Genomic DNA, 72,089 nt, shown 5'->3' on the forward strand with positions numbered 1-72,089 from the left:
ACACACACACACACACACATATACCCACACACACACATGACACACACACACACACACACACAAACACACACACAAACACAGACACACAGATACACACTCGCATGCACAAATGAAAACTTTGCTCTTATGCAGCACATTTCCTGTTGCGTGAGGAATTAGTGGGAACAATGCTGTGTACAAGTCTCTTAGACTCAAGCAGGCTGTGCTGCCCTGGCCTGTACTCATTTCCACTTCAGGAAACCTTTCCATGCAGATACTTGCTGCTCCGACAAGTAAGTTACATGTTCTGCACAGATAGCCTAAACAACACAACATCAAATCCCCAAGAGAGAGATTTCTAGGAAAGGACTCCATCAAGCTCTATGCTGACTCATCATAGGCCCCTCATTAAAACTACCCTGTTTCCTTCATAGAAGACTTTGGAAGCATCAGAGAAGACAGTGACTCATGGTCAGTTACCAGGAACATTTGATCACATTTGATTTCCTGTGATATTAAAGCAACCTCAATGTCAGTCAGAAAAAGGCTAAATAAATAACATACAGTGAATTTTCTGAAATGCAGCACTGTGTACGATATTGAGAGGGAATCCATCCTGAAAGAATGCAGTGCCCATGATATAGTCAGCAAAGCAATGTCAGCAGAGGGTTGCACTCTAGGATTCCATGCAAGATCATGGTGAAGCCAATAAGACAATCCAGAAACTTCCCGGGCGATAACTCTGTTCAGGTAAAGTGAAGAAATCTAATCCTTATTTTTAAAATAGCTGAATGGTTTAAGAATGTGTTGAGACAAATAAGAGAGGGGGCTCATCTTGGAACTGGACGAATGATGCAAAGACTGCTGGCCAGCACAAAACAGGAAGCTTCATGTTTGTTGAGAGACCTAGGCTTAAAGGACTAAGTTAGATAATGACTGGACAAAACTGCATGTCATGAACTGGCCTCCCCGCGTGCTCCCTAAGATGCAGGTCAGCACAGCAATGCAACTTTCTTGGTGAGAATTGGGGGTACATATGGATAACTTTGTTCTTGAAGTCTGAAGTCTCTCATGCCAACCCTCAGCCTTTTAGAAACCTTTTCCACATCCTTGCTTTTCTAACCAGCTTCAGGTTGTAAGGCCCAGTTATGAACTCTCCAGGAGCACTCAAATAAGACAGGACTGACATGCTGATACACAGGCTCTGTAGTTACCCAAGATCTATGAAGCATGAAGTCACCATCTTCATATACAGGGACATGAGGGGAGGAAGAACAAAAGCCACCACAAATGACAATGAGAACCATTTCTTTGGCATTTCCACCAGGCTCTGCTCCTTGAAAACTACTTACTTCGTGAGTCTCACACGATCCCGGTAAAGAAAATGAGCTCCAGGCTTTTGCTTCATCCCTCAAAGCCCTGTTCTAGTCTAAAGAGGGGCTCCCACATAGCACCCTCCATACATAATGGCATGTAGTGCTGTGCTGTGTGATCAACCTATCTCCCTTAATGAAGTGCAGATTCTCGAAGAGCAGGAGCATTTGCTTTCCAAACATGCAGTTTTTTGAAAAGGGGCTATCTCCACAGAAAGCCTTGTAAACCATCACATGAATGAACACTTGGATGAGACCTAGGTCAGGACATGGATCTGTCAATAGACAGTTACATTGGTTGTCTATGTTTATGGTAAGACATGAGGACAACCTGACCCTGAGTCCTAACCCTACCTGCTGTTGCTTGGCTCTGGGGTCACAGATGTTCATTCCGGCCTCTTCACAGAACCTCTTTGTCTCCACAGAGGATGCTGGCAGTTCAGTCTGCTCCACCAGCAGTTCTCTCTTCTCATTCAGCAAAATCTGTATATTGTTCTTCAATTGAGCTTGTTCACGTAGGAGCTGGGATTGCCTGATGCTGAACCACAAACAAAAAATTGTAAATCCCAGGCAGCTTCTATTTGCCTGTCACTCCTGCAAGTCCAATCATCCCTTCAAGGGTCCTCATCCTCAGAAATCCCCAGAATAGAGCCACACTATACAAGTTAGCACCAATTAGAGGAGGTCAAATCCAGAATCCACATTCCACATGAATCAAAGTACTTCTGAAAATCCTGACACTAAGACAGTTTATATAAATCAAGGAAGAAGAGATGATCCACAAGGGAGCTCGTATGTCCATGGTATGGTGAAACCACCTTCACGTTGTGGGGAAAGCCCCTCTGAGGGGTAGTTGAAGACCCAATAGCTATAGAATCTTTCCATGTGTTTCTCATGGATCACAGATCTTTAAATCTCCTGTCAGAGTCCTAGAGATTCAGAGTTGATTGATATTCCCATCATGGTGCAAACCTTTTCTATCTAGAGTATCTTTAACAGGGAAAATAACAATTGGAGGGTCTTCTACACCCTTCACATGTACGACAACTGAGTCCAAGAGCTACAAATCTAAGACCCTTGCCAGGAGGCAGCCTTCTTGTTAAGAGTCAGACACCATGGAACCAGAGCTCTGACTTTGTTAAAGTCATACAGGACAGAAGCATTCCCTGCCTAGTGCTGGGTTCTCATCTCTGTCAGCGACTCACCGGTAGGAACTGTTCACTTGTATGAGCTCCTTGTACCTCTCCATGGCATCACTTATTGAGTTGGTCATCATTTGCATAGCCATAATTCTCATCTCATATTCGGATTGAAGTACTGGCAATTCGACATCCAGCCTGGGTTAGGTCATGGCCCAAGAAACAAATAACCATCTGAACTCATGATTTCAGAATTAGGTGAAATGTAAATAAAAAATATATAATAAAAAAGTTCAAATTCAAGGAATGGTGGTAGGGAAGAAAGTGGCAAACTCAAAAACCAGACCAAAACCCAACAGTGAGACTCAATCCACAGAAAATATTTCTATGTAAATAAACAAACATTTGTTTTGAAATAAGGACTCCTTGGAATCCTGAGAGATATGGTTCTGCAAAGACTCACTATATAGGAGGGGGCAGAGCCTGAGAGCTGCCTGTTTGGGAATAACAACGGTCAAGACAACAGTGACCATTTCTAGGTCACAATAAACAATCCCTGGATAGTTAAAAAAATAAAAAACTAAAGATTAAAGCAGGTGAAACAAATTAGGTAAAATCAGACTGTTCTATTACTTAAACTCAGTATGTACCACATACTTGCTCCTTCAAAGTATTTGTACTGGTTAAGTTTATTATCCTGGGCACAGGACAACAGAGCCACGGTACCAATTGGAGGGACCTGACCTTCACGAGCTGGCCAGGTGAGCATGATGGAATTGACTAGTTCAGGAAGAAGATTCCTCCAGTCTGTGCCACAGCTTTGGGCCCAAGAGAAAGCTGTGATGACATTTCTCTTGTTTTGAAAGCAGGTATAAACAATCCTTGGTTTCTATCATTACATGAATTCCCAGAGGGCATAACTAAGTTTGACAGGGAAGAGGATTTATAGCACCTCCTCCCCTCGGGAGAGTCCTGGGTGCCACCAACGTATACAGAAGGAGCAAAGTGCTCTTTTGATCAATGTGGACCTGCACGTACTCATCACTATCATGACCTGCAAAGTGTTGATCAAACAAATCCTCAGACCCCATCAAAGGTCCCAGACGTCCTGATCCTGAGTAAAACACCACATATACTTCCACATACATACATAGCAACCCATATCCAAACACATTTAGAATGCCAACTACATCCATGGAGGTGCCATAGAATCAGTGTATAATGAACAAATCCAGAGGAAAGAGTGATGACGTGCAGGCATTTCATTCACACACACAGTTGCAGCAAGTGTGACCAGGTCCTTCCAGCTGATGACAGAACCAATGCTAATCCAAGAGGCTCGGGGTCAAGTACAAAAGAGGTTGACCCTAAACACACAGCACCTAGCTTATCTCACAAGCAAATGCCTGCCAAAGCTCCTTAAAATCCAGGATGAGAGGTGAAACTTTCTCGTGCTATGAGTAAATCTTGAGGTAGCAGAGAGAGAGCGCAAGACAGTGAACAGGTTACTGGGCATAATGACTACCTGTGGTCCCACTCATCATAGATATAAAGATCCAGGATTTGATAAAGTTCATCCCTCTCGAATTGACACTTCTGGATTTCAAATTTGAGTTCCTCCAGTTCCTTTAGACACTCCTCTTGCTGACTGATGACATTTTGGGATGATGCCTTCCTACCAAAACCTGTGGACAGATAAACCCAAGTGAATTTGCATATTTGAACCAATGGGGAGAATAGATCATTCTGAATCGGAAAAGGAGGTTGAGGAAGGGGAAATGGTAGAGACTGGGTGAATCCCTGAAAGAGCAGAAAAGCTTTCTTAAAGGTTGATTCTTAAGCTATGTCCCTCTTCCCAACCTCTAATGCCATACACGTGCCACACTCACTATTACACAACCCCCGGCACTGAAAGTTATAATCTGACTGAGACATAAACATCTGCAACATTGTTATCTCATATCAGATGTGTAGCAGATAATCCTGGAGTTCATAATGACTTCATAATGCTTAGCACCATCAAGCTCTAACCAAGTGTGGTCCAGCCCAAAGTGTCTGAGAACTCAATTCATGACTAGGGGTGCATCCTTCCTTGTTCTCGCCATCAGACACTTCTGTAACCTACAGTAATCTAGAGGATGAAGTGCTTCAACTCCCAAATGTGGATGGTCACATTGTTAATCCCACAGTGCTTCCTCCTGCCAATCATTGACACTCACAGTTAAAAAGCTTCAAGAAAAGACACTGAAGTCTTACCACTTTATGGCTTTCTCTCAAATTAAAGATCAGGAACTCCTGACTCTTGGTTTGCCTTTGAAAAATCCCAAGGCTCCTGCTTGTAAGGCCTAGTCTTAGAAGGCACATCTCAAACCTACCTCCTTGAGGATGTTCCCCAACTCTGCCCACGACTCACCAAGCCTTCCCCAGAATGATTTCCTCCTTCCTGTGTCACTAGAGAGGGGGTCAGCTTCTCTCTGACCTGGTGCGGTCTCTCCTTGATCAACACTTTCCTTCCGAAATAGCCTGAGCAGCTGGCGAAACATGCCTGCTTGTGAACCCAAAGGGAACTGAAGGAATATCCCAAAGGCAGTTGGTGTCACCACAACACTGGTGACATCACAGAAGATTCTAGGGATCTCTTAGATACAATAGAGTGTCCAGTGAACGGCTTACTGGTGATGTCACTGGAAAATTCTATGGCCTACCTACTAACCAGCTCTCCCCACACTGATGAATTTCTGTGGAGACCCGTTCCTCCAGTCTCTCATGTGTCGCTGGGAATACCATTTGGCAACCTCTATTTCAAAGCTAGATATTTCTCTCTGCTTCATTAGAAGTCAACAATGCTTTTGCTGGGGAGGGTTGCTTACAACCCTGAATTGGAGAACAGATTTTTCTTAGCACCCAAATCTCTAGGGACCAAGGAGGAGGGAGATTTTTCTTAAAAGTAAATCAACTACTTGAGACAATGCATGTGACACACATTTCCATTCCTAAGCTTTTCCCTTTTTCTGGAGGCCAATATATTTCTTCTATACCTTTGAGTGTATAAAACCTGGAAATATTTGCCTACTGTGCAGTCCTTGAAATCCGACATTGTTTCCATTTACATATCCATGTATTTCACAAAATCAATGGTGTATAATCCTATTTTTTTGCAATAAAAACTCCTTTTACTTGGGAACATAGGGATCAACTACAGGGCATATATAAAATAATAAATTTCTGTCTGTTTTATATATTTTGTAGGACATCCTCCCTTTCTCAAATATAACAAGACAATTAAATTGGACATCAGTGAGCAAATGTCAACCTGGACCTTGTGTTACTACATTGTAACTATATAGCCATCACTTCTCCAATATCATTCTTCGTGAATAGACAAGTCTAGGCATGAGAATATTGGGGACTACACCATGATCTTTTACATGTAGCAAACATAAGAATCAGGAGGATGGAAAGGGAGTGGAATGGCCTGAGTTCAGGTTGAACCTCAATTTTAAAGGGTCCGTACGTTCAGGAGGGAGTCTATTTGGCATTGTGGTATATGGATTCTGTCTTCTTATCATAGGTGTTATAATAATTCAACATGAATGTGTGCTATAATGCCACCCCACCTCAGAGATGTAAGAGTAAAAATCATGACTCACCTTTCTGGGAAGAACTCTGCCTTTTACTACCATCTGGAGTTACACAACATCACTATACAAAGCTCAGAAGAGAGGGGTGCAGATGTGCGGGCCTTAGAAGTTGAGGATCTTTTCTTCTAATTAAGGCACTTGTTTTTCCTATGTAATTTTTCCCTTGCTCTTTTACTAATGGTGGTTGACTTCTTTCCTGGCCTGCGGTAAACTGGAGTCCAATCTTGTGGATTACCGAACCTTCTATTTTTGAGATGACAGGCCCACCAAGGGTCCTACTGCATACAGAAGGTATGAATAAGTCTCATGGGCTGAAGTAAGTTAAAAACGACTGTGACAACAAAGAACTGATTGAGAAAACAAGAGCCCAGCTGCTCATCAAGATCACAGTGGTATGATAGCAAGAAAATGTGAACAGGGCATGGGGTGAAAAGATAAATTAATTAGGAGGTCATAGGCCTAGAAGGGGTAGCCTTTGCTCTCAGTGGAGCTGCCATTCTTTCTGCCATTCCTCGCCCTCTGCCACAGGACCAGAGACTTCCTCATACAACTGGCTGGCCTTGCCAAAGACCTGGCAGGGCTTCTCCCTGTAGAATAGGACATGTAGAGTCCTTGAGGACTCACCAAGAGGTCTCCTCCACACAGGTTCCTTGTTGTCAAAGGGAAATGTTCCTGCAGAATCCTGCCATGGCAGCAGGAATTTCAACCTGGCTGCTCTTGGTCCAGCTCACTGGATGCAGGCCTGAGGCCCAGGGGTATCTGGGGAAAGAAGCAGCACACACTACCTCACAGCTCTCTCTTTGTTGGATGCAACTGCTAGGACTGTGATAGGATTTTTGTTTCTTTGTGTGTTTATTAGAAATACCTATAAAGCTGATTAAAGTTGCAACATGCCTTCATACCCAGAGTGCAGAATGTTTTAACATCGTTGTTGTTCCTGTTTTATGTTTGGATTTTGTTTTTTAATCCCCTCAGGAAATTCCCTTGTGCTTAGAATGTTAAGCACATGCTCCGGAGGGATCGATCATTCAAGTTCGGCAAAGCTTTTGTTCTCACCATAACTCCACAGATGATGCCATTTCTTACTTTGAAATAAGAAAACAGTTATAGAGAAGTAAATTAACCTGTAAGCTATCAAAGAAGAAACACATCATGATTGTGGAATCGTACCCAGTATTTTGTATTTCCTAAGTTATTTTTATTTTAAACTTTTTTATTGGATTTTTTTGGGTACATTTCATCTTTTTTAAATCCTTAAAGGTATCTTTTATTCCTCTCCTCCCATTTACAAGGTGTAATTTCACCTGTGATTGTTAGTCCAGATAGTTTGGTCAATGGCTTAGATATCACCCTGGCCTAGTTTCCTTGGCATAAGCTGTGTTAGAAGCAGTCTCAAAGGTTCAGGACTCAACAAATAATAAATTCCACTACATGTGGATACCTAGACTCACAGCCAGGAAAAGACTGGATTTCCATTCACTATTTTAAAAAAAAGATGCAGTTCATTAACATGTAAAAAATTTCTCAATTATATTAAAGTGTTTACCATGGTCATACAGTTTTTCAAATACCTGGCATTCATCTTTTTCCAAAACCTAAAATATCTTTCTTATTCACAATTTTTTGATTATTTTTTGGTATTAGTATCATTTTTTCAAATTTCAGTTTTTTAAATAGATATATATGTTTTATTCAAACGTTATTCCCTTTCCCAGCTTTTGGTCCATAAGCCCCCTGCCGTGCCCTCTCCCATATCTATGGTCCCCCAATCCATGCCCCTTAGAAACCCCTTCCCGGACATTTCCCTGCACTCAGGGTCCAACCTTGTTAAGAACAAGGGCTTCCCCTTCCACAGGTGCCCCAACAAAGATATTCTCTCCTACATATGCAGTTGGACCCCTGGGTCAGTCCACGTATAGTCTTTTGCTAGTGGTTTATTTGGTTGGCATTGCTGTTCTTATGGGGTTGCAAGCCCTTCAGCTCTTTGAATCCTTCTTCTAATTCCCATAAAGGGCGTCCTGTTCTCAGTTCAGTAGTTTAATGCCAGCACTGACCTCTTTATTTGACATGCCCTGGATGTGTCTCTCAGGGGAGATGCATATTCTGTCCCTTGCAGTAAGCACTTTTTAGCATAATCAATCTTACCTAGTTTTGGTGGCTGTATATATATGGGCCACATGTGGGGCAGAGTCTGAATGGCTGTTCCTTCAGTCTCTGCTTTAGATTTGGCCTCCATATCCCCTGCTATGGTAATTTTTGTTCCCCTTTTTAAGAAGGAGTGGGAGCATCTGCACTTTGGTCATCCTTCTTGAGTTTCCTGAGATCTGTAGATTGCATCTTGGGTAATTCGAGGTTTTGGTCAATATCCACTTATCAATGAGTGCATACTGTCAATGAGGGGTGCTGAGAATCTGGAAGAGAATGGGGGACAAGAGACGCGAAGAAGGACTCCAAGACAAGAGTCTGGTCAAGGCGACAATTTTATTTTTTCCCAAGGCTGAATTTGTCCCATAAAAAGGGTAACAGAGAGAGGAGAGAAGTAAGAAACATTTACCCACGCCAAGGACACAATATTCATGTAGTCAGGGAATCGGCTGATGTTGACAGGTTGTCAGAAAGGTCACAGGTTTGTCATATCTATTAGTAAGCAGGATGTTGGTTTTTCAGAAAGGTTACAGGTCATGACATTGGGTATCTTAACGTCACACGTTATCATATGATTATTCATCTTGACCACCACATTTGTATTAGTCTTCTGCAGCTGGCTGGGGATTTTCCATGAACCCAGTCATACTTAATGCTCACCATAATAATAACATCAATAATGGAGGGCTTCAAGGCCATCGCTCCCAAGTGCATACCAAGTGTGTTTTTCTGTGATTGGATTACCTCACTGTGGATATTTTCTAGTTCTTTCCATTTGCCTATGAATTGAACGTAGTCATTGTTTTTGATAACTGAGCGGTACTCCATTGTGTAGATGTACCACATTTTTCGAATAAATTCCTCTGTTGAAGGGCATCTGGGTTCATTCCAGCTTCTGGCTATTATGAATAAGGCTGCTATGAACATAGTGGATCATATGTGTTGTTGTATGTTGGAGCATCTTTTGAGTATATGCCCAGGACAGGTATAGCTGTGTGCTCAGGTAGTTCAATGTCCAATTTTCCAGGAACGTTCAGACTGATTTCCAGAGTTCTTGTACCAGTTTGCAATCCCAGCAACAATGGGTGAGTGTTCCTCTTTCTCCACATCCTCGCCAGCATCTGTTGTCACCTGATTTTTTGATCTTAGACATCCTGACTGGTGTGAGGTGGATTCTTAGGGTTGTTTTGATTTGCATTTCCCTGATGACTAAGGATATTGAGCATTTCTTTAGGTGCTTTTCAGCTATTCTATATTCCTCAGCTGAGAATGTTTTCTTTAGCTCCGAACCCCATTTATTAACAGGGATGTTTGCCTCTCTGTACTCTAACTTATTGTGTGTTGTGTATACTTTGGATATAAGCCCTCCATCAGATGCAGGATTGGTAAAGATATTTTCCCAATCTGTGGGTTGCCTTTTTGTCCTAATGACACTGTCCTTTGCCTTACAGAAGCTTTTCAGTTTTATGAGGTCCCATTTGTCGATTCTTGATCTTAAAGCATAAGCCATTGGTATTTTGTTCAGGAAATTTTCCTTAGTGCTCATGTCTTCAAGACTCTTCCCTACTTTTTATCCATTACTTTTAGTGTATCTGGATTGATGTGGAGGTCCTTGATCCACTTGGACTTAAGCTTTGTACAGGGTAATAAGAATGGGTCAACTTGCATTCTTCTACATGTTGACCTCCAGTTGAATAAGCACCATTTGTTAAAAATACTATCTTTCTTCCATTGGATGTTTTAACTCCTTTGTCAAAGATCAAATGACCATAGGTGTGTGGGTTCTTTTCTGTGTCTTCAATTATGTTCCCCTGATCTGCCTGTCTGTATGCCAATACCATACAAACTATTGCTCTGTAATACTGCTTGAGGTCAGAGATGGTGATTCCCCCAGAAGGTCTTTTATTGTTGAGTATAGTTTTGCTATCCTGGGTTTTATGTTATACCAAATGACGGCAAATTGCACTTTCTACCTTTATAAAGAATTGAGTAGGAATATTGTTGGTGATGGCATTGAATCTGTAGATTGCCTTTGACAAAATGATCATTTTTTACCATATTCATCCTGCCAATCTATGAGCATGGGATATCTTTCAATCTTCTGAGACCTTCTTCAATTTCTTCAGAGATTTGAAGTTCTTGTCATACAGATTTTTTACTTGCTTGGTTCAAGTAACAGCAAGTTATTTTATATTATTTGGGACTATTGTGAAGGGTGTCATTTCCTTAATTTCTTTCTCAGCCTGTTTACCCTTTGAGTAGAGGAAGACTACTGAATTGTTTGGGTTAATTTTATACTCGGATAGTTTGCTGAAGTTGTTGATCAGGTTAAGTAGTTCTCTGGTAGAATTTTGGTGTTGCTTAAGTAGACTATCATATCATCTTCAAATATTAGTGTTTTGACTTCATTCCTTCCAAAATTTTCCCTTTGACCTACTTTCATTGTTTGATTGCTATGGCTAGGACGTTAAGTACCATATTGTACTTAAGTAGGGAAAGAGTGGGCAGCCTTGTCTAGTCCCTGATTTTAGTGGGATTCCTTCAATATTCTAAGTTTAGTTTGATGTTAGGTACAGGTTTGATGTATTTTGCATTTTCCCATATTTAGATTCAGGCCTTCAATTCCTGATCTTTCCAGGACTTTATTAATGAAAGGGTAATGAATTTTGTCAAATGATTTCTCAACATCTAATGAAATGATCATGTGGTTTTGACTTTGTTTATATGATGAATTTCGTTGATGGACTTCCGTATATTAAACCATCCCTGCATCCTTGCCATGAGGCCTACTTGACCATGATGGATGATTGTTTGGATGTATTCTTGGATTCAGTTTGCAAGAATTTTATTGAGCATTTTTGATCAATATTCATAAATAAAATAGGTCTGAATTTCTCTATCTTTGTTGTATATTTGTGTGGTTTAGGTATAAGAGTAATTGTGGCTTCATAGAAGGAGTTTGGTAGTGCTCTGTCTGTTTCTATTTTGCGGAATAGTTTGGACAGTATTGGTATGAAGTCTTCTATGAAGGTCTGATAGAATTCTGCACTAAATCCATCTGGTCCTGGGCTCTTTTTGGATGGGAGATGTTTAATAGCAGTTTCTATGTCTTTATGAGTATGGGGTTGTTTCGATGGTTTATTTGTTCCTGATTTAACTGTGGTACCTGGTATATGTATAGAAAATTGTCCATTTCCTCCACATTTTCCAGTTTTCTTGAATATGTGTTTTTGTAGTAGGATCTGATGATCTTTTTAATTTCTTCAGATTTTGTTGTTATGTCTCCCTTTTATTTCTGATTTTATTAATTTGGATACACTCTCTGTGACCTCTGGTTAATATGGCTAAGCGTTTATGTATCTTGTTGATTTTCTCAAAGAACCAGCTCCTGGGTTTGCTGATTCTTTTGATGCTCGGTTTTGTTTCTTCTTGTTTGATTTCAGCCCTGAATTTGATTATTTCCTGCCTTCTACTCATCTAGGGTTTATTTAATTTTTTCTAGAGCTTTTAGGTGTGCTGTCAAGCTGCTGACATATGCTCTCTTTTGTTTCTTTTTGCAGGCATACAGAGCTAGGCGTTTTCCTCTTAGCGCTGCTTTTAGTGTGTCCCATAAGTTTGGGTATGTTGTATCTTCATTTTCATTAAATTCTAAGAAGTCTTTAATTTCTTTCTTATGTCTCCAATGACCAAGTTGTCATTGACTTCAACTTCCATGTATATGTGGGCTTTTTGTTGTTATTGATCAGCAGCCTTAGTCCGTGGTTTTTTGATACGAGGCATGGGATTATTTCTATCTTCCTGTACCTGTTGAGGCTTGTTTTGTGACCGATTATATGGTCAATTTTGGAGAAGGTACCATGAGATGCTGATAAGAAGGTATATCCTTTGGTTTTAGGGTGGTGTGTTCTATAAATATATGTTAAATCCATTTGTTTCATAACCTGTTAGTCTTTCTGTGTCTCTGTTTAATTTCTGTTTCCCTGATCTGTCCATTGATGAAAGTGGCGTGTTTAAATCTCCTACTATTATTGTTTGTGGTGCAATGTATGATTTTTTGAGCTTTAGAAAGGTTTCTTATTGTTTAGGGACACAACTGCTATATACTTGACAAATATAGAAATCAACCAGAATATCCGTAGAAAGCATGTGACTGTTGGCCACATGAGGATGAGTTTCTTTCAAAGATCATCATGATTTTTGGTAAGATCTTCCCTGTAATTGGTGGCATGGCTTCCCACAAACATGGTCCAGTTGTCTAGAATCTCCTCCTTGGTCAGCATCTCATCCTTGTTCTTATCTGACTCATACACCAGATGCTGGGCCTCAGCCTGTGCATGGTCATAGTCCTGAGGGAGGATCCAGTGGTGAATCTCATCCTAATCCTTTTTCCCATCCTTGTTCAGATCTGGGAAATCATTGAACTGCTCCCCAGACAAAACCCAGTCGGTCTCAGGGCAATTGTCCTCGTGAGAAAAAGATGTCCACAATGTACTCATCCTGGTCCACAAAACCATCCCTGTTCTTGTCGATATTCTCCAGCGTTTCCAGAACTACAATCTCCTTCATATGTTCTAAATCCTCTTAGTGCAGAAAAGCAATGAACCAGTCCTGAGTAGCTGTCAGGTCACCCTCAAGGCCTTAAACCTCCTCTCATCTCGTGGAGGCAACTTTTTAAACTTGTGATGATCAGAGCTATCTTGGAATTCAGCAAGGTTTCCCAGGTAGTAGCCATAGGTAGCCTGCTTGTATTCTTCCCAGGAGATTTTTCATCTATGTCCCTATCATAATCCTACCAGAGTTTAGCCACATTTTGGTTGATGTATCTTTTCTGTACCTGTTTGATCCAAACTTTCAGGTCCTCAGTAGTAACAAGGCCGCCTTCATCACTGTCGATTGGATCAACAATTTTCCCCAGCCTCTCCTGCTCTCGTTCAGGATTAGCTATCAAAGGTCTTGGAGTCCTCCTTGCCCAGGAAGACCTCATGATGGTACAGGAAGCTGTACTTATTCTCTGGTGGCCATTCGCTCTGCTCTGAATCAGGACAAACCATGTGCTCCTTGCTCATCATGCTCTTGGCCATGAACGCCAGGACCAGTGCCAGCAGCAGCCCATGGAGAGTCCCAGGCTGACACCATGCACCACAGTCATGATCAAAGGGAGGCAGCAGGGAAGTAGGGGCTCAGAGCAGCTTATCAGCTGTCCCTTCCCCAGAGAGGGCTTTTGTTACATTTCAAACGTTATCCATTTTCCTGGTTTCCACAAAACCCCTTATAAAACACCCTCCCCCTTCTACTGTGAGGGTGTTACCACACCCACCCAAACACCCAGGCCTATCTGCCTCCCTGTTCTGGTTTCCCCTACACTGGGGCATCAAGCCTTGACAAGACCAAGGGCTTCTCCTCCCATTTGTGCCCAAGAAGGCCATCCTCTTCTACATATGCAGCTATAGCCATGGGTCCGTCCATGTGTACTCTTTGGATGGTGGTTTCTGTCCTGGGAGCTCTGGGTGTTTCTTAGTGTTGTTCTTATGGGGCTGTAAACCCCTTCAGCTCCCTCAATTCTTTCTCTTTCTCCTCCATTGGGGACCCTGCTCTCAGCTGAATGGTTGGCTGCAAGTATCTGCCTCTGTATTTGTCATGCTCTTTACCCCAGTCTTTTGAGCAGATCACCACAGAGCAACGAAGATGTATTGTCTTGGCGTGATTATGTACAGACAAATAGATGATTTCTTAATTCTTATGATGGTTCTATAAGAATTCCTAAAATTAGATTAGTAATTTTAAGCTCCTTTATAATGGGACAGCTATTATGTTTTCTCTGGTAATCAAAATTGCATTGAGAACTCTTCCTTCTTAAAGTTTCATGAGTGAATTGCTTCTGCAATACGAAGCAGGCATCTACAAATTAGAACCCATGCTAAGAGGGTATAAACCAATTAACCAAAGTTCATAAAAAGAGAACTAATGATTTACTATAGGTGCAAGGACTGAACGTAAATAATTGACTAGATTTGCCTATAGGCAATTTCACTTATTCTTTTCTCATAAAAATTACAGCTTTTAACTCTCCATGAACATGCAGAGCCAGTGACAGATGGTGACGGTTTATCCTGATGATTACTCTTCATGGATATGCATGTAAACATTCTCTGTCGTAAACTGATTATCCAACTTATGATTTGAATTCCTGTGCAAACTTGTGGTGAACTTTTCACCATGTGATGCTGTGTTCAGAAAGATATACAAATGCTGAGGACAAAGAGAGAGAAAGCTTTTTAGACAGAACTGAACTGAAGAGAACAGAACTCAAGAAGAACTTAGAAGTAAAGGCATAGCGTTGAGAGTAAGGCATTGAGAGTAAGGAAATTATTGTGTCATAAGAGCAAGAGGAAAGGAGATAAGAAGAAGAGAGCAAGGAGAACCTTATAAGTCAAAGTTTATGGAGGCAAACTTTTGTCTTTTAGGAAAACTGAAGAACTTATAAATAAAGGTTAAAATCACTGCTCTTCAGCCTTCAGCCTCGCTCACTGGCTAGCCTGTGCTCTTCAGTCAGGCTCATTGGCTAGCCTGTGCTCTTCAGTCAGGCTCACTGGCTAGCCTCTGCTCTTCAGTCAGACTCACTGGCTAGCCTCTGCTCTTCAGTCAGGCTCACTGGCTAGCCTCTGCTCTTCAGCCTGGCTCACTGGCTAGCCTGTGCTCTTCAGTCAGGCTCACTGGCTAGCCTCTGCTGTTCAGCCTGGCTCACTGGCTAGCCTCTGCTCTTCAGCCTGGCTCACTGACTAGCCTCTGCTCTCTCAGGCTCACTAGCTAGCCTCTGTTCTTCAGTCAGCATCACTGGGCAGCCTCTGCTCTTCAGTCAGTCTCACTGGCTAGCCTCTGCTCTTCAGTCAGGCTCACTGTCTACCCTGTGCTCTTCAGCCTGGCTCACTGGCTAGCCTCTGCTCTTCAGTCAGACTCACTGGCTAGCCTCTGCTCTTCAGCCTGGCTCACTGGCTAGCCTGTGCTCTTCAGTCAGGCTCACTGGATAGCCTCTGCTGTTCAGCCTGGCTCACTGGCTAGCCTGTGCTCTTCAGCCTGGCTCACTGACTAGCCTCTGCTCTCTCAGGCTCACTGGCTAGCCTCTGTTCTTCAGTCAGCCTCACTGGGTAGCCTCTGCTCTTCAGTCAGTCTCACTGGCTATCCTCTGCTCTTCAGTCAGGCTCACTGTCTACTCTGTGCTCTTCAGTCAGGTTCCCTGGCTAGCCTCTGCTCTTCAGTCAGGCTCAATGGCTAGCCTCTGCTCTTCAGTTAGGCTCACAGACTAGCCTGTGCTCTTCAGTCAGGCTCACTGGCTAGCCTCTGCTCTTCAGCCTGGCTCACTGGCTATCCTCTGCTCTTCAGTCAGACTCACTGGCTAGCCTGTGCTCTTCAGCCTGGCTCACTGCCTAGACTCTGCTTTTCAGCTGGGCTCACTGGCTAGCCTCTGTTCTTCAGTCAGGCTCACTGGCTAGCCTCTGCTCTTCAGTCAGGCTCACTGGCTAGCCTCTGCTCTTCAGTCAGGTTCACTGTCTAGCCTCTGCTATTCAGTTAGGCTCACTGGCTAGACTCTGCATCTCAGTTGGGCTCACTGGCCTATGGGGCCCTAGCATATCGCTTAACCATCTGCTCATGACTGCCTGACCACACTGACCACCTGACCAGTCGCCCTGACTTCTTAAAGTCATTCTCTAGAAAGAGCACAAGAAACCAAAGAGAAACACCACAGCAAACTTTTCCCATGGGCTCCTCTTTAACCTTAAGTGCTTTCATTATTTCTTTAAAAGAGTGAAATATAATTTCGGCTATTCATATGGCCAAGAGAGCTGTGCAGTAGTCATTGCTTTAGGGAATTTGGTGCTAAATCAAAAGATTCCTATATTCTCTCACGATGTTATCTGTATGCTGTAAGATGTATGTTTAGAAAACACAACACCAAATTCCTAAAATCTAGATGTTTTAAGACATCAGCTCATGGAGAAACATAACTGCTTCCTATCTAGACTGGGCTTTGTTGCTATACTGCAAGTACAATCAATTTTCCACACTACTTCCATGATTTTCAAGAATGATTAAGAGAAAAATAAGTTGAACATAATGACCAGAAAGGGGGTTCTGTCAAGTTGTGTTATGTGGGACAAGATACCAAACTATGATGGTAAACCTAAAACCACCTGTTCCCAAAACTAACAGAACTTACAGAAAATACATACTTTCTTATCACACCTCCTCCCCAATGGTCAGTGATTTAATGAGCACCTACTACGATCCTAGCACTGTGCATCTAAGTGTGTTATGGTGAATAAAATACTTAATAAAAAGCCTCATTAAGGAATAAAGAAAAATGAAACATAACTTTGAAACTCAGAATTCAATATAAGCAAAACCACCATTTCTTCAACTGGTGATTTCTGAGAACTTCATAATTTTTTCCATGGGCTTCTATAGTAATGCTACTGAGTCTTGATTTGGTAAATCACAAAAAGCAAGTCACACTTCTTTCTTGGCTCCCACAACTGTCAAAGGGAACAACACTGTTGCTGTCCATTAGGCTTCCCTATCAATCCTGCTATGGATGGTAATGAATTCCAGTCTTTTCAATGTGAAAACAGGCCACCACTTGAGGGCAAAGGTTATTAAAATTACCCAAACCGGTATATTCTCTAAAATTTTCACATAGCATTTTACTGATATCACAATGTAAATTCACCACAAATATTTAACCAATGAAAATATTGAATAGCGCTGCAAATAGGAGCGATAATCATATATACTTGAAAACAACTATTATGGACACAAAGGACGTACTAGGAGAAAAGATACATCACTAAAAGCTACACAAGCAGCAAAAAAGACACTATATTTCTTGGTTTAAAAGTTAGGTGATACACTTGATCTTTAAAGACAGGCAATGTACTTGATCTTTAATCCCTTTAACTGTGCCCTGTCCACATAGAAACTGCAGTAGATGACAATCTTTTGTAAGATTTATTTATTTATATGTGAGACAATGCAGCTGTCTTCAGACACACCAGAAGAGGGCAACAGTACTCCTTACAGATGGTTGTGAGCCACCATGTGGTTGCTGGGATTTGACCTCTGGAAGAACACTTGGTGCTCTTACCCACTGAGCCATCTCTCCAGCCCTCACAATGGCCTCTTACACAGCATCACAGTGGTCTATTTCACTAGATGGATCCAGGGTGATAACAGAGAAAGTTTCACAGTTCCTGAGCACTTCTGAGTTCAAATACCACCAGTGCCAACTCTGTGCTGTTGGCACATTCTGACCTGTCTCCTAAGGGTTGTCAGCCACAAAAGGGACGGGTTAGCACCAGACAGCATTCACTGCCCTATCCTAAAAACCCCCTCGATTCTGAAAAAGCCACATTCCATGCTTGCTCCATATTTGAGGAAGCCAAATGGTTGATCTGGCTCAAGGCTCTACTTTTCTTAGCTCATCAACTTTCTTTTTCCTGTTCTTGTCACAAGAAGTAGTTTTTTATGCTGCAAATACACTGCAATGTTTGAAGGAAACCACAATAAACTCTGGTTGTCACCTCTTGAAATTTAAAATTCACAAAGCAATTCATGGCTTTTTAATCAGCACCATGGAAAATAAACAAAGACAAGCAAAACCATTCCAAAGGAACTTGCAGATCTGGAGGCCTGCTCATAGCAGGTAGGAAAGAATTAAATTATGCAGAACTGTAATCTCTCAGAGCTTTGGAGGCTAAAAAAGAGGAAATCTCTGTTTATGTTCCCTTTCTCCAAGTAATTGAAGGAGGGTATTTTACATCCTCCAAATACAATTTCTTGCAAGGGGCAACCAATTACAAAGTAGATCAGAAGAAATCTATTAAATAATACATTCATTGCCTGAGGTTTTAAGAAAATATTTTCCCATGATCCCTGCCCTTTAACATACATTAGAAACATTACAAGGAGTGTGCACCAGGCTAAGCTGCCTCTGAAAATTCTGTCCTGCCCTGGCAGGTACAGGCCATTTAATTCCAAGTCAATCTGGAGAGGTGTGACAGCCCCAAGTTGCTCTGGGGATGTCAGAGCACAGCTCTCATGTACACTCCAGATCACCTCTCCATTCTTTCCCAATGCTATAGGCTTTCCAATCCCTGCTTCAGCTCTCCATACATCCCTGAACCCTCCCTTCCCCTACCCAATGGGCTCACTTTGCATTCCCTCCTTCTGCCACTGCTTTCCCAGGGCAGAGGTGGGGTGGGCAGAACAATCTGTCCAAGGAGGGGCGTGGGTCTCCTACCTACCCTGATGCTGCTGCTCTGGCGGTGCAGCCCGCCCTGCTTGTTGCTTACTATCCCTGAGGACCAGACAGGCGGCCAGGTCCGCGCGAGCGCCAAGCCTGGATGTACCCTGGCAGGACTGGCCAGGGGTTCTTCCCTGGACACTGCGAGGCTGTAGTCTCCATTGGTAACCCCGTCGCTGTCATAGCGCGCCCTCCGGCGGCCGAGGTTACCCCCAACGCCGCTAAGGCCCCCCTTCCCTGGCCTCATCTTCTGCTCTTTTTTTCTTTTTTTCTTTCTCTTTTTGTTCAAGATGTGGCGCCTGCGAAGAGCTCGCCTCCAGGAAGGAGGACAGCGTGCAGGCAGAATCACCTCTGGGCCCTGCCGGGGTCGGAGAGGGAGAGAGAGGAGTCAGCTTGGGCGGAGGCGCCCTGGCTGCTGGCACCTGCGGAAGGAAAACTCGCCCAGGCACACGCGCTGCTGCCAGCGCCAAATATAACGCGCGCCCGGTCCCCTCAGGCCCCGAGCTCACCCACCAGCTCCGCGTGCCCTGAGGCCCGGCTCGGGCGTGGTGGAAGGGCTGGGTGGGAAGGACACCTGTGCCGACTCCGTGGCGCAGACAACACCAGGAGGCGCGAAACGGGGAGTTGCATGGTGCTGGCCCAGGCCCGTCAGTCCTCCCTCAGGGCTCTGCGAAGGCCCAGGGAGGCTTCTGCGGGCCCCCAGGCATACAGTGACTTACCCAAGGCCATCACCTCTGGAGCTTCGAGCTGCCCCAGGCTTGCAGCTTGGACATTGTCATTGTGGTTGCCACTATCCTAGGCTGGCTCAGCAGGGCGCAAGCCACCACCACCTTTCCTCACCTGAAGGCATCCTGATGGTGCTTCAGAGCACAGGTCCAACAGGCAAGCCTCAGGGCACGGGGCTGGGGTCTTGGGTCTGCACCTTGTTGCCAGCCCCTCACACATGTGGCAGCATCACACATATGGCTCCTTCTACCAACCGCCAATAATTACCATTTGGACATTCCTTCACAGTGTTCTCAAGAAGAAAGATTGCAAACAAACACAAAAAGAATGAAATTTAAAAACTTTTTTATCAGGCTGGAGAGATGGCTTGGTGGTTAAGAGTGCTGCTTCTCCAGTGCTCCCAAGTTCAATTTCCAGCAACCACATTGTGACCTACAACTATCTGTAGTGGGATCCAATGCCCTCTTCTGTCTGAAGCTCTCTTCTGACATGGCAGGCACACTCTCAAACAGAGTGCTCATGTACATTAATAAATAAATCTTTAAAAATAAAACCTTCTAATCAGTTAATGTATCTACATCTAGAAGCTAGAAAAGGGTCACAGCAATATTAAAAATAACTCAGAAATAGTAAAGGGATGTACGAGAGTCACAAAATTCACTGGGCAACATGGTGTATGCCTGGAATCCCAACACTCACAAGGCTGAGGTAGGTGGATTGCCTTGACTTCAAGGCTAGACTAAAGTGTGAGACCTTATATTAGAAAACAAAACAATTAGGGAGGAGATGGAGAGAGAGACAGAGAGACAGAGAGACAGAGAGAGACAGAGAGACAGAGAGATAGAGAGACAGAAGAGACAGAGAGGGAGACAGAGACAGAGACAGAGAGAGACAGAAACAGAGAGAGACAGAAACAGAGAGAGACCTCGATGTCATTTCTTGCACTGATGACAAGCTACTGAAGAATGTCAATGTCTCCTACCAAGCACTGAGATAATGCTAATGACAGAATGGGTTTCTTATTAAGATATCATAAACTGTAGATGGAAAAGTAAAGGAATGTGTAATAAATAAAAGAGAAATCAGACATCGAAAACCTAAATTTAGAAGACTGTATATTTTTAAGTCATAGGGGAGGGAATGGGACGATGTGGGGGAGAGAATAATCAGAATAAATTATATATGTATATGAAAATGTTAACTAAGAGCAACCAATGAAAAGAGAAAAGCAGGTTTATTTTACGATGAAATTGAGTTCCCATATGACACTATGTAACATTTTGTAAATTGATTATATGAATTATCAGCAATAAAAAATCAATTGTTATTAAAGATGTGGTTGTGTTCATATTAATTTCAAATATTTAAAATTCTTTCTATTTATTTGCTTATTTATTGATTGATTTTTAAGATAGGGTTTTCCTATGTTGACTTCAAAAAAGAGATCTACCTGCCTATGCCTCCAAAGAGTTAGGATCAAAAGTGTATACTCACACATGAAAGTTACATTCTTAAAGTGAGAAAAAATTACAGCTATCAACTTGGTACAATTATTGAACAGTGATCAAGTGAATAGAAATATCAGAAACACTTTTAAGGCATTAGGTTACTGTTTTCAAAAGGATCTTGAGCAGCATATATAATTAAAATTATCCAGGAGACACATGTTGAAAAAAGACAAGAACGTGGGTAAAGATGATTTAAATATTTTTAATCTATTAAACATTTTAAATTGCATTCGATATGAAAGCTGTAAGTGATGTAATTCACATTTTTGCTTATATACCATCTCCTATTTTATGTGCATTCTGCAAATATTGTGCATGTTTCTTCAGGCTCTTAATATTTCCCCATGACTGATAACATTCACAGAAATCATATTGAGCAAACTGTATATGTTGACATATAATAGAATTGTATTCTACACAGTATAGCATAGAAATATGTATGTCCCGCGCTTCGTCTCGCCAGCAGGAACGATGCGGCACACACAGGATCCTACTACAGAAAAGCTTTAATGCGTCTTGAGAGGGAGAGCATAAGCTTACAACGCGGAGACGGAGAGTGAGGAATAACCGTCCCTTATATAGGAAACTATCCTCGCCTAGGACGTGTCACTCTCTGACTGGTCGCTGCCAATTATGCCAGATGACGTACCAAAACGTATGTGTCCCTTTGAGTAGGGAAGTTACCAGGCGCCTGCGTATTGCCCTTTTTACTAGGTGCGTTCTGCCAGATGCCGGTGCCATCTTGTAATGGAGTTTGTGAGGACAGCTCCTCGGACAGCTCCTCACATCTGTGAGGACAGCTCCTCGGACAGCTCCTCACATCTCCCCCTTTTCTGTTTTTTTTTTAAGCAAACAGGACACCCAGATATAGGAGGGTGAAGACAGAGGTCATATCCTCGTACAAAGTTGGCGAACCTGTACAAGAGAGATACCCTTAGGCTGTTGTTGGGACCCAGGGCACTCCCGACCCGTCACACTGCCATTTTTCGAGGGAGGGAAAACTGGGGCAGAAACCCTCATGTAATATGACATGCCTTCCAGGGAGCATATTTGGTAGAACTTCCCTGTGCGATGCTAAGTCACCCCTCATGGGCTGCTCAAGCCGGACACTCTAATCCTGTGCAATGAACCGAGGTTCTAGGAGTGCAAGAGCTGTCCAGCCGGCGACCTGTTGCTTGAGCATGGTCAACCAGATATCGGCTGACGCTCCTTGTTCAAGGGCTACAAGCGCCTGGGCGATCACTACTTTGTCCTTTCTTGTTTGAGATCTCAATTTGCAAAGCAACCAGAGGAGTAACACTAATCCACAGCAGAGGATCACTCCAAAAAGTCCTACTCCCACCCATTCCTTGAAATAAGAGACTGCTGAGGTGATCCAGGACGACAATCCCTCCGTCAAAGACAGGTCCAGTCGGGTAGAATTTACTTGAATGATGGTCGCTCTCAGCTCCCGAAGTGTCTGTTCAAACTCCGAGGTCCAGTTCTGTAACAGATGCTGTGAAAGACTCTTAGACAGATTAGCAGCTCAGGTAAATTTGTCATATTATATGGAGGTGACACAAAGGCCTGGGAGTTTTTGCTCACAGCCAAGCTGGGCCAGTTGCCATAGAATGTCTAATTGCTCTCGGACCAGATCTATACGTTGGTTGACAAGCATAAGGCCTCCCTATATCTGAGTATTGGCTGAGGCCTGTCTGTCCCGAGCCACAGAGATGGTGGCCAATAAATCATTGATAGTTTGGGTTGTCTGTACTGAATTTGACAAGGCCAATGCCGAGGCAGTAACCGAGGCAGCGACTGCTGTCGTAGCAATAATGCCAGCAATAATAGCAGAAGTACCAAAATCTCTTTTTCCTCTAAATAAGGTCATGGTCCCCGGGGCATCAACAGGTATCGGGATAAAGCGAGGCATGCGGGTAACTACTGCGATATGAGTAGCTGTCCAGACAGAGGCAGCAGGTTTGATGTTCCCCGTCCAGGAAAATGACAACCGTCCCTTTTCGCCCTTTCCTCCAAGTAGCATCGCCATGGGCGTAAGATCAGTGCAGCTACCATTAACGCAATGTAAGGCCACCACCATAGAGAACTGTGGCGTTAGCCACAATGTCCTCCTCACCAGTTCCCCATGTGGCCTCCCTTAACCAAGCAGAAGATTGATTATATAACATAATGCAAGGGAGATCAAAAGATGTTTTGTTGAATATGCCAAAACAAAGGCTGCCCTTAAGGGAATAGTCCTATTTTCTTTTTTTTTTTTTTTTTTTTTGTCGTTCAACCTGTGGATCCTTAGGTAAATAGGCCAACCCTAAATCCCTGTTAGTGGTACATCACCGGCATCGGGAGTGGAAAGGTTGACATTATTCCCCATCGTAGCTCGCCCTGCACCGTTGCTGGCATCCATGGAAGAAGAGTGAGGAGGGGCAGGAGTCCCAGTCCCTTCTTGATCACTTGCTGTGATGCTCCGAGTAAGTCGTCCTGGGATCCATATGGGATTTTCATTGTCCTGTGGAAAAACACAGACAGCTCCTCTGGATCTTATTAAAACAGGATCCGGGCCTTTCCATTCATTTGTTAATACATCCTTCCATTTGACTAATTCTTTTGTCCTCTTGGGCTCTGAGCAATGTCGCTCAGCCGCTGTTTGTCCAGCTTCATCAAGATTTAAAAAATTTAAGGTAAAAAGGGCCAGAGCAGTGGCCACTCGGGGTGTTGGGGGGAGTTCTATCATAATTCCCCTTCTTTGTTTTATTAAATATGATTTGAGCGTCCGATGAGCACGCTCTATGATTCCCTGTCCTTGAGGGTTGTAGGGCAGGCCCGTCAGGTGGGTAACTTGCATCTGAGCACAAAACTGACGGAATTTTTGAGATGTATAGGCAGGGCCATTGTCAGTTTTTACACATCTTGGCTTTCCCCAAGCACTCCATGCTTCAAGGCAGTGCTGAATGACATGTGTTGTTTTTTCTCCTGTAAGTGGGGTGGCATGTAGAATGCCAGAACATGTGTCTATAGATACATGCACATACTGTAATTTTCCAAAAGTAGAATTATGAGTAACATCCATTTGCCAGATTTGCAATGGCTGTATTCCTCTCGGGTTGACCCCGATGTGAGGAACTGGGAGGAACTGGCAGCACTGCTGGCATTGGGTGACTATATCCCGTGCCTCTTTTCTAGTTATAGAGAAGCGGCGGTGTAAAGTTTCTGAGGTGACATGGAAATTGCCATGAAAGGCTTTAGCGGCCTCTAAAGGAGAGGCCAGGGCCACAGCTATCATTTTTGTGGCTTTGTCAGCCAAATCATTCTCTGAACTCATTGGGCCAGAGAGTCCAGAATGGGCCCGTATATGAATAATGTATACAGGGAATCTTCTATTTAATAGGATAATTTGGATTTTTCGGAAAATATCTGCCACCTTACTAGTGGTTTTAATTATACCGGCGGTTTCAAGAATACTAACAGCACTAGCTTGGCCTCCTCCTCTGAGTCTAAGGTTTTATTTTCAGAGCTTTCAGAACTGTCGAGGTTCAGCGCTTCTAGCTCTTTCACAGGGTATAGGCTGGCTCCCCCTCCTGGTTTATGTGTAGAGGAGGAAGTGCTGGAATCTGAAAATTTCAACGCTCCCTTGTCTGCGGACTTACCGGGAGGGCCCTTTTTCTTTCTTAGGACGTCTTTTTTCTTGCACGCGCCCAACCTCTCACTACGTTCGGTTTCTGACAGACTTTCCCAGACTACCTCGAGAGTGGCCTGTCCTTCTATTACTGCTGCCTTACACGTTTCATCCTTTAAACAATTCTTAACCAGCTTCCATATAGCTTTGGTCCCTAGGCGCAGATCCTCTTCCGCCAATTTTCTGTCAAGGTCTTTTCCAAGTTTGTTCCATGAGGCAATCGTAAACGAGCCTGAACAGGCAAACCAAGGCGCCACCCTCTCCACCTCCTTCACAAAGTTTTTAAGTGTTCCTCCTCCAATTTTGATGTTGCTCTGCTTTAACACTGTTTCCAAGGCCGTGACCACAGCCTGTGAGGATCCCATGATGGGCCAGGAACGCTGGCGGCTTATCTACGTCCGTCTGACAAGGCGTGAGGTGAAAGGGTAGAGACGGACACGCTGCTCTCTTATGTACGGGAGTCTTACATGCACCTCCCCGGACGGTGCCGCTTATCTACGTCGGCCTTATCGCGTCCTTGCTCCTCAACAGTCAAAATCGAAGGTAAAAGGGAGCTGCGCGAAGCTCACTTATATACGAGAGACTGAGACGCGCCTTCAGCTGCTGTGATCGTCCTTTTAACAGCGAAAACGGTGAAAACAGAACATAAAGAGTAGGGTGGCTCCCAGGACAAATACTATAGCCTCAACAAATCCTTCCCAAGGCGGTGACAACCCCAGACCAAAGTCCAAGAGAGGGCTGCCTCTCCGAACGTATCTACCTGCAGTTCTGAATCCTCCTTGTCGCCAAGGGATCTCCGAAGGTGCTGACGATGGCAAGGTCTTTCCCGGGTTTTTGGCACCAGATGTCCCGCGCTACGTCTCGCCAGCAGGAACGACGCGGCACACACAGGATCCTACTGCAGAAAAGCTTTAATACGTCTTGAGAGGGAGAGCATAAGCTTACAATGCGGAGACGCCAAGTGAGGAATAACCGTCCCTTATATAGGAAACTATCCTTGCCTAGGACGTGTCACTCTCTGACTGGTCGCTGCCAATTATGCCAGATGACCTACCAAAATGTACGTGTCCCTTTGAGTAGGGAAGTTACCAGGCGCCTGCGTATTGCCCTTTTTACTAGGTGCGTTCTGCCAGATGCCGGTGCCATCTTGTAATGGAGTTTGTGAGGACAGCTCCTCACATCTGTGAGGACAGCTCCGCGGACAGCTCCTCACATCTGTCCATGTGTACTCTTTGGATGGTGGTTTAGGCCCTGGGAGCTCTGGGTGTTTCTTACTGTTGGTCTTATGTGGCTGTAACCCCCTTCAGCTCCCTCAATCCTTTCTCTTACTTCCCCATTTGGGGCCCTGTTTTCAGCTAAATGATTGGCTGCAAGTATCTGCTTCTGTATTTGTCATGCTCTTTACCCCACTCTTTTGAGCAGATCACCACAGAGCAACGAACATGTATTGTCTTGGCATGATGATGTGTAGACAAATAGTTGATTTCTTAATTCCTAATGATGGTTCTATAAGAATTCCTAAAATTAGATTAGTAATTTTAAGCTTTTATAATAGGACTGCTATTATGTTTTCTCTGGTAATCAAAATTGCATTGAAATCTCTTCTTTTCTTAAAGTGTCATGAGTGAATTGCTTCTGCAATACCAAGGAGGCACCTACAAATTAGAGCCCATCCTAAGAAGGTATAAACCAATTAACCAAGGTTCATAAAAAGAGAGCTAATCATTACTATAGGTGCAAGGACTGAACATAAATAACTGACTGGATTTGCCTATAGGCAATTTCACTTATTCTTTTCTCATAAAAATTACAGCTTTTAACTCTCCATGAACATGCAGAGCCAGTGACAGATGGTGACAGTTTATCCTGATGATTACTCTTCATGGATATGCATGTAAACATTCTCTGTCGTAAACTGATTATCCAACTTATGATTTGAATTCCTGTGCAAACTTGAGGTGAACTTTTCACCATGTGATGCTGTGTTCAGAAAGATATACAAATGCTGAGGACAAAGAGAGAGAAAGCTTTTTAGACAGAACTGAACTGAAGAGAACAGAACTCAAGAAGAACTTAGAAGTAAAGGCATAGCGTTGAGAGTAAGGCATTGAGAGTAAGGAAATTATCCTGTGATAAGAGCAAGAGGAAAGGAGATAAGAAGAAGAGAGCAAGGAGAACCTTTAAAGTCAAACTTTATGGAGGCAAACTTTTGTAGAAACTTTTAGGAAAACTGAAGAACTTAGAAATAAAATTTAAACTCACTGCTCTTCAGCCTTCAGCCTGGCTCACTGGCTAGCCTGTGCTCTTCAGTCAGGCTCACTGGCTAGACTCTGCTCTTCAGTTAGGCTCACTGGCTAGTCTCTGCTCTTCAGTCAGGCTCACTGGCTAGCCTCTGCTCTTCAGTCAGGCTCACTGGCTAGCCTCTGTTCTTCAGTCAGGCTCAATGGCTAGCCTCTGCTCTTCAGCCTGGCTCACTGGCTAGCCTCTGCTCTTCAGCCTGGCTCACTGGCTAGCCTCTGCTCTTCAGTCAGGCTCACTGGCTAGCCTCTGCTCTTCAGCCTGGCTCACTGGCTAGCCTCTGCTCTTCAGCCTGGCTCACTGGCTAGCCTTTGCTCTTCAGTCAGGCTCACTGGCTAGCGTCTGCTCTTCAGACAGGCTCACTGGCTAGCCTCTGCTCTTCAGTCAGGCTCACTGGCTAGCCTCTGCTCTTCAGCCTGGCACACTGGCTAGCCTCTGCTCTTCAGTCAGGCTCACTGCCTAGCCTCTGCTCTTCAGTCAGGCTCAATGCCTAGCCTCTGCTCTTCAGTCAGGCTCACTGCCTAGCCTCTGCTCTTCAGACAGTCTCACTGGCTAGCCTCTGCTCTTCAGTCAGGCTCACTGCCTAGCCGCTGATCTTCAGTCAGGCTCACTGGCTAGCCTCTGCTCTTCGGTTGGGCTCACTGGCCTATGGGGCCCTAGCACATCGCTTAACCATCTGCTCATGACTGCCTGACCACCATGACCACCTGACTGCACTGACTTCTTAAAGTCGTCCTCTAGAAAGAGCACAAGAAACCAAAGAGAAACACCACAGCAAACTGTTCCCATGGGCTTTGCTTAAGATTAAGTACTTTCATTATTTCTTTAAAAAAGTGAATTATAATTTCTGCTATTCATATGGCCAAGAGAGCTGTGCAGTAGTCATTACTTTATGGAATTTGGTGCTAAATCAAAAGATTCCTTTATTCTATTACGATGTTATCTGTATGCTGTACGATGTATCTTTAGAAAACACAACACTAAATTCCTAAAGTCTAGATGTTTTAAGAAATCACCTCATGGAGAAACTTAACTGCTTACCTATCTAGACTGGCCTCTTTTGCTATACTGCAGGTACAATCAATTTTCCACACTACTTCCATGATTTTCAAGAATGATTAAGAGAAAAATAAGTTGAACATAATGGCCAGAAAGGGGGTTCTGTCAAGTTGTCTTATGTGGGACAAGATACCAAGCTATGACTGATAAACCTAAAACCACCTGTTCCCAAGACTAACAGAACTTACAGAAAATACATATTTCTTATCATTCCTCCTCCCCAATGGTCAGTGATTTATTGAGCACCTACTACAATCCTAGCACTGTGCATCTAAGGGTTTAATTGTGAATAAAACTTAATAAAAAGCCTCATTAAGGAATAAAGAAAAATGAAACATAACTTTGAAACTCAGAATTCAATATAAACAAAACCACCATTTCTTTAACTGGTGATTTCTGAAAACTTCATCATTTTTTCCATGGGCTTCTACAGTAATGATACTCAGTCTTGATTTTGTAAGTCACAAAAAGCAAGTCACACTTCTTTCTTGGATCCCACAACTGTCAAAGAGAACAACACTGTCGCTGTCCATTTTGCTTCCCTATCAATCCTGCTATGGATGGTAATGAATTCCAGTCTTTTCAATGTGAAAACAGGCCACCACTTGAGGGGAAAGGTTATTAAAATTACCCAAAACGGAGTATTCTCTAAAATTTTCACATAGCATTTTACTGATATCACAATGTAAATTCACCACAAATATTTAACCAATGAAAATATTGAATAGCTCTGCAAATAGGAGCGAAAATCATATATACTTGAAAACAACTATTATGGAAACAAAGGACGTACTAGGAGAAAAGATACATCACTAAAAGCTACACAAGCAGCAAAAAAGACACTACATTTCTTGGTTTAAAAGTTAGGTGATACACTTGATCTTTAAAGACAGGCAATGTACTTGATCTTTAAACCCTTCAACTGTGCCCTGTCCACATAGAAACTGCAGTAGATGACAATCTTTTGTAAGATTTATTTATTTATATGTGAGACAATGCATCTGTTTTCAGACACACCAGAAGAGGGCATCAGTGCTCATTACAGATGGTTGTGAGCCACCATGTGGTCGCTGGCATTTGAACTCAGGACCTCTGGAAGAACACTTGGTGCTCTTACCCACTGAGCCATCTCTCCAGCCCTCACAATGGCCTCTTAAACAGCATCACAGTGGTCTATTTCACTAGATGGCTCCAGGGTGATAACAGAGAAACTTTCACAGTTCCTGAGCACTTCTGAGTTCAAATACCACCAGTGCCAACTCTGTGCTATTGGCACATTCTGATCTTCTCCTAAGGGTTGTCAGCCACAAAAGGGACGGGTTAGCACCACACAGCACTCACTGCCCAATCCTAAAAACCCCCTCGATTCTGAAAAAGCCACATAACATGCTTGCTCCATATTTGAGGAAGCCAAATGGTTGATCTGGCTCAAGGCTCCTCTTTTCTTAGCTCATCAACTTTCTTTTTCCACTTCTTGTCACAAGAAGTATGTTTTTATGCTGCAACTATACTGCAGTGTTTGAAGGAAATGACCATCAACTCTGGGTGTCACCTCTTGAAATTTAAAATTCACAGAACAATTCATGGCTTTCTAATCAGCACCATGGAAAATAAACAAAAACAAGCAAAACCGTTCCAAAGGAACTTGCTGATCTGAAGGTCTGCTCATAGCAGGCAGGAAAGAATTAAATTATGCAGAACTGTAATCTGCATAAATTGCCTGAGGTTTTAAGAAAATATATTCCCAAGATCCCCATCCTTTAACATACAATAGAAACATTACAGGGAGTGTGCCACCAGGCTAAGCTGCCTCTGAAAAGCCTGTCCTGCCCTGGCAGGTACAGGTCATTTAATTCTAAGTCAATCTGGAGAGAGGTGACAGCCCCAAGTTGCTCTGGGGATGTCAGAGCACAGCTCTCATGCACACTCCAGAGCACCTCTACACTCTTTCCCAATGCCATAGGCTTTCCAATCCCTGCTTCAGTTCTCCATACATCCCTGAACCCTCCCACCCCCTACCCAATGGGCTCACTTTGCATTGCCTCCTTTTGCCACTGCTTTCCCAGGACAGGGGGACCAGGTGGGGGGGGGGGGCAGAAGCAGTCCAGGGAGGGACGCGGGTCTCCTACCTACCTTGATTCTGCTGCTCTGGGGCTGCAGCCCGCCCTGCTTGCTGCTTGCTGCTTGCTGTTCCTGGGGACCAGACCGGAGGTCGGGCTAGGGGTCCCCGCGAGCTCCATGCCTCAAGGTCCCCTGGCAGGGCTGGCATGGGCTTCTTCCTTGGACACTGCGAGGCTGTAGTCTCTGTTGGAAACCCGCCGCTGTCATAGGGCGCCCTCCCGTGGCCGAGATGATGCCCAACGCCGCTAAGGCCCCCTTCCCTGGCCGCTTCTTCTGCTTTTTCTTTTCTTTTTTTCTTTCTCTTTTTGCTCCCGATGTGGCGCCTGGTAAGAGCTCGCCTCCAGGAAGGAGGACATCGTGCAGGCAGAATCACCTCTGGGGCCTGCGGGGGTCGGAGAGGGAGAGAGAGGAGTCAGCTTGGGCGGAGGCGCCCCGGCTGCCGGCACCGGCGGAAGGAAAACTCGCCCAGGCACACGCGCTGCTGCCGGCGCCAAATATAACGCGGGCGCCCGGTCCCCTCAGGCCCCGCGCTCACCCACGAGCTCCGCGTGCCCTGAAGCCCGGCTCGGGCGTGGGCGAACGGCGGGGTGGGAAGGACACGTGTGCCCACTCCGCTGTGCAGGCAACACCCGGAGGCGCGACACCGGGAAGCGCATGGTCCGGAACTCAGGGCTCCAACCAGGCGCGTCAGTCCACTCTCAAGGCTCTGTGGATGTGAGGGCGGCTTCTTCAGGCCTCCAGGTCCACCACGAAAAACCCGCGGGCATCACAGCTGGAGCTTCCAGGTGCCCCAGGCTGGAGAATTGGTCAGGGCGATTGTGGTTGCCACTCTCCTAGGCTGGCTCAGCAGGGCACAAGCCACCACCTGCTGTCCTCACCTGAAGGCATCCTGATGGGGCTGAGAGCCCACATCCTGCAGGCAGCCTCAGGGCACAGGGCCATGGTCTTGGGTCTGCACCTTGTTGCCAGCCCCTCACACATATGGCAGCATCACACATATGGCTCCTTCTACCAACCGCCACTAATTACCATTTGGACATTCCATTACAGTGTTCTCAAGAAGAAAGATGCAAACAAACACGAAAAGAATGAAATTTAAAATCTTTTTTTTTTTTTTGGTTCTTTTTTTTCCGGAGCTGGGGACCGAACCCAGGGCCTTGCACTTCCTAGGTAAGCGCTCTACCACTGAGCTAAATCCCCAGCCCCTTAAAATCTTTTTTATCAGGCTGGAGAGATGGCTTGGTGGTTAAGAGCGCTGCTTCTCCATTGCTCCCAAGTACAATTCCCAGCAACCACATTGTGACCCACAACTATCTGAAGTGGGATCCAATGCCCTCTTCTGTCTGAAGCTCTCTTCTGACATTCAGGCACACTGGCAAACAGAGTGCTCATGTACATAAATAAATATTTAAAAATAAAACCTTCTAATCAGTTAATGTATCTATATCTAGAAGCTAGAAAAGGGTCACAGCAATATTAAAAATAATTCAGAAATGGTAAAGGGATGTACGAGAGTCACAAAATTCACTGGGCAAGATGGTGTATGCCTGGAATCCCAACACCCACAAGGCTGAGGTAGGTGGATTGCCTTGAGTTCAAGGCTAGACTAAAGTGTGAGACCTTTTATTAGAAAACAAAACAATTGGGGAGGGGATGGAGAGAGAGACAGAGAGATAGAGAGACAGAAGAGACAGAAGAGACAGAGAGCCAGAAAGACAGAGAAAGATGGAGAGGGTGACAGAGACAGAGAGCCAGCGCCAGAGAGAGACAGAGAGACAGAAGAGACGGAGAGACAGAAGAGACAGAGAAAGACAGAGAGGGAGACAGAGACAGAGAGCCAGTGCCAGTAGAGACAGAGACAGAGACAGAGAGACAGAGAGAGAGAGAGAGAGAGAGAGAGAGAGAGACCTCGATGTCATTTCCTGCACTGATGACAAGCTACTGAAGAATGTGAATGTCTCCTACCAAACACTGAGATAATGCTAATGACAGAATGGGCTTCTTATTAAGATATCATAAAATGTAGATGGAAAAGTAAAGGAATGTATAATAAATAAAAGAGAAATCCTAAATTTGAAAAGCCTAAATTTAGAAGACTGTATAAGTTTAAGTCATAGGGGAGGGGATAAGACGATGTGGGGGGAGAGAATAATCACAATAAATTATATATGTGTATGAAAATGTTAACTAAGAGCAACCAATGAAAAGAGAAAAGCAGGTTTGTTTACGATGAAATTGAGTTCCCATATGACACTATATAACATTTTGTGAATGGATTATATGAATTATCTGCAATAAAAAAATCAATTGTTACTAAAGATGTGGTTGTGTTCATATTAATTTCAAGTGTTTTAAATTCTTTTTATTTATTTGCTTATTTATTGACAACAGTCTGTGACAACAAAGAACTGATTGAGCATCCATGAGACAAGACGTTCACCAGGACCATACTTGTATCCCAGTAAGAAAATTTGAATAATAAGTCTACAGGTGAAAAGATAAATTAGGAGGTCATAGACCTAAAAGTTTTATCCTTTTTCCCTCAGGGGAGCAGCCATTCTGTCAGCCTTTCCTGGCCCTCTCACAGGATCAGAGTTCTCACCTGGAAGCAGGGTTATCTGGAAGGCACATAATACATATCCACAGACTTCTCTTTGGGTACAAACTGATAGGCAACTTCAAGGCTTAAAGTCATTCTCTCTCTCTCTCTCTCTCTCTCTCTCTCTCTCTCTCTCTCTCTCTCAGCTTGAGGCTGCACACACGCTGCATTCTTTTGTGCACTCTGCTTTTTTTATTGCAGTTTTCTTTTCTCAAACTCCCACAATCATGCACACGTCTGTTCATTACCCTTTCATTCTCACACACACTCTTCATACACACCTCGTACATATTTCACACACACCACATGCACTCTCCTGTCACGCACACACACAGTCTTCATACACACCTCACACATATCTCACACACACCACATGCACTCTCCTGTCACTCACACACAATTTTCATACACACCTCATACATATCTCACACATACCACATGCACTCTCCTGTCACGCACACACAATCTTCATACATACCTCATACATATCTCACACACACCACATGCACTCTCCTGTCACTCCACTCACACACGCTCTTCATACACACCTCACATTCTCTCCTCACTCATTCTCACATGCTCTCCTCATGCTCTCTCCCTGGCTCTCAAGTTTGTTCTCAGACTCGCTCTCTCATTAGCTCCCTCATTCACTATCACATTCTCTCTCCACTCACTCTTCACATGCTCGTCTCATGCTCTCTCATTCACTCTCACATTTGTTCTTACATTAGCTCTGTCATGTACTCTCTCATTCACTCCCTCATGCTCTCTCTCATTTACTCTTCACATGTTCTGTAGCCTTTCTCTTGCCCCAGTCCTTTATTAATAATCCAAAAGCAGGTAGAAAAAAGACATTTTATAATCATTGCCAAATCAAATGCAAAGAATGACTACATCTCACCAAGAAGTAAGAATTACAACTGTTCCCCAAAGTTTCAGGCTTGCCCTATACCCAGGCCTGTGGCCAATATAATAATAATAATTGTAAACTTATCATTATTTAAACTTTAACTCTTTAGTTTTATACTTCAGAGTCCAAAGCTCCGAGACCAGGTAATTGCATTTTCCTGTGACACTCTACTGATAAATGACATAGGCAAAACTGCCAGGCAGTGGCCAGAAAGAATCAGGTAACCCTTAGCACACTAATTCCACTAGCGTTCTGTTCCTTGCACACAATGACTCTCATAAGGGTTCCAGTAGTTAGACTAGTTTACTAGTATATTATTTTATATATTCTATACTTCCTTAACCAGTCTATAATATTATGTAAAACTTATTTCCTAACTTCAATAACTTTTTCCTTTCCTAGGGTCCCAATGTTGGCTCTAATTCATTTTCTCTTATTTTCCTCAAGCTGTCTTTGGAAGTCAAACCCTAATCTGGAACTACAATTCTGCAGTTATTACATTTTTTCCAAGATGAGAACACAGAGTATGCGCCTGGGCCTCTAGGGCTGTGCTGTGCTGTGCCCCTATGCATCAATTTCCAATTGTCTAAGAATCATAACATCAAGGAACATCTAGTTTCACAGAATTCACCAGAGCAGAAGGAGAAAGAAGTAGGAAAGTCAGATATAATACAACAATTGTGCACACCAAGGCCAATTGATAGGCAGTCACACACAAATGAAATCTATACAGCCCTTGTCCAGGGCTAAGGTTTGGAGAAATGGAAACAACCAGTTGTTACAAAAAGCTACTGAGGGCTACTGAGATGTCTCCATTGTATGTTGTCCCCAGCATTAGCCAGAACTCAGACAACAAAGGGAGGTCAAAGGGATACAGATTGGAAAGGAAGAAGTCAAAATATCAGTGTTGCAGAGGATAGGGTAGTATACATGGGACACCCCAAAAGTTACAACAGAGAACTCCTAAGCCTGATAAACAACTTCAGCAAAGTGGCTGGGTATAAAATTAACTCAAACAAATCAGTAGCCTTCCTCTACACAAAAGATAAACAAGCTGAGAATGAAATTAGGGAAATGACACCTTTCATAATAGTCCCAAATCATATAAAAATACCTCAGTGTGACTTTTATCAAACAAGTGAAAGATCTCTGTGACAAGAACTTCATGATATGAAGAAAGAAATTGAAGAAGATCTCAGAAAATGGAAAGATCTCCCATGTTCATGGCTTGGCAGTATGAAGATAGTAAAAATGGCCATTTTTCCAAAGTGACCTACAGTTGCAATGCAATCTCCATCAAAATCGATTCCAATTCTTCATAGGGTTAGACAGAACAATTTGCAAATTCATTTGGAATAACAAGTAACGCAGGATAGCTAAAACTTACCTCAACAATAAAAGGACTTCCCTGGGAATCACCATCCCTGAACTCAAGCAGTTTACAGAGCATTACTGATAAAACTGTATGGTATTGGTACAGAGACAGGAAGATAGACCAGTGGAATAGAAATGCAGACCCAGAAATGAACCAGCACACCTATTGTTACTTGATTTTTGACAAAGGAGACAAAAGCAACCAGTGGAAAAAGGATAGCATTTTTTACCAAAGGGTGCTGGTTCAAATGGAGGTCAGCATATGGAGGAGTACAAATCATCCTCTTCTTATTGCCCTGTGTAAAGCTTAATTCCAGGTGGATCAAGGACCTCTACATCAAACCAGATACACTCAAATTAATAGAAGCAAAAGCGGGGAAGAATCTTGAACTCATGGACACTGGAAAAAATTTCCTGAACAAAACACGAATGGCTTATGCTCTAAGATCAAGAATAGACAAATGGGACCTCATAAAGCTACAAAGCTTCTGTAAGACAAAGGACACTGTGGTTAGGACAAAACGGCAACCAACAGATTGGGAAAAGACCTTTACCAATCCTACAACTGATAGAGGGCTAATATCCAAAATATACAAGAACTCATGAAGTTGGACTGCAGGGAGACTAATAACCCTATTAAAAATTGCAGTTCAGAGCTAAACAAAGAATTCATAGCTGAGGAATATGGAGTGGCTGAGAAGCACCAAAAGAAATGTTCAACATCTTTAGTTATGTGGGAAATGCAAATCAAAACAACCCTGAGATTCCACCTCACACCACTCTGAATGGCTAAGATCAAACACTCAGGCTATAGAAGATGGTTGCAGGGATGTGAGAAAGAGGAACACTCCTCCATTGTTGGTGAGATTGCAGACTGGTACAACCATTCTGGATATCAGTCTGGAGGTTCCTCAGAAAATTAGACATTGCACTAGCTGAGGCCCAGCTATACCTCTCTTGCACATATACCCAAAAGATGCTCCAACATACAACAATGCACACCCTCCACTATGTTCATAGCAGCCTTATTTATAATAGTCAGAAAATGAAAAGATCCCAGATGCCCTTCAACAGAGGAATGGAAACAGAAAGTGTGGTACATCTACACAATGAAGTACTACAGAGATATCAAAAACAATGACTTCATGAATTTCATAGGCAAAGAGAATGAACTAAGACATGTCATCCTGAGTGAGTTAACCCAATCACAGAAACACACACATGGTATGCACTCATTGACAAGTGGATATTAGCCCAAATGCTCAAATTCTCCAAGATTCACAGACCAAATGAAAATCAGGAAGTATGACCAAAATGCTGATTCTTCACTCCTTCCTTTAAAGGAGAAGAAGAATCCCTATTGAAGGGATAGGGAGGCAAAATTTAGAACAGAGCCTGGAGTAATGGCCATTCAGAGTCTACCCCACGAGTGGCCTATACACATACAGCCTCCAAACTAGATAAGGTGGATGAAGCTAAGAAGTGCAGGCTGACAGGAACTGGATAGAGATGTCTCCTGAGAGGCACAGCCAGATCATGTCAAATACAGTGGTGAATGCTAGCAGCAAACCATTGAACTGAGAACTCAGTTGGAGGAATTACAGAAAGATTGAAAGAGCTGAAGGGACTTGCAACCCCATAAGAACAACCATGCCTGCCAAGCAGAGTTCCAAGAGACTAAACCAGTACCAATCACTATACAGGGACTGTGCCATGGCCCCATCTGCATGTGTATCAGAGGATGGTCTCCTTGGGCACAAATGGAATGAACAGCCCTTGGTCCTGCCTAGGCTGGGAAAGTGGATGGCTGGTGAAGGGAATACCTTATAGAAGAGGGGGAGGGCGATGGTATTCGGACTTATTTCTGGAGAACAATGAAGGAATAACATTTGAATTCGAAATGAAAAATAGCCAACTAAAAATCAATAACAACAAAATGGTATTTTGAGCTTCGAATCAAAAAAAGCCACAGTGAGGAAACAGAGAATTGTATGCCTATGGTTTTCTTCAAATATGCTTGGGGCCCAGGTAGATTCTGGGCCCAGGCTGAACCAAGCAGGTTCCTGCCACTGACTGCTCCTCTATTCCTGTGTCCAGAGGCAGCATGCAGATTAATATTGGGCCAGAGATGTGGGCAGAGCTGGTCAGAAGTGGCTTTCTGTCCTGTGGTCTCAGGATTATCTGCATTCCTGGGTGTTCAGCATTTTCTGCCCCGGGATTTGGGTGCAGGCTTCCCAATGGCTTTAAACACCCTTATACCATGTTTATATGTCCTGGGAGGTATTACAGAAAAATTAATGTTTATCCTATTAATTTGGTCAAAACTCTCATCGACAGAGTATAATTTAGAGGTAACTATATATTTGACAGCAAGCATACACAGTGGGTAATGTATGCATGATGAAGTTGAAATTCAGAGTTGGAAACACAGTGCACAGTGACTGTATAAATGCCTGTGAATCTCAGACTGACTGGGAAGTGATTTGATGCCCAGTCCCCATGAGAATGCAGAGATCCATCCCTCCCTGATAGCTGTGGGACTTCAGATGTTGACACTAATGATCAATAAAGAAGGTTCTTAAGAGTGAAGAGTTTGAGATTACTCCTTTATTGACCAGAATACATCCAATTTACTTGATAGTAACCAGATGCAGGTAGTCAATATATACAGTCTATATCCTTATCAAAATAGAAAAGCAAATGAACAAAACAACAACAACAGATAAATAACAAATCTTCAAATGAATAGAAGGAAAACCAAATAACCAAAACAATTAAAAATTAACCAAACTTTAAATAGAGGAATTGCACTAAGCATTTTTTGCTGCTCCTTTTGCAGAATAGACTTATAGCCTGTGGCTTGCCTTGGAGACATAGTAGACCAGCAGTTACTGATGGTAATAATCTTTTCAAGAGGAATGGAAGTAGGTCTATTTTGTTGGAGTGGGGGCATTAAGGAAAAAGCATACCAATACTGAGTATAAATGATATTACAGACTTTGTCACAAAGTCTTTCCAATGTTGTGAACTGATCTCCATGAAACTCTTCTGGATGACCCATCAGGACAAGTACAAATTTACACGTGCACAGTCTTTCTGGATGATCAGCAGCTCTTGATTGATGTGCATCAGCACTTCTCTGAGTCCCTCAAAAAGTGCACACTTGCTGGAGAGAGCTGAGGTGAAAATATAGCGTATTCAATCCAAAGAAATCAAACTAAAGGAGGAAAATGCAGTCCACAATTGCTATGGACATTACAGATGAGATGCAATAGTGGTGTATTTGCTGTGCACACTTAGTTCTCCTCCTGTAGCTCTTCTCTCCAAGGGAGATCTTGTCCTGGTCTGTGTCATGTTCGAGTTTCTGCTGGAGATTTATATCTCAGCTTTTCAAACTGCTAGAATTTGAACTGTGGACTATGCACTGTACTGGGATTAAGAGAAAAATGAGCATTTTTCCCCACTGGTCCAGGTATATGACATTGAATAATAACATTGTAGCTATGTATGAATCTGAGTTCAAGAGAGGTTTGAGCAACCTAGAATACCATGTGGATTCCTTCTGGAGAACATGCCCAGAATTGAGATGAAATTTCTGATTATGTTAGCACTGAAGGAACCCGTCTAGTTTCCATTTGTAACCACTGTATCTGCAAATACACAGAGAAGCCATCTCACTTCAAATTCATGCTCACCGCACAGAATTTGTAATCACTGAGAATGTGCTCCATTAAATCTTCCCAGCGTACACATGGACATTAAATGTGATTGTGATGTAGAAACAGAACAGCACCCATGTAAGTCTATGGCTAGTGTAAGGCAATTTGTGAGAGGACAGAAGAGAAAATGTCCTCAGATCTTTCCGGAGAGATCACAGGAAGAAAGGAGTAGAACATAGCAAGAAATCCAGAGGATCATATATATTGTTTCATGGGCAAAATTCACATGAACTGTACCAGAACTATACTCTGAGTAGCTCCTTAGCTGCCTGAGGCTGAAATCCACCCAAAAAGGTCATTCACCCAAAAAGGGTATTTATATAGGGAAGGATATTCAAATGGCTTATTCCAGCCTGTGTTCCTACCTGAACATTAATGCTTAATGTAAAGATTCCCCAGGATTCGCTGGAGGCATAAAAACAAATGTTGAGTGGGATATGTACATAGTGGCCAGAGCCTATAGACAGCTCAGTCAGTGATGTGCTGTCCTCCCATAAACCGTCATAGACTCAGGGTTCTTTCCCCATTAACAATCTGGCTTAGCAAGTCCCAAAGGCTGTCTTGTTGCTCAGCAAAGGATCATATGTTGGTGGTGAACTAGACTCTTGTTCTTGTTCACTCTTTCAGACTTTCCCCAAAGTGTGCAGCTTCTTCTAATCGGAGCTGTCTTTACCATAGCCTGAGTGACTTCATGCCCAAAGCTAGAATCATAGGAAATCTCCATAACCAGGATCCAAATCAACAAATTTTCTCCCCGTAATGGGATTGTTCCACAGATAATTGAATAAGTAAGTAACAGCTTGCATGGATTATCTCACACTGAATCAGAATCTATGGAAGGGCTCCACCGTATGGTACACTTTTACTCCTTGGCTGATGGACGTCTGGATAGATTCTCCTTCAAGGTTACTCTGGGACCACTACAACACTGATGCTCCCTAGTTGCAATGGCAATACCTACTCCTTGTTGTGGAATCACTGGGTTAACTAAAACTTCTGTTCCACTTTCTGAACATGGCTTCTCATAGGGCTACCTGTTCTTACACTGTCAGACCCATTTGAAGCTCATCATTTCTCCTGACTCCATTGGCTGAAATTAACTGAGAGAAAATGATGTTGATTGACAGCACTTGCAGAATGCTACACAGATAACATAGGGGAGTGCTTTGGATTATCTGTGCACCTAAAGGGGCTCCTGAAACTGCCCTGTTCTTGCACCACAGCATAGCTATGTGACTTTTTCTGGATGACGATACAATTCCAAGCAACTCAAATTCTCAATGAATAAAATCCAAGCCAAACTCCCAGGGGAAGTTGTAGTGTGCCAAGGTAGCTCGGAAGAAATGGTAGCAAGCAATGTGGAAAGCAACCTTGGAGAAGACACAGTGAGTGACACAACCTTCCAGTGGGCTTTCACAATTCACAAAGAACAGAGAAGCAGAATAAACTCATGGATTTTTCTAGAGAAGCCTTGCCCTTACCTCCCAGTACTCCTTTCCTTTGATGTGCTCCAAAGGATTTCAATGCAGATCAGTAGTTTTGCCCCTAATCACTTGAAAATCTAACTTTACAGGTGTTTTTGTGTCCTCTTTTTGGGGGTTGCATTTCTAAAGGATTTTATTGTCCTGCTTCTACACCATAACAAAAAGGGACCTGCAAGCTCTAGGCCTGTACCATTTGTTACCCCTGTGAAAAACGACACACTTGAACATATTTCCACTCCTCCCCCAGACTTCACAAGATAATTCTGTTTTGAAATTTTTGGAAACAGAATAAATTAGTAATTTAAGCGTCCTTTAGCCGCACAGAGCTAGATGGAGATGCCAAATGACTGGGCAGCTCTATTTCATGTTTCATGGATGTAAAGTGAACGCTTAGAGTACTTTTCTCATGAAACTTGGAAATAGAGGGAAACACACGTTCACTACTGCAAACACACACACACACACACACACACACACATATACCCACACACACACCAAACACACACACACAAACACACACACAGACACACAGACATACACAGATACTCGCATGCACAAATGAAAACTTTGCTCTTATGCAGCACATTTCCTGTTGAGTGAGGAATTAGTGGGAACAATGCTGTGTACAAGTCTCTTAGACTCAAGCAGGCTGTGCTGCCCTGGCCTGTACTCATTTCCACTTCAGGAAACCTTTCTATGCAGATACTTGCTGGTCTGACAAGTAAGTGACATGTTCTGCACAGATAGCCTAAACAACACAACATCAAATCCCCAAGAGAGAGATTTCTAGGAAAAGACTCCATCGAGCTCTATGCTGACTCATCATAGGCCCCTCACTAAAACTACCCTGTTTTCTTCATAGAAGACTTTGGAAGCCTCAGAGAAGACAGTAACTCACGGTCAGTTCCCAGGAACATTTCATCACATTAGAGTTCCTGTGATATTAAAACAACCTCAATGTCAGTCAGAAAAAGGCTAAATAAATAACATACAGTGAATTTTCTGAAATGCAGCACTGTGTACAATATTGAGAGGGAATCTATCCTGAAAGAATGGAGTGCCCATGATATAGTCAGCAAAGCAATGTCAGCAGAGGGATGCACTCTAGGATTCCATGCAAGATCATGCTGAAGCCAATAAGACAAACCAGAATCTTCCCGGGGGATACCTCTGTCCAGGTAAAGTGAAGAAATCTAATCCTTATTTTTAAAATAGCTGAATGGTTTAAGAATGTGTTGAGACAAATAAGAGAGGGGGCTCCACTTGGAACAGGACGAATGATGCAAAGACTGCTGGCCAGCACAAAAAAAGGAAGCTTCATGTTTGTTGAGAGACCTAGGCTTAAAGGACTAAGTTAGATAATGACTGGACAAAACTGCATGTCATGAACTGGCCTCCCCGCATGCTCCCTAAGATGCAGGTCAGCACAGCAATGCACCTTTCTTGGTGAGAATTGGGGGTACATATGGATAACTTTGTTCTTGAAGTCTCAAGTCTCTCATGCCAACCCTCAGCCTTTGAGAAACCTTTTCCACATCCTTGCTCTTCTAACCAGCTTCAGGTTGTAAGGCCCAGTTATGAACTTCCAGGAGCACTCAAATAAGACAGGACTGACATGCTGATACACAGGCTCTGTAGTTACCCAAGATCTATGAAGCATGAAGTCACCATCTTCATATACAGGGACATGAGGGGAGGAAGAACAAAAGCCACCACAAATGACAATGAGAACCATTTCTTTGGCATTTCCACCAGGCTCTCCTCCTTGAAAACTACTTACTTCCTGAGTCTCACACGATCCCTGTAAAGAAAATGGGCTCTGGGCTTTTGCTTCATCCCTCAAAGCCCTGTTCTAGTCTAAACAGGGGCTCCCACATAGCACCCTCCATACATAATGGCATGTAGTGCTGTGCTGTGTGATCAACCTATCTCCCTTAATAAACTACAGATTCTCGAAGAGCAGGAGCATTTGCTTTCCAAACATGCAGTTTCTTGAAAAGGGGCTATCTCCACAGAAAGCCTTGTAAACCATCACATGAATGAACACTTGGATGAGACCTAGGTCAGGACATGGATCAGTATATAGACAGTTACATTGGTTTGTCTATATTTATGGTAAGACCTGAGGACAACCTGACCCTGAGCCCTAACCCTACCTGCTGTTGCGTGGCTCTGGGGTCACAGATGTTCATTCCGGCCTCTTCACAGAACCTCTTTGTCTCCACAGAAGATGCTGGCAGTTCAGTCTGCTCCACCAGCAGTTCTCTCTTCTCATTCAGCAAAATCTGTATATTGTTCTTCAATTGAGCTTGTTCACGTAGGAGCTGGGATTGCCTGATGCTGAACCCCAAACAAAAAATGGTAAACCCAGGCAGCTTCTATTTGCCTGTCACTCCTGCAAGTCCAATAATCCCTTCAAGGGTCCTCATCCTTAGAAATCCCCAGAATAGAGCCACACTATACAAGTTAGCACCAATTAGAGGAGATCAAATCCAGAATCCACATTCCACATGAATCAAAGTACTTCTGAAAATCCTGACACTGAGACAGTTTATATAAATCAAGGAAGAAGAGATGGACCATAAGGGAGCTCGTATGACCATGGTATGGTGAAACAATATTCACGTTTGGGGAAAGCCCCTCTGAAGGGTAGTTGAAGACCCAATAGCTTTGGAATCTTTCCATGTGTTTCTCATGGATCACAGATCTTTAAATCTCCTGTCAGAGTCCTAGAGATTCAGAGTTGATTGATATTCCCATCATGGTGCAAACCTTTTCTATCTAGAGGATCTTTAACGGGGAAAATAACAATTGGAGGGTCTTCTACACCCCTCACATGTAGGACAACTGAGTCCAAGAGCTACAAATCCAAGACTCCTGCCAGGAGGCAGGCTTCTTGTTAAGAGTCAGACACTACAGAACCAGAGCCCTGACTTTGGTTCAATGTCATACAGGACAGGAGCATTCCCTCTCTAGTGCTGTGTTCTCATCTCTGTCAACGACTCACCGGTAGGAACTGTTCACTTGTATGAGCTCCTTGTACCTCTCCATGGCATCACTTATTGAGTTGGTCATCATTTGCATAGCCATCATTCTCATCTCATGTTCGGATTGAAGGACTGGCAATTCGACGTGCAGCCTGGGTTAGGTCATGGCCAAAGGAACAAATAACCATCTGAACTCATGATTTCAGAATTAGGTGAAATGTAAATAAAAAATATATAATAAAAAAGTTCAAATTCAAGGAATAGTGGAAGGGAAGAAAGTGGCAAACTCAAAAACCAGACCAAAGCCCAACAGTGAGACTCAATCCACAGAAAATATTTCTATGTAAATAAGCAAACATTGGTTTTGAAATAAGGACTCCTTGGAATCCTGAGAGATATGGTTCTGCAAAGACTCACTATATAGGAGGGGACAGAGCCTGAGAGCTGCCTGTTTGGGAATAACAACGGTCAAGACCACAGTGACCATTTCTAGGTCACAATAAATCATCCCTGGATAGTTAAAAAAATAAAAAACTAAAGATCAAAGCAGGTGAAACAAATTAGGTGAAATCAGACTGTTCTCTCGATTACTTAAACTCAGTATGTACCACATACTTTCTCCTTCAAAGTATTTGTACTGGTTAAGTTTATTATCCTGGGCACAGGACAACAGAGTCACGGTACCAATTTGAGGGACCTGACCTTCAAGAGCTGGCCAGGTGAGCATGATGGAATTGACTAGTTCAGGACGAAGATTCCTCCAGTCTGTGCCACAGCTTTGGGCCCAAGAGAAAGCTGTGATGACATTTCTCTTGTTTTGAAAGCAGGTATACTCAATCCTTGGTTTCTATCGTTACATGAATTCCCAGAGGGCATAACTAAGTTTGACAGGGAAGAGGATTTATAGCACCTCCTCCCCTTGGGAGAGTCCTGTGTGCCACCAAGGTATACAGAAGGAGCAAAGTGCTCTGTTGATCAGTGTGGGCCTCCACGTACTCATCACTACCATGACCTGCAAAGTGTTGATCAAACAAATCCTCAGACCCATTCAAAGGTCCCAGACATCCTGATCCTGAGTAAAACACCAACAAATACTGCCACATACATACACACCAACCCATATCCAAAAACATTTAGAATGCCAACTACATCCATGGAGGTGCCATAGAATCAGTGTATGATGAAGAAATTCAGAGGAAAAGAGTGATGATGTGCAGGCATTTCATTCACACACACAGTTGCAGCAAGTGTGACAAGGTCCTTCTAGCTGTTGACAGAACCAAGGCTAATCCAATGAGATCAGGGTCAAGTACAAAAAGTTTGACCCTAAACACACAGCACCTAGCTTATCTCACAAGCAAATGCCTGCCAAATCTCCTTAAAATCCAGGATGAGAGGTGAAACTTTCTCGTGCTATGAGTAAATCTTGAGGTAGTAGAGAGAGAGCGCAAGACAGTGAACAGGTTACTGGGCATAATGACTACCTGTGGTCCCACTCATCATAGATATAAAGGTCCAGGATTTGATAAAGTTCATCCCTCTCGAATTGACACTTCTGGATTTCAAATTTGAGTTCCTCCAGTTCCTTTAGACACTCCTCTTGCTGACTGATGACATTTTGGGATGATGCCTTCCTACCAAAACCTGTAGATAGATAAACACAAGTGAATTTGCATATTTGAACCAATGAGCAGAATAGATCATTCTGAATCCGAAAAGGAAGGGTGGAGGAAGGGGAAATCGTAGAGACTGGGTGAATCCCTGAAAGAGCAGAAAAGCTTTCTTAAAGGTTGATTCTTAAGCTATGTCCCTCATCCCAACCTCTAATGCCATACACGTGCCACACTCACTATTACACAACCACCGGCACTGAAACTTATAATCTGACTGAGACATAAACATCTGCGACATTGTTATCTCATATCAGATGTGTAGCAGATAATCCTGGATTTCATAATGACTTCATAATGCTTAGCACCATCAAGCTCTAACCAAGTGTGGTCCAGCCCAAAGTGTCTGAGAACTCAATTCATGACTAGGGGTGCATCCTTCTTTGTTCTCGCCATCAGAGACTTATGTAACCTACAGTAATCTAGAGGATGAAGTGCTTCAACTCCCAACCATGGATGGTCACATTGTTAATCTCACAGTGCCTCCTCCTGCCAATCATTGACACTCACAGTTAAAAAGCTTCAAGAAAAGACACTGAAGTCTTACAACTTTATGGCTTTCTCTCAAATTAAAGATCAGGACCTCCTGAATCTTGGTTTGCCTTTGAGAAATCCCAAGGCTCCTGCTTGTAAGGCCTAGTCTTAGAAGGCACATCTCAAACCTACCTCCTTGAGGATGTTCCCCAACTCTGCCCACGACTCACCAAGCCTTCCCCAGAATGATTTCCTCCTTCCTGTTTCACTAGAGAGGGGGTCAGCTTCTCTCTGACCTGGTGCGGTCTCTCCTTGATCAACACTTTCCTTCCGAAATAGCCTGAGCAGCTGGCGAAACATGCCTGCTTGTGAACCCAAAGGGAACTGAAGTAATATCCCAAAGGCAGTTGGTGTCACCACAACACTGGTGACATCACAGAAGATTCTAGGGATCTCTTAGATACAATAGATTGTCCAGTGAGGGGCTTACTGATGATGTGACTGGAAAGTTCTATGGTCTACCTACTAACCAGCTCTCCCCAAACTGATGAATTTCTGTGGGGACCCTTTCCTCCAGTCTCCCATGTGTCACTGGGAATACCATTTGGCAACCTCTATTTCAAAGCTAGATATGTCTCTCTGCTTCATTAGAAGTCAACAATGCTTTTGCTGGGGAGGGTGGCTTACAACCCTGAATTGGAGAACAGATTTTTCTTAGCACCCAAATCTCTAGGGACCAAGGAGGAGGGAGATTTTTCTTAAAAGTAAATCTACTACTCGAGACCATGCATGTGACATGTATTTCGATTCCTAAGCTTTTCCCTTTTTCTGGAGGGCAACATATTTCTTCTATACCTCTGAGTGTTTAAAACCTGGAAATATTTGCTTACTGTGCAGTCCTAGAAAGCCGACATTGTTTCCATTTACATATCCATGTATTTCACAAAATCAATGGTGTATAATCCTATTTTTTTGCAATAAAAACTCCTTTTACTTGGGAACATAGGGATCAACTACAGGGCATATAAAAAATAATAAATTTCTGTCCATTTTATATATTATGTAGGACCTCCGCCCTTTCTCAAATATAACAAGATAATTAAATTGGACATCAGTGAGCAAATGTCAACCAGGACCATGTGTTACTACATTGTAACTATATAGCCATCACTTCTCCAATATCATTCTTCGTGAATAGACAAGTCTTGGCATGAGAATATTGGGGACTACACCATGATCTTTTACTTGTAGCAAACATAAGAATCAGGAGGATGGGACGGGAGTGGAATGGCCTGAGTTCAGGTTGAACCTCAATTTTAATGGGTCCATACGTTCAGGGGGAGTCTATTTGGCATTGTGATATATGGATTCTGTCTTCTTATCATAGGTGTTATAATAATTCAACATGAATGTGTACTATAATGCCACCCCATCTCAGAGATGTAAGAGTGAAAATCATGTCTGACCTTTCTGGGAAGAACTCTGCCTTTTACTACCATCTGGAGTTATACAACATCACTATACAAAGCTCAGAAGAGAGGGGTGCAGATGTGCGGGCCTTAGAATTTGAAGATCTCTTCTTCTGATTAGGGCACTTGTTTTTCCTATGTAATTTTTCCCTTGCTCTTTTACTAATGGTGGCTGACTTCTTTCCTGGCCTGAGGTAAACTGGAGTCCAATCTTTTGGATTACCGAACCTTCTAATTTTTGAGATGACAGTCCCACCAAGGGTCCTACTGCATACAGAAGGTATGAATAAGTCTCAGGGGCTGGAGTAAGTTAAAAAGGTCTGTGACAACAAAGAACTGATTAAGAAAACAAGAGCCCAGCTGCTCATCAAGATCACAGTTGTATGATAGTAAGAAAATGTGAATAGGGCATCGGGTGAAAAGATAAATTAATTAGGAGGTCATAGGCCTAGAAGGGGTAGCCTTTGCTCTCAGTGGAGCTGCCATTCTTTCTGCCATTCCTCGCCCTCTGCCACAGGACCAGAGACTTCCCCATACAACTGGCTGGCCTTGCCAAAGACCTGGCAGGGCTTCTCCCTGTAGAATAGGACAGTAGAGTCCTTGAGGACTCACCAAGAGGTCTCCTCCACACAGGTTCCTTGTTGTCAAAGGGAAATGTTCCTGCAGAATCCTGCCATGGCAGCAGGAATTTCAACCTGGCTGCTCTTGGTCCAGCTCACTGAGGCCCAGGGGTATCTGGGGAAAGAAGCAGCACGCACTACCTCACGGCTCTCCTTTGTTGGATGCAACTGCTAGGACTGTGATGGGATTTTTGTTTCTTGTGTGTTTATTAGAAATACCTACAAAGCTGATTAAAGTTGCAACATGCCTTCATACCCAGCATGCAGAATGTTTTTACATCATTTTTCTTCCTGTTTTATGTTTGGATTTTGCTTTTTAATCCCCTCAGGAAATTTCCCTGTGCTTAGAATGTTAAGCACATGCTCAGGAGGGATCGATTATTCAAGTTCGGCAAAGCTTTTGTTCTCACCATCACTCCACAGATGATGCCATTACGTACTTTGAAATAAGAAAACAGTTATAGAGAAGTAAATTAACCTGTAAGCTATCACAGAAGAAACACATCATGATTGTGGAATGGCACCCCAGTATTTTGTATTTCCTAAGTTATTTTTATTTTAAACTTTTTTATTGGATTTTTTTGGGTACATTTCATCTTTTTTAAATCCTTAAAGGTATCTTTTATTCCTCTCGTCCCATTTACAAGGTGGAATTTCACCTGTAATTGTTAGTCTAGATAGTTTAGTCAATGGTTAGATATCATCTTGGCCTAGTTTCCTTGGCATAAGCTGAGTTAGAAGCAGACTCAAAGGTTCAGGACCAACAAATAATGAATTCCACTACATCTGGATCCCTAGCCTCACAGCCAGGAAGGGACTGGATTTCCATTCACTATTTAAAAAAAAAGATGCAGTTCATTAACATGTAAAAAATTTCTCAAGTATATTAAAGTGTTTACATGGTCATACAGTTTTTCAAATACCTGGCATTCATCTTTTTCCAAAACCTAAAATATCTTTCTTATTCACATTTTTTTGATTATTTTTTGGTACTAGTATCATTTTTTTAAATTTCAGTTTTTTTAATAGATATATATGTTTTATTCAAACGTTATTCCCTTTCCCAGCTTTTGGTCCATAAGCCCCCCTGCCGTGCCCTCTCCCATATGTATGGTCCCCCAATCCATGCCCCTTAGAAACCCCTTCCCGGACATTTCCCTGCACTCAGGGTCCAACCTTGTTAAGAACAAAGGCTTCCCCTTCCACAGGTGCCCCAACAAGGATATTTTCTCCTACATATGCAGTTGGACCCCTGGGTCAGTCCATGTATATTCTTTTGTTAGTGGTTTATTTGGTTGGCATTGCTGTTTTATGGGGTTGCAAGCCCTTCAGCTCTTTGAATCCTTCCTCTCATTCCCATAAAGGGCGTCTTGTTCTCAGTTCAGTAGTTTACTGCCAGCAATGACCTCTTTATTTGACATGCTCTGGATGTGTCTCTCAGGGGAGATGCATATTCTGTCCCTTTCAGTCAGCACTTTTTAGCTTCATCAATCTTACCTAGTTTTGGTGGCTGTATATATATGGGCCACATGTGGGGCAGACTCTGAATGGCTGTTCCTTCGGTCTCTGCTTTAGATTTGGCCTCCATATCCCCTCCTATGGATATTTTTGTTCCCCATTTTAAGAAGGAGTGGGAACATCTGCACTTTGGTCATCCTTCTTCTTGAGTTTCCTGAGATCTGTAGATTGCATCTTGGGTAATTTGAGGTTTTGGTCAATATCCACTTATCAATGAGTGCATACTGTCAATGAGGGGTGTTGAGTACCTGGAAGAGAATGGGGGACAAGAGACGTGAAGAAGGATGCCAAGACAAGATTCATATCAAGGTGATAATTTTATTTTTCCCCAAGGCTGAATTTGTACCATAAAAAGGGTAACAGAGAGAGGAGAGAAGTAAGAAAATTTACCCACGCCAAGGACACAATATTCGTGTGGTCTGGGAATCGGCTGATGTTGACAGGTTGTCAGAAAACTCACAGGTTTGTAATATCTATTAGTCAGCAGGATGTTGGTTTTTCAGAAAGGTTACAGGTCATCACATTGGGTATCTTAAGGTCACACGTTATCATATGATTATTCATCTTGACCACCACATTTGTATTAGTCTTCTGCAGCTGGCTGGGGATTTTCCATGAACCCAGTCATACTTAATGCTAACCATAATAATAACATCAATAATGGAGGGCTTCAAGGCCATCGCTCCCAAGTGCATACCAAGTGTGTTTTTCTGTGATTGGATTACCTCACTGTGGATGATATTTTTTAGTTCTTTCCATTTGCCTATGAATTGAACGTAGTCATTGTTTTTGATAGCTGAGTGGTACTCCATTGTGTAGATGTACCACATTTTTCGAATAAATTCCTCTGTTGAAGGGCATCTGGGTTCATTCCAGCTTCTGGCTATTATGAATAAGGCTGCTATGAACATAGTGGATCATATGTGTTGTTGTATGTTGGAGCATCTTTTGAGTATATGCCCAGGACAGGTATAGCTGTGTGCTCAGGTAGTTCAATGTCCAATTTTCCAGGAACGTTCAGACTGATTTCCAGAGTTCTTGTACCAGTTTGCAATCCCAGCGACAATGGACGAGTGTTCCTCTTTCTCCACATCCTCGCCACTGTCTGATGTCACCTGATTTTTTGATCTTAGACATCCTGACTGGTGTGAGGTGGATTCTTAGGGTTGTTTTGATTTGCATTTCCCTGATGACTAAGGATATTGAGCATTTCTTTAGGTGCTTTTCAGCTATTCTATATTCCTCAGCTGAGAATGTTTTCTTTAGCTCCGAACCCCATTTATTAACAGGGGTGTTTGGCTCTCTGTACTCTAACTTCTTCTGTTTTGTGTATACTTTGGATATTAGCCCTCCATCCGATGCAGGATTGGTAAAGATTTTTTCCCAATCTCTGGGTTGCCTTTTTGTCCTAATGACACTGTCCTTTGCCTTACAGAAGCTTTTCAGTTTTATGAGGTCCCATTTGTCGATTCTTGATCCTAAAGCATAAGCCATTGGTATTTTGTTCAGGAAATTTTCCTTAGTGCTCATGTCTTCTAGACTCTTCCCTACTTCTTATCCATTACTTTTAGTGTATCTGGTTTGATGTGGAGGTCCTTGATCCACTTGGACTTAAGCTTTGTACAGGGTAATAAGAATGGGTCAACTTGCATTCTTCTACATGTTGACCTCCAGTTGAATCAGCACCATTTGTTAAAAATACTATCTTTCTTCCATTGGATGTTTTACCTCCTTTGTCAAAGATCAAATGACCATAGGTGTGTGGGTTCTTTTCTGTGTCTTCAATTATGTTCCACTGAGCTGCCTGTCTGTATGCCAATACCATACAAACTATTGCTCTGTAATACTGCTTGAGGTCAGAGATGGTGATTCCCCCAGAAGTTCTTTTATTGTTGAGTATAGTTTTGCTATCCTGGGTTTTATGTTAACCAAATGACGGCAAATTGCACTTTCTACCTTTATAAAGAATTATGTAGGAATATTGTTGGTGATGGCATTGAATCTGTAGATTGCCTTTGACAAAATGATCATTTTTTACCATATTCATCCTGCCAATCTATGAGCATGGGAGATCTTTCCATCTTCTGAGACCTTCTTCAATTTCTTCAGAGATTTGAAGTTCTTGTTATACAGATTTTTTACTTGCTTGGTTCAAGTAACAGCAAGTTATTTTATATTATTTGGGACTATTGTGAAGGGTGTCATTTCCCTAATTTCTTTCTCAGCCTGTTTACCCTTTGAGTAGAGGAAGACTACTGAATTGTTTGGGTTAATTTTATACTCGGACAGTTTGCTGAAGTTGTTGATCAGGTTAAGTAGTTCTCTGGTAGAATTTTGGTGTTGCTTAAGTAGACTATCATATCATCTTCAAATATTAGTGTTTTGACTTCATCCCTTCTAATTTTTTCCCTTTGACCTACTTTCATTGTTTGATTGCTATGGCTAGGACGTTAAGTACCATATTGTACTTAAGTAGGGAAAGAGTGGGCAGCCTTGTCTAGTCCCTGATTTTAGTGGGATTCCTTCAATATTCTAAGTTTAGTTTGATGTTAGGTACAGGTTTGATGTATTTTGCATTTTCCTATATTTAGATTCAGGCCTTCAATTCCTGATCTTTCCAGGACTTTATTAATGAAAGGGTAATGAATTTTGTCAAATGATTTCTCAGCATCTAATGAAATGATCATGTGGTTTTGACTTTGTTTATATGATGAATTTCGTTGATGGACGTCCGTATATTAAACCATCCCTGCATCCTTGCCATGAGGCCTACTTGACCATGATGGATGATTGTTTGGATGTGTTCTTGGATTCAGTTTGCAAGAATTTTATTGAGCATTTTTGATCAATATTCATAAATCAAATAGGTCTGGATTTCTCTATCTTTGTTGTATCCTTGTGTGGTTTAGGTATAAGAGTAATTGTGGCTTCATAGAGGGAGTTTGGCAGTGCTCTGTCTGTTTCTATTTTGCGGAATAGTTTGGACAGTATTGGTATGAAGTCTTCTATGAAGGTCTGATAGAATTCTGCACTAAATCCATCTGGTCCTGGGCTCTTTTTGGATGAGAGATGTTTAATAGCAGTTTCTATGTCTTTATGAGTTATGGGGTTGTTTCGATGGTTTATTTGTTCCTGATTTAACTGTGGTACCTTGTATCTGTATAGAAAATTGTCCATTTCCTCCACATTTTCCAGTTTTGTTGAATATATGTTTTTGTAGTAGGATTTGATGATCTTTTTAATTTCTTCAGATTTTGTTGTTATGTCTCCCTTTTATTTCTGATTTTATTAATTTGGATACACTCTCTGTGACCTCTGGTTAATATGGCTAAGCTTTTATGTATCTTGTTGATTTTCTCAAAGAACCAGCTCCTGGGTTTGCTGATTCTTTTGATACTCGGTTTTGTTTCTTCTTATTTGATTTCAGCCCTGTGTTTCATTATTTCCTGCCTTCTACTCCTCTAGGGTTTATTTAATTTTTTCTAGAGCTTTTAGGTGTGCTGTCAAGCTGCTGACATATGCTCTCTCCTGTTTCTTTTTGCAGGCATACAGAGCTATGAGTTTTCCTCTTAGCGCTGCTTTTATGTGTCCCATAAGTTTGGGTATGTTGTATCTTCATTTTCATTAAATTCTAAGAAGTCTTTAATTTCTTTCTTATGTCTCCAATGACCAAGTTGTCATTGCCTTCAACTTCCATGTATATGTGGGCTTTCTGTCTTATTTGTTGTTATTGATCAACAGCCTTAGTCCGTGGTTTTTTGATAGGATGCATGCGATTATTTCTATCTTCCTGTATCTGTTGAGGCCTGTTTTGTGACCGATTATATGGTCAATTTTGGAGAAGGTACAATGGGATGCTGAGAAGAAGGTATATCCTTTGGTTTTAGGGTGGAGTGTTCTATAAATATATGTTAAATCCATTTGTTTCATAACCTGTTAGTCTTTCTGTGTCTCTGTTTAATTTCTGTTTCCCTGATCTGTCCATTGATGAAAGTGGCGTGTTTAAGTCTCCTACTATTATTGTTTGTGGTGTAATGCAAGATTTTTTTGAGCTTTAGAAAGGTTTCTTATTGTTTAGGGACACAACTGCTATATACTTGACAAATATAGCAATCAGCCAGAATAGAAAGCATGTGACTGTTGGCCACATGAGGATGAGTTTCTTTCAAAGATCATCATGATTTTTGGTAAGATCTTCCCTGTAATTGGTGGCATGGCTTCTCACAAACATGGTCCAGTTGTCTAGAATCTCCTCCTTGGTCAGCATCTCATCCTTGTTTTTATCTGACTCATACACCAGATGCTGGGCCTCAGCCTGTGCATGGTCATAGTCCTGAGGGAGGATCCAATGGTGAATCTCATCCTAATCCAGTTTCCCATCCTTGTTCAGATCTGGGAAATCATTGAACTGCTCCCCAGACAAAACCCAGTCGGTCTCAGGGCAATTGTCCTCGTGAGAAAAAGATGTCCACAATGTACTCATACTCGTCCACAAAACCATCCCCGTTCTTGTCGATATTCTCCAGCGTTTCCAGAACTACAATCTCCTTCATATGTTCTAAATCCTCTTAGTGCAGAAAAGCAATGAACCCGTCCTGAGTAGCTGTCAGGTCACCATCAAGGCCTTAAACCTCCTCTCATCTCGTGGAGGCAACTTTTTAAAATTGTGATGATCAGAGCTATCTTGGAATTCAGCAAGGTTTCCCAGGTAGTAGCCATAGGTAGCCTGCTTGTATTCTTCCCAGGAGATTTTTCATCCATGTCCCTATCATAATCCTTCCAGAGTTTAGCCACATTTTGGTTGATGTATCTTTTCTGTACCTGTTTGATCCAAACTTTCAGGTCCTCAGTAGTAACAAGGCCGCCTTCATCACTGTTGATTGGATCAACAATTTTCCCCAGCCTCTCCTGCTCTCGTTCAGGATTAGCTATCAAAGGTCTTGGAGTCCTCCTTGCCCAGGAAGACCTCATGATCTTACAGGAAGCTGTGCTTATTCTCTGGTTGCCACTCGCCCTGCTCTGAATCGGGACAAACCATGTGCTCCTTGCTCATCATGCTCTTGGCATGAGCGCCAGGACCAGTGCCAGCAGCAGCCCATGGAGAGTCCCAGGCTGACACCATGCACCACAGTCTCGATCAATGGGAGGCAGCAGGGAAGTAGGGGCTCAGAGCAGCTTATCCGCTGTCCCTTCCCCAGAGAGGGCTTTTGTTACATTTCGAATGTTATCCATTTTCCTGGTTTCCACAAAACCCCTTATAAAACCCCTCCCCCTTCTACTGTGAGGGTGTTACCACACCCACCCAAACACCCAGGCCTATCTGCCTCCCTGTTCTGGTTTCCTCTACACTGGGGCATCAAGCCTTGACAAGACCAAGGGCTTCTCCTCCCATTTGTGCCCAAGAAGGCCATCCTCTTCTACATATGCAGCTGTAGCCATGGGTCTGTCCATGTGTACTCTTTGGATGGTGGTTTCAGTCCTGGGAACTCTGGGTGTTTCTTAGTGTTGTTCTTATGGGACTGTAAACCCCTTCAGCTCCCTCAATCCTTTCTCTTACTCCTCCATTGGGGACCCTGCTCTCAGCTGAATGGTTGGCTGCAAGTATCTGCCTCTGTATTTGTCATCCTCTTTACCCCACTCTTTTGAGCAGATCACCACAGAGCAACGAAGATGTATTGTCTTGGCCTGATGATGTACAGACAAATAGATGATTTCTTAATTCTTATGATGGTTCCATAAGAATTCCTAAAATTAGATTAGTAATTTTAAGCTCCTTTATAATGGGACAGCTATTATGTTTTCTCTGGTAATCAAAATTGCATTGAGAACTCTTCCTTCTTAAACTTTCACAAGTGAATCGCTTCTGCAATACCAAGCAGGCATCTACAAATTAGAACCCATTCTAAGAGGGTATAAACCAATTAACAAAAGTTCATTAAAAGAGAACTAATGATTTACTATAGGTGCAAGGACTGAACGTAAATAATTGACTGGATTTGCCTATAGGCAATTTCACTTATTCTTTTCTCATAAAAATTACAGCTTTTAACTCTCCATGAACATGCAGAGCCAGTGACAGATGGTGACAGTTTATCCTGATGATTACTCTTCATGGATATGCATGTAAACATTCTCTGTCGTAAACTGATTATCCAACTTATGATTCGAATTCCTGTGCAAACTTGTGGTGAACTTTTCACCCTCTGATGCTGTGTTCAGAAAGATATACAAATGCTGAGGACAAAGAGAGAGAAAGCTTTTTAGACAGAACTGAACTGAATAGAACAGAACTCAAGAAGAACTTAGAAGTAAAGGCATAGCGTTGAGAGTAAGGCATTGAGAGTAAGGAAATTATTGTGTCATAAGAGCAAGAGGAAAGGAGATAAGAAGAAGAGAGCAAGGAGAACTTTTTAAGCCATACATTATGGAGGCAAACTTTTGTCTTTTAGGAAAACTGAAGAACTTAGAAATAAAGGTTAAAATCACTGCTCTTCAGCCTTCAGCCTGGCTCACTGGCTAGCCTCTGCTCTTCAGTCAGGCTCACTGGCTAGCCTCTGCTCTTCAGTCAGGCTCACTGTCTAGCCTCTGCTCTTCAGCCTGGCTCACTGGCTAGCCTCTGCTCTTCAGTCAGGGTCACGGGCTAGCCTCTGCTCTTCAGCCTGGCTCACTGGCTAACCTGTGCTCTTCAGTCAGGCTCACTGGCTAGCCTCTGTTCTTCAGTCAGCCTCACTGGCTACCCTCTGCTCTTCAGTCAGGCTCACTGGCTAGCCTGTGCTCTTCAGTCAGGCTCACTGTCTACCCTGTGCTCTTCAGTCAGGTTCCCTGGCTAGCCTCTGCTCTTCAGTCAGGCTCACTGGCTAGCCTCTGCTCTTCAGTCAGGCTCAATGGCTAGCCTCTGCTCTTCAGCTAGGCTCACTGGCTAGCCTCTGCTCTTCAGCTTGGCTCACTGTCTAGCCTCTGCTCTTCAGTCAGGTTCACTGTCTAGCCTCTGCTATTCAGTTAGGCTCACTGGCTAGACTCTGCTTCTCAGCTGGGCTCACTGGCCTATGGGGCCCTAGCATATCGCTTAACCATCTGCTCATGACTGCCTGACCACACTGACCACCTGACCGGTCGCCCTGACTTCTTAAAGTCATTCTCTAGAAAGAGCACAAGAAACCAAAGAGAAACACCACAGCAAACTCTTCCCATGGGCTCCTCTTTAACCTTAAGTGCTTTCATTATTTCTTTAAAAGAGTGAAATATAATTTCGGCTATTCATATGGCCAAGAGAGCTGTGCAGTAGTCATTGCTTTAGGGAATTTGGTGGTAAATCAAAAGATTCCTTTATTCTATTACGATGTTATCTGTATGTTGTAAGATGTATGTTTAGAAAACACAACACCAAATTCCTAAAATCTAGATGTTTTAAGACATCAGCTCATGGAGAAACATAACTGCTTCCTATCTAGACTGGGCTTTTTTGCTATACTGCAGGTACAATCAATTTTCCACACTACTTCCATGATTTTCAAGAATGATTAAGACAAAAATAAGTTGAACATAATGGCCAGAAAGGGGGTTCTGTCAAGTTGTCTTATGTGGGACAAGATACCAAGCTATGACTGATAAACCTAAAACCACCTGTTCCCAAAACTAAGAGAACTTACAGAAAATACATACTTTCTTATCATTCCTCCTCCTCAATGATCAGTGATTTAATGAGCACCTACTACGATCTTAGCACTGTGCATCTAAGTGTGTAATGGTGATTAAAAAACTTAATAAAAAGCCTCATTAAGGAATAAAGAAAAATGAAACATAACTTTGAAACTCAGAATTCAATATAAGCAAAACCACCACCATTTCTTCAACTGGTGATTTCTGAAAACTTCATCATTTTTTCCATGGGCTTCTATAGTAATGATACTGAGTCTTGATTTGGTAAATCACGAAAAGCAAGTCACACTTCTTTCTTGGCTCCCACAACTGTCAAAGGGAACAACACTGTTGCTGTCCATTGTGCTTCCCTATCAATCCTGCTATGGATGGTAATGAATTCCAGTCTTTTCAATGTGAAAACAGGCCACCACTTGAGGGCAAAGGTTATTAAAATTACCCAAACCGGTATATTCTCTAAAATTTTCACATAGCATTTTACTGATATCACAATGTAAATTCACCACAAATATTTAACCAATGAAAATATTGAATAGCTCTGCAAATAGGAGCGATAATCATATATACTTGAAAACAACTATTATGGAAACAAAGGACGTACTAGGAGAAAAGATACATCACTAAAAGCTACACAAGCAGCAAAAAAGACACTACATTTCTTGGTTTAAAAGTTAGATGATACACTTGATCTTTAAAGACAGGCAATGTACTTGATCTTTAATCCCTTCAACTGTGCCCTGTCCACATAGAAACTGCAGTAGATGACAATCTTTTGTAAGATTTATTTATTTATATGTGAGACAATGCAGCTGTCTTCAGACACACCAGAAGAGGGCATCAGTACTCCTTACAGATGGTTGTGAGCCACCATGTGGTTGCTGGCATTTGAACTTAGGACCTCTGGAAGAACACTTGGTGTTCTTACCCACTGAGCCATCTCTCCAGCCCTCACAATGGCCTCTTACACAGCATCACAGTGGTCTATTTCACTAGATGGCTCCACGGTGATAACAGAGAAACTTTCACAGTTCCTGAGCACTTCTGAGTTCAAACACCACCAGTGCCCACTCTGTGCTGTTGGCACATTCTGACCTTCTCCTAAGGGTTGTCAGCCACAAAAGGGACGGGTTAGCACCAGACAGCATTCACTGCCCTATCCTAAAAACCCCCTCGATTCTGAAAAAGCCACATTCCATGCTTGCTCCATATTTGAGGAAGCCAAATGTTGATCCGGCTCAAGGCTCTTCTTTTCTTAGCTCATCAACTTTCTTTTTCCACTTCTTGTCACAAGAAGTATTTTTTTTTATGCTGCAACTACACTGCAATGTGTGAAGAAAACCAACATCAACTCTGGGTGTCACCTCTTGAAATTTAAAATTCACAAAACAATTCATGGCTTTCTAATCAGCACCATGGAAAATAAACAAAAACAAGCAAAACCATTCCAAAGGAACTTGCTGATCTGGAGGCCTGCTCATAGCAGGTAGGAAAGAATTAAATTATGCAGAACTGTAATCTCTCAGAGCTTTGGAGGCTAAAAAAGAGGAAATCTCTGTTTATGTTCCCTTTCTCCGAGTAATTGAAGGAGGGTATTTTACATCCTCCAAATACAATCTCTTGCAAGGGGCAACCAATTTCAAAGTAGATCAGAAGAAATCTATTAAATAATACATTCATTGCCTGAGGTTTTAAGAAAATATTTTCCCACGATCCCAGTCCTTTAACAGCACACTCCAGATTACCTCTCTGCAATTACTCTTTCCCAATGCCATGGGCTTTCCAATCCCTACTTCAGCTCTCCATACATCCCTGAACCCTCCCTTCCCCTACCCAATGGGCTCACTTTGCATTGCCTCCTTCTGCCACTGCTTTCCCAGGACAGGGGGAAGGGGGGCGGGGGGGCAGGGCCAGAACCAGCCAAGGAGGGACACGGGTCTCCTACCTACCTTGATTCTGCTGCTCTGGCGGTGCAGCCCGCCCTGCTTGCTGCTTGCTGTCCCTGGGGACCAGACCGAGGTCCAGCTAGGGGTCCGGGCAAGCGCCAGGCCTCGAGGTCCCCTGGCAGGGCTGGCCTGGGCTTCTTCCCTGGACACTGCGAGGCTGCAGTCTCTGTTGGAAACCCAGCCACTGTCATAGCGCGCCTGCCCCAGGCGGAGCTGACCCCCAAAGCCGCTAAGGTCCCTGTCCCTGGTCTCTTATTCTGCTTTTTCTTTTTTTCTTTCTCTTTTTGTTCGCGACCTGGCGCCTGCGAAGAGCTCGTCTCCAGGAAGGAGGACATCATCGTGCAGGCAGAATCACCTCTGGGCCCTGCCGGGGTCTGAGAGGGAGAGAGAGGAGTCAGCTTGGGCCGCGGCGCCCCGGCTGCCAGCGCCTGCGGAAGGAAAACTCGCCCAGGCACACGCGCTGCTGCGGGCGCCAAATATAACGCGCGCGCCCCGCCCCCTCAGGCCCCGCGCTCTCCCACGAGCTCCGCGTGCCCTGAGGCCCGGCTCGGGCGCGGTCGAACGGCGGGGTGGGAAGGACACGTGTGCCCACTCCGTGGGGCAGACAACAGGGCGAGGCGCGACACCGGGAGGCTTGTGGTGCGGAGCTCCGGGCTCCGTACAGGCGGGTCAGTCCCCTCTCAGGGCTCTGAGGAGGCACAGGGCGGCTTCTGCGGCCCCCAGGCCCAGCGTGACCTAACTGTGGCCATAGCCTCCGGAGCTTCCAGCTGCCCAGGCTCGAGGCTTGGGCAGGGTGATTGTGGTTGCCACTCTCCTAGGCCAGCTCAGCAGGGCACAAGCCACCACCTGCTGTCCTCACCTGAAGGCATCCTGATGGGGCTGAGAGCCCACATCCAGCAGGCGAGCCTCAGGGCACGGGGCCATGGTCTTGGCTCTGCACCTTGTTGCCAGCCCCTCACACATATGGCAGCATCACACATATGGCTTCTTCTACCAACCGCCACTAATCACCATTTGGACATTCCATCACAGTGTTCTCAAGAAGAAAGATTGTAAACAAACACGAAAAGAATGAAATTTAAAATCTTTTTTATCAGGTTGGAGAGATGGCTTGGTGGTTAAGAGCGCTGCTTCTCCAGTGCTCCCAAGTTCAATTCCCAGCAACTACATGGTGACCAACAACTATCTGTAGTGGGATCCAATGCCCTCTTCTGTCTGAAGTTCTCTTCTGACATGCAGGCACACTCCCAAACAGAGTGCTCATGTACATAAATAAATAAATCTTTAAAAATAAAACCTTCTAATCAGTTAATGTATCTACATCTAGAAGCTAGAAAAGGGTCACAGCAATGTTAAAAATAATTCAGAAATGGTAAAGGGATGTACGAGAGTCACAAAATTCACTGGGCAAGATGGTGTATGCCTGGAATCCCAAAACTCACAAGGCTGAGGTAGGTGGATTGCCTTGAGTTCAAGGCTAGACTAAAGTGTGAGACCTTGTATTAGAAAACAAAACAATTGGGGAGGGGATGGAGAGAGAGACAGAGAGACAGAGAAAGACGGAGAGGGAGACAGAGACAGAGAGCCAGCGCCAGAGAGAGACAGAGACAGAGACAGAGACAGAGACAGAGAGAGAGAGAGAGAGAGAGAGAGAGAGAGAGAGACCTCGACATCATTTCTTGCACTGATGACAAGCTACTGAAGAATGTGAATGTCTCCTACCAAACACTGAGATAATGCCAATGATAGAATGGGTTTCTTATTAAGATATCATAAAATGTAGATGGAAAAGTAAAGGAATGTATAATAAATAAAAGAGAAATCCTAAATTTGGAAAGCCTAAATTTAGAAGACTGTATAAGTTTAAGTCATAGGGGAGGGGATGAGATGATGTGGGGGAGAGAATAATCAGAATAAATTATATATGTGTATGAAAATGTTAACTAAGAGCAACCAATGAAAAGAGAAGAGCAGGTTTATTTTACGATGAAATTGAGTTCCCATATGACACTATATAACATTTTGGATTATATGAATTATCTGCAATAAAAAAATCAATTGTTATTAAAGATGTGGTTGTGTTCATATTAATTTCAAGTGTTTTAAATTCTTTTTTTATTTGCTTATTTATTGATTGATTTTTTTTAAGATAGGGTTTTTCTATGTAGACCAGGTTGATTCAAAAAAGAGATCCACCTGCCTATGCCTCCAAAGAGTTAGGATCAAAAGTGTATACACACACATGAAATTTACATTCTTAAAGTGATAAAAAATTACAGCTATCAACTTGGTACAATTATTGAACAGTGATCAAGTGAATAGAAATATCAGAAACACATGTAAGGCATTAGGTTACTGTTGTTAAAAGGATCTTGAGCAGCATATATAATTCAAATCATCCAGGAGATACATTGTGAAAAAAAATGAAACTGGATAAAGATGATTTAAATTTTTTAATCTATTAAAAATTTTAAAGTGCATTCGATATGAAAGCTCTAAGTGATATACTTCACAGTTTTGCTTATATACCATCTTCAATTTTATGTGCATTCTGCAAATATTGTCCATGTTTATTCAGGCTCTTATTATTTCCCCATGAGTGATAACATTCACGGAAATCATATTGAGCAAACTGTATATGTTGACGTATAATAGAATTGTATTCTACACAGTATAGCATAGAAATATGTATACATAACTTCCCATATGTATGTATATACATATGTAGATGGCTCAAGAAAATGAGTATCACTTTATCATTGTGGTATTATTTTCATCAAAATCCTGAGAACATTGAAATGGCATCAAATAGTGACCAGATCGGCAAAAAAATCCACAAAATAAAACTCTTATAAAGAATCTAACGATACTAGCAAAAGATGCAAAAATATTAAAGTCTCAATGAAATAAAAAGCCCAGATGAAATATTGTATAATATTTTCTCAAATCTAGGATAATGTATTTTTGTAAAACTATCAATAAAAGGCCTGAATTTTGAAGAAATCAAAAGTAGTACAGTATAATTATGCAGTGGTCAATATTGATGCATACCATTTTACATAACTGCATAAACTGTCTTTCTTTTGTTCCGTGCTCTACCGTCGAACTCAGATAGATTCATGGGGAACCATTACATTGTAGACTTAAACTGGATTAATTTGGGGGTGAGTAAGTCATATTTTGGTAAAGTTGCTTTAAAAATAAACTGTTGGATATTAGTACAGCAAATAATTCTCCCTGAAGGAAAAACCAGACACCAAGAACCTAGACCACTGCTATCCAGGAGAAATTTCTAGATGATAGAAATATTCTATATCTGCTGTGTTTCTGGCTATGGATTCTGGCTGGCTGTTTGCCTCCTGGTTTGCCTGCTGTGACTAAAGAGGCAGATTTTAGTTCTAAGTTCAGTTCATCTCAAATAGCCATGTGTGACCAGTGGGTGCCATTTGAACAGTGTAGCCACAGAAAACTGAAGCAGTGTAACCAAAGACTCACCTAGGAGTCAGTTGACCTCCTAGAAGGTGACTTGGGAAAATGTTGGCAATGATAGCCTCTTGGGGAGCTCACCTTCACCAAAAGCAAACTGTGAATCCTTACTCTTCTGCAATAGTCAGAACGCAACTGGTCTCACACCCACCCCAACCCTCACCAAAGACACTTGAGAGGGAGCTGAACCCACTGTGTGCTTTAGATTTCAGTGTAGAAAGCACTTCCTTCAAAGTGGAGCAGACTGAGATTGCCAAGTCCTTTGCGTGGCTCCAGGGACTTGGGCCTGACATGGGTGAGGAGGAAATGAAGAATGACATTGGACACACATACATGGGGAAGGCTGGGTCCGTGGGCTGGAGAAAATGCAGCATCCCAGAAGCTCAGCATGTTCATTATATAGAGCTGGCCAGAAAGCAGGGCTGTTGCACAGGAAAGCAAGGAGGTGGGCATTACATGCAGATAAAAAAGGATGGGAGGACTATGCATATGTAACTGACAAGGGGCAGATTTAGCTAATCTCAGTAGGAGCTGTCTCTGCAGGGAGCAGTCTTCAGGATGTAAATATCAAAATGGGGCCAGGGAGAAAGGTAGAGTAGACTTTTTCTGCACACACTATCAATGCCATCCTGAGAAGGCGTTGTCATGTCTCTGAGCCTCAAGGGGCATGGGGGCCTTTGCCTTTTCCCCATGGATAAATGGCTTTGGGTCCAAGGCATGGTCATATCATGTTTACAGCACACATGCACTTAGGGCTGTATTTCCTCAGGTCTTCCTCTGCTCCCACAGTGAGATCTCAAAAGAAAAACAGAAACCAAACAAACAAAAAATGTGCTTAGTAAACTGGTTAATTCCCTAAACTGTACTGATCCAGTGTCCTAAGTCTAGGACTTCCTCCAAGGCTACAGAAAATCCTGTGGACCTAAAATAAGCAAAAAACAAACAAACAAACAAAAAGAAAACCAAAAACACAAAAACAAAAACAAAAAACAAACAAAGACCCTTGCCCCCCCCAAAAATGAATGGGAGAAAAAATTATTAAGGTTTTCATAAAAATTGTTTAAGAAAAACACACGGATATTTACTTAATAGAATTAGTGTGCTGAGACGTGAGGCCCACTGACATCATGCAGCATTTGGAAGTCTCAGACAACTTAACAGAAGAGGACTCCTAAATATTCTTTGTGACCACTCTCCACATACTACTCACAGCTTAATACTAACCTTCATAATTGAGTTGGGGACAGTATTCCCCATAGCAGATAATTGAAGCATTAGTGCACACAGACACAGACACAGACACACACACACTCATACACACACTCACACACACACAAAACACACACACTCACACGCATACACACACACTCACACATGCATACACACTCACAAGCATACACACACAGACACACAGACACTCACACACGCAAGTACACACACATACACACACACTCACACATACACATAAAACACACACAAAACACATACAAAACACATACACTCAGGAGCACACACAAGAGAAATGTATATTCTATGAAGTTTCTTGGCATATTTTTATTTGTAAGTCTCAATGCTGGAGTATTCTTGGTTTTGCTTAAAGGGGGGAAAAGTGTGGCTTCTTTTTCCCCATTTTGAAATGACAGATATCTCTGTGTTAAACATACTCTGATGGCTGTCCAGGCTGCCTCGGCCTATTTGACAGCATCCAGGTCACCTTGGTCAGGACAGTGGTTGCTCTTCTTCTTGGTAACTGGTTTGCATCACAAGAGTTTTTCACATCCTTACCAATATTAGAAGTTTGGTGACACAAGCAGCTTGACAAACAGTAAAATTATTGTGGTTTTGCCTTTCTGGAGGACATTAAAATTTACATGTTTTGCATATGGCTTTTTTTTCTTAGCATTTAGTCCTGCTTTAGCACTGTTCAAATGTGGCCATGCAGTCAGCATCCCTTTGCTCCCGGCTCTCAGCACCCCATTCCTGTCACTGATCTGATGCATACTTGGTCCCAGCGATGGACAGCAGAGGGATTTGACACACAGCATCCACTCTGCTCCACTGCTTTGCTTTTTGTACATTCTTTACAATGGCTATTTCTTGATTTATTATTCCTACGAACATGACTTTTCTTGACATTTTGAGATAGGATCTTATTATGCAGCCCAGGCTGGCCTTGATTTCCCAATTCTCTGGCCTTAGTCTTCCACCATTCCCTGATTCTCAGTTTGTTACTAGAGGTAGTTGTATGGCCCCATTTCCAAATCAAATGTTCTTCTGGCTTTATTACTTTGCCCTTTCCACAGACTTTTATTAATTATGCAAAGTAGATGGTGTTTAATGTTTAAATACTAGATATATTGACTCATCAGTCCCAAAGACAACTCTGTGAATTAAACACTCCTTATCATCCTCACTCTGCAGATAAGGGAATTGAGTCACACAAAGGTAAAATAACTTCTCCACGGTTGAACATCCAATAGGTGTGAGAGCCAAGCTTTGAGTCCAACTACCAAGTAGATTGGCCTATAATGGGCTGGCCAGTGGTGCTGTATATTCAAATGCTAAATTCTGTACCCTAAGGTCTGGTTGCTTCAAACAAGGAGACCCTCATGTATACCAGATTTTTTTTTTTTGCGTCCTAAGTTATCCCTAATTGGTTAATAAAATCCCTACAACATGGGCTTGGAAGAAGAGAGGGGACAGAGCAAAGTTGCCCTGGGCTTGGGGACTCAGGCAGGGTCCACAAGGAGAGGGAAAAGACATGGAGGAGAAGGAAGGAGACACCACCCTATAGGGTAGATGGATCGTGTGTGTATTACCATGAGGGCCAGTCTGTTAGAACAGGAGTGGCCCAGGCAGAGCATGGCAAGCAATACCTCAGGGTTATGGACAGGGAAGCAGAAAAAATAGCACAGAGGGTTGATGTCTGCCCAGTTCTAGTACTTTAAAGCTTATTACAAATCTAAAAGTTTTGTGTCTTTTATTTGGGAACTAAATGATCTACGGTCAGGTAGAAACCCCCTTATAATATTTACTGTAGCAACGGCCACTCAATTATTGTGGTATTTTAAATATAACACACATTGAATTTTACAATTCATATGCAAGGCTTTGTATATTTCCAATGTGACTGTACACCTGAGGTCATGTGTAGGTATAGAGACATAACATGGCAGAAATACCTAGAACATTTTAAGGTCACCCCACCGACCAAATGAAAGCCACAGGCTATACAGACTATGATGGATGAGGAGAAGGCATAGTGCTCTCTGGAGTCCCCTTCCCTAGTCTTGGGATAAGACTACCAGTAAGTCAAGACCATATTCCTCTTTCATTTCTCAAGGAGCCAGGGGTAGACCCAGATATATGATTTATTGCCTGCAGGGTTTTTTTTTCTGCAAGCCCTGCCCTGTTTGAGGACTTGTCAAGGGTAAGCACTGTCAGAGGAAGGCCAGCATATGACTTCGGTATAACTCTGCTCTGACAGCATGTAGCACAATCCTATCAAGTACTGGAAGCCTTGCTGGAAAGATTAATCAACCTCTAGGATCAAAAGGAAGCAACCTGAGGAGCACATGGCTGTAAATCAAGTCTGAAACCATAGCCCATTATGGAAGTTCATCCTTGGATCTTATGTCACACAGCGTTAGCATCCAAAAGAAACACAAAATTGAAATGGCAAGGTGACGGGTAATGACCCCATGGCAAGGATATCTAAGTCATGTGGAAAGATCCCAGTGCAAAGACATGTAGCAAAGATACTGAAAGAGTGTACCCCAAAACGGGGAGCCCCGTCTCTTGCTCTAATCGCGGGCTGGGGTGCCCCCAGGAATCACGAGTAGCCATTCTTGATGTAACAGCAAGAGGTAGCTTTTATTAAGGAGATCCCGGGTCTAAGCGGGATCCCGGGTCGATACGTATCTCACACAGGAGATAGAGGAATCAACCCCGAGCCTCCAACCTGGGGGGTTTATATAGGGAGGTTAGGGGCATTTGCACGGTTACACGTGATTGGTCAATTCAAATGGTGCACAGTTACTTTCGGCGCGAAATTACATCAGCAAGGAGTACGTGCTCTCTAGCAGCTCGGCAGGCAGGTAGGGTGGCTCATCCCACTCAGGGGGGTGTAGGAAGGGGAGGGAGTGGCTACTGATGGACAATGTCCTTGGGGCTTGTAGCTGGTCAGGCAAGTCCTATCTCTGGCTCTCCCTCAGGCACATCCGGCCCTGCACATCCGGACTCTGACAATGAGTAACCTTTTAACAACTCTAGTTCTACATTCCCTTCTCCTTTTTTGTTAATAGTTCTAATCTTAGAACTTCATGGAGAACTCAGCTTCATCTAGCATAACAGCTTGGTATTGTTGTCTTAACATGAGGATTCTAATCTGGACACTATCTAAGCCTATACACCAAGGTCATGACTAGCTTTTAGAACTTCTAAGCTTATACAGACTGTGATCCCTGAGGCACGGTCCCAAGAAGTATTAAGAGTACTAACATATGCAATGTTACATCATTTGTAATGGAAATCAAGCCTATCCCACACCTATCCTGATAGAACCCAGGACAAACATGACTGAATTTCCCTCTAGGTCCCAGCTCTCAGCCCCAACAGCTAGTACATGACTGGTGAGGGCTGAGAATTGACAGCTGTCAGGGTGGTCAGCAGCACCAGGTATGGTCCTTTCCAGCGAGGCTCGAGTGTCTGGGCTCAGTGTAGCTGCAGTCTCCGACCTGGAACTGATGGGATGTCTCAGGGGTCTCCGGGGCATAGGCTGCTGTCAGCTGTGAGCAGATTTCTTTCTGTATCACCTGTAAGTCTTTTAGCCTGGCACACAAATCATTATTACTATGGCACTATGACGTGTTGGTTCAGTAACATCATCTAATACAGTCAGGGGGGCTGAGGCCCCATATAAGATCTCAAAGGGGGTAAGGCTGAATCTGGAAGGGGTATTTCTTGCTCTGAAGAGAGCAAGAGGGAAGGAGTGTCACCCAGTCTGCGCCAGTCTCCATGGTTAATTTAATTTGGTCAGGGTCTCTTTTAGAGTTTTATTTATTTACTCTACCTGTCCTGAACTTTGAGGTCTGTAGATACAATGTAATTTCCAATCGACCTCTAAATACTTGGCCACACCCTGGCTCACCTTGGCAACGAAAATAGGGCTGTTGTCTGACCAGATTACCTTGGGTACTCCAGACTGGGGGAAGATTTCTTCCAGTATCTTCTTGATGACTATCGAGGCCATCTCTTGCAGTTGTTGGCTTCACCAGGGCATCCAAGAGATGGTAAAGGCATCTGAAGTGCTGATGTGCTGGGGGGAAGAAGTTCAGCCATCCCAGATGACATCGTGTTGTCCACCATGGCAGCACCCACTTGTCTCTGACCTTCATTCATGAAGAGAACTGTTCCCGTCTGTGGACAAGGTCCTCGGCTTTCAGCAGGGTTCAATCAGCCAGTTGCAGAGGTATTTCCTCCACCCATGGGCTTCAGTCAGTGCTTGACACTCGTGCTGTGGTGGCTCCAGGTCTGGATTGGGCAGCAAGGTGACCAGATTGTCCCCAACCGGTGGAGAATCTAGTCCATGGCAGCTGACCAGTGGTCCCATCTTTTGGGACACTCTATTTAAAGGCAAAACATCAGCCACTCTATCACAGTTTAAGTCCTGGATTGGGTGATAATTGCCAGTGCCTGGCTGGCAGGAACGGTGTGTTCAAAGCAGAACAGGACTAAGTCACACATCTCCCAGCATCAGGTACTGGTACTGCACTCAAGGTCTTTGGATATTGGCCCACCGGGGGGCATAGGAGCACAGAGCATTGGGTCCCTGTCCAGCACTCTAGGACCAAGAAGCTCTCCAGTGGCCCCTCTTGTTCTTTCTTGGGCAGTCCCTGCCCCAGTGTCCTTTTTCATTGCATTAGGCACACTGATCTTTAGCCAGGAATTCTCTTCTGTTGCCAGGTACTATCTTCCTAGGTTCCCTAACTACTGTGGCCAGTATATGTTCCTCTCTCATCTTTTATCTCTCTTTAGCTCTCTAACTTCTTCTTCTTTTTGTCTCTTTTCTTCCCTAGCTTCCTGCTCTTTTTATCCTCTTTCTTTCTTTCTTTCTTTTTTTCAATCTCTCTGTCTGCACCTTCTTCTACAGCTATTTTTCTCTGCAACTTACAGTAACTCTCTCAGTGACTTAGCTTAACCCTTCAAGTTTCTGTAACTTTCTCTTCATATCCTTTCCTTATCTTAGCCAGATTGGTGGGGCATTTTCCAGCCCCTCAGAGACCACCCTTGGAGCCTGGCGGCAGACCTGGAGCACTCCCTACCTTCAGGCGTCTGAAGAGAGCAGGCAGAAGTGAGGGCCTTCTATCCGTGTCTGGAACATTTTTTCTGGCCTCTAGTAGGATCCCGTCTTTCCTCAGTGGTAAAGAAAACCTGTAACAGTTACTAACACGCATGAAGAGGGCAAACAGCATTTAGTCACACAGCTAAACCAGGAGACCTTCTTGGACAAAAAGCCATTGTACAAATAAGCACAAGCTTTGTCTATGAAACCAAAAGGTGAGCAGAGAGGCAGCAGATCTGTTATCAACTATCTCTCTAGACTTAGATTTTTCCCTCAAGGAGTATAACCAAAAGATGGAGAGATGGTTAGAACCTGGGTGCTAGATGCCAGGTGGCTGACAAAAGAATCATAACCAATTCACCTGGGGCTATCAGGACCTCAGTAGCAGCCCTTTACCAAACTGTCTCACTGGGTTTAAAGGCCCATGGAAAAGAAAACATTAATCCTGACCTTGGCCACCGCCTGATAAGGCAGGCTCCCTTAAAGAACTTCTCTAAATGAGCGCTCTCCTACTGTGAGCAAATGTCAGAAATTCCTTTCTTGTTCTTGTTTTCCTTATAGTCCTCTCCCACCTCGCTCTCAGCCTTTTCAGATAGTTCCTCCTATAGCATTTCTAACACAGCCTGTCTCTCTCTCTCTCTTTTTTTTTTGATAGCCTGTTGAAAGCATTTCTGATCTTTTAGGCAGCAACTCACTAAGGGTCAAAACGGCTGAAACTCTGCCTTTAAGATTCCTTACTCCCAAGCAAAATTTAAATCTTTCTCTAGCTTATCTCAGCTGGCTGCGAGCACAAGCACAGATAAAACACTGTTTTAAAAATTAGCTTTGGCTATCAACCAACACACCGCCACTAGAGCAGGGTCCATAAGATTAAGTTTCTTACTCACTAAGCATTAAGGGGACCAAGTAAAACTCTTCGACCAACAAAGCAAAACATGATTTCAAACACAGTCGTCGGTCCAAGATTTTAAACACAGTCAGATCTTTTTGACTGTTAGTTGCCGGTTCCTCCCTGCAAAATTCAGCTCGTGGAACGTTCTCATGCGTCCCAGATCCTGCGCGATTGAGGCGTCCCCCTGTGCGCTTTCTAAAAAGTAAAAAGAAAAAAAAAGACTATTCGGAGTAGGAATCCTTCCTCTATTCACAGGCGCCTATTCGGGGTGGGGAACCTTCTTCCACCCGTGCACAGGGCAGGAATCCTCCTTCTGCCCAGACAGTGCACTCTCAAGCTAGCTTTCTACGGGGTGGGAATCCTTCTTCCACCCGTGTACAGGGCAGGAATCCTTCTTCTGCCCAGACAGTGCACTCTCAAGCTAGCTTTCTTCTGGGTGGGAATCCTTCTTCCACCCGTGCACAGGGCAGGAATCCTTCATCTGCCCAGACAGTGCACCAAGACCTTAAACCGGTACTGAAAAACACAGACTACAAGACTTAATTCACACACACTCACACACAGCAGCCGCTTTACAGCACTCACACTAACGTACCTCCAAGTGGCATTCGTGGTTCCGGGGGGGTCAGCTCAGATCCCGGACGAGCCCCCAAATGAAAGAGCATACCCCAAAACGGGGAGCCCCGTCTCTCGCTCTGATCGCGGGCTAGGGTGCCCCCAGGAATCACGAGTAGCCATTCTTGATGTAACAGCAAGAGGTAGCTTTAATTAACAAGATCCCGGGTCTTAGCGGGATCCCGCGTCGACACGTATCTCACACAGGAGATAGAGGAATCGACCCTGAGCCTCCAAACTCGAGGGTTTATATAGGGGAGGTTAGGGGCATTCTCTCGGTTACACATGATTGGTCAATTCAAATGGTGCACAGGTACGTTCGGCGCGAGATTACATCAGCAAGGAGTACGTGCTCTCTAGCAGCTCGGCAGGCAGGTAGGGTGGCTCATCTCACTCAGGGGGGTGAAGGAAGGGGAGAGGGTGGCTATAGATGGTCAATGTCCTTGGGGCTGATAGCTGGTTTGGCAAGTCCTATCTTTGGCTCTCCCTCAGGCACGTCCGGCCCTGCACATCTGGACTCTGACAATGAGTAACCTTTTTAAAACTCTAGTTCTGCAATACATGTCCATGAAGCTTTCACCAAGAATCCCTATTCTGTGTTCTAAAATACTATATATATACACACACACACAGAGTGAATCCTCATTTATGGTCAGCTATGGGGATTGATTCTGGGAACCTGACTTTGAGATAGAGATAGATGTATAAATGTGCTTGACAAGTGCTCTTGGGGACCATGGCTGTGACAAAGAGGAGAGAAGAGAATAGGGTGGAGAGCACTCTGGCTCTAATGCAGTCACAAGAGTATGCAGGCAGCCCTGTGTGGGGCTCAGGAGCTGGCCTGACCCTGAAGTCTTAGCCTAGACTGGAACAAGCAGGAGGCCCGGCCTTAAATTCCCCATTGGCTAAGGACGAGGTTCCTGGTCAGAAACTAGTTACCACATTGTAACCACATAGCCATCCCTTCTCCAATATCATTCTTCCTGAATTTCCAAGTCCAATCATGAGGATATTTGGGGGTCCACTCTGATCTTTTACTCAGAGCAAACATAAAAATCAGGTGGATGGGCAGGGAGTGGAATGGCCTAAGGTTAGGCTAAACCTCAATTTTAATGGGTCCATAAGTTCAGGAGGGAGTCCATTTGGCATTGTCATCTGTGCCTTCTGTGTCCTTATCCCGGGTGTGCTGACTCTGTGATACAATGCCACCTCAACTCACATATGTCAGGGTGAAAATCATGTATGACTTTTCTGGGAAGAACTCTGCCTTTTCCTACCATCTGGAGTTATACAACATCACTATGCAAAGCTCAGAAGAGAGGGGTGGAGATTGTGGAGGCCTTAAAAGTTGAGGATCTTTTCTGATTAAGGCACATATTTTTTCCTGTATAATTTTTCCCTTGCTCTTTCACTAATGATGGTTGACTTCATTCCTGGCCTGAAGTAAACTGGAGTCTAAGGTTTGGATTAGGGAAGCCCCTCTTTTTGAGATGATAGGCCCAGCAAGGGATCCCACTGCATACAGGTTGCTATTCCCAAGGAAGTTGTTGCTGCAGAATCACAGCATGGGGGCAGCAGCACAGGATGTCTCCCAGCTTTCTCTCCTGCACTTGCTGCAAGTGTAATAAGGCTGTTTCTTTGTTTGTTTGTTTGTTTTTTATTGGAAATTCCTACAAAGCTGGTCAGAATTAATACATGCCTTTAATACCAGCACCCACAAGGTATTTTTGTTTTTGCTTTTATTTTTGTTTTATTTCATTTCATTATTTCTGTAATTGTTGTTAGGATTCTTATTGTTTTCTTTGGTAATTCCCTCTACCTCTTCACTCTCTACCTAGAATGTGAAGCCTATGCTCTGCATTGTCCTATTATTCATGTTAAGAATTTTATTCTTACCACCAACACCACAGATGATCACATTATTTACTTTCAAATCAGGAAAACAGGCATAAAGAAGAAAGCTATGTTGTTTGGTCTCAGGTAACCAGCCAATCAGGAGTGTAGGATGGCTTCCCATTGTTTTGGGTTAGGTAAGCTTCTGTTATTGAGATGAAAGGCCTCTGTTGAAACCTCCAGTTGAGTAACAGAGAGCCTGGAAAGACTGAAAGAGAGGTTGCACCTTGAAGGTGAAGGCTGGCCCTTCAGTGCCTCTGCAGCCTGAGGCAGAGTTCTGTTGTGAACACAAGAGCACTTGGCCAGAGATCATAGGTGACTGCATTTTGGTTGAGCCCTGAGACCTGGATGAGCAGAGGCCTCCACAGTCCTGATAAAGGGAAGCAGAGCCACATAGATGTGAGGGAACAATGGATCTTTGAACTGCATGTTCTCCACCTCATTTATCTTGTATACATAATATATGTAAATGACAAGG

The 72,089-nt window shown here is 43.2% G+C and overlaps 1 protein-coding gene and 1 pseudogene across 2 annotated transcripts; both read right to left on the reverse strand.

Moving 5' to 3' along the window:
* Window positions 1–12,407: 12,407 nt before the first annotated feature.
* LOC134480446 (reticulocalbin-1-like) lies at window positions 12,408–18,821 on the reverse strand (annotated as a pseudogene).
* A 2,169-nt stretch (window positions 18,822–20,990) lies between these two features.
* LOC134480481 (uncharacterized) lies at window positions 20,991–58,991 on the reverse strand. 2 transcript variants are annotated; one of them, XM_063267972.1, is made up of 6 exons: window positions 58,386–58,938; window positions 43,050–43,181; window positions 42,199–42,382; window positions 29,969–30,338; window positions 25,239–25,376; window positions 20,991–23,311 (listed from the first exon to the last, which is right to left on the reverse strand). In XM_063267972.1, the coding sequence occupies exons 1-5, from the start codon at window positions 58,718–58,720 to the stop codon at window positions 25,333–25,335; spliced, it is 1,065 nt and encodes a 354-aa protein (XP_063124042.1). In that variant the 5' UTR covers window positions 58,721–58,938; the 3' UTR covers window positions 20,991–23,311; window positions 25,239–25,332. The 2 variants fall into 2 exon arrangements, with proteins under 2 accessions (XP_063124042.1, XP_063124043.1); XM_063267973.1 differs by lacking the exons at window positions 20,991–23,311; window positions 25,239–25,376; window positions 29,969–30,338 and adding an exon at window positions 37,432–38,220 and having other exon boundaries at window positions 58,386–58,991.
* Between the last annotated feature and the right edge of the window lie 13,098 nt (window positions 58,992–72,089).

The sequence above is a fragment of the Rattus norvegicus genome, chromosome 9 (assembly GCF_036323735.1).
Source record: "Rattus norvegicus strain BN/NHsdMcwi chromosome 9, GRCr8, whole genome shotgun sequence".
Lineage (NCBI taxonomy): Eukaryota > Metazoa > Chordata > Mammalia > Rodentia > Muridae > Rattus > Rattus norvegicus.

Coding starts and splice junctions, on each gene's coding strand:
- LOC134480481 (XM_063267972.1), bottom strand. CDS start 58,720: ATGATGTCCTCCTTCCTGGAGACGAGCTCTTCGCAGGCGCCAGGTCGC. Junction 43,182..58,385: donor GCCAGAGCAGCAGAATCAAG/GTAGGTAGGAGA, acceptor GACCTAACCCAG/GCTGCACGTCGAATTGCCAG. Junction 30,339..42,198: donor CCAGAGCCACGCAACAGCAG/GTAGGGTTAGGG, acceptor CGACCCCCGCAG/GCCCCAGAGGTGATTCTGCC.